The 60,948-nt window shown below is 41.4% G+C and overlaps 1 protein-coding gene across 2 annotated transcripts; it reads left to right on the top strand.

The window, feature by feature from the left end:
* The first annotated feature begins 3,798 nt into the window (after window positions 1-3,798).
* On the top strand, window positions 3,799-54,187 carry ALKBH8 (alkB homolog 8, tRNA methyltransferase). 2 transcript variants are annotated; one of them, XM_035542693.2, is made up of 13 exons: window positions 3,805-3,860; window positions 5,331-5,513; window positions 8,143-8,286; window positions 14,148-14,388; window positions 15,518-15,649; window positions 16,478-16,573; window positions 17,950-18,054; window positions 20,300-20,370; window positions 38,576-38,682; window positions 42,860-43,014; window positions 43,855-44,120; window positions 51,775-51,924; window positions 53,512-54,179. In XM_035542693.2, exons 3-13 carry the CDS (start codon window positions 8,152-8,154, stop codon window positions 54,079-54,081), a joined length of 2,028 nt encoding a protein of 675 aa, XP_035398586.1. In that variant the 5' UTR covers window positions 3,805-3,860; window positions 5,331-5,513; window positions 8,143-8,151; the 3' UTR covers window positions 54,082-54,179. The 2 variants fall into 2 exon arrangements, with proteins under 2 accessions (XP_050567036.1, XP_035398586.1); XM_050711079.1 differs by lacking the exon at window positions 5,331-5,513 and having other exon boundaries at window positions 3,799-3,860; window positions 53,512-54,187.
* Window positions 54,188-60,948: the final 6,761 nt, after the last annotated feature.

A 60,948-nucleotide genomic window follows, 5' to 3' on the forward strand; every position in this document is an offset into this window, starting at 1 on the left:
AATCATCTTCTATTAAAGGAAGGGGAAAAAAAAGTATTCAAGCACACTAATATTATTTAATGTTTTGAGTCTATTGAGAATAAAACATTTTTGTTTGCTAGTATTTGAAAATAAAGATAAATCCTGCCTTCACTGTAATAACTGGCACAACCCCCGTTGATTTTACCAGGGCCTAGATTTCTCCCTGTCTCTGTTCTTGGTCTTATGCAATCGCTAAAAGATTCTGAAAGTTATTTGGGGCTTGCTTTTCTTTGCTTAGAAAGAAATACGCAATCTAGCATTGAACAGCACAAATACAGAATCAAAATGACATGCAGCACAGAGCCAGCCTTCCTATCTTCCTGAAAAATATAAGCCTTTGGCATTGCAGAGGTTTGTTACAGAGAATTTGACTATCGTAAATGGCAGCAGTAGCACATTTTGAATTTAGGTCAACAGATATTTGTCAAAGTCCCTCACTATTACACGAACGCTATCCTAAAACAATCCATCTGTGTCTCATCACTTCCTACGGTACTCCTTTATAGTACCATACAGTACCCGCTCTCGGGTGATTTTGAGCTAAGAGGTTTCTTATTTCTGTAACAAAATGTTATTCTGGAACATATCCTGTTTGTCATGATTCTTAAACTGCAGCTTCTTAAATCAAGAGATTTGATACAACAAATCCTGCTACCTTCCTGTGATATTCTTATAATTGGCTTTGAAAGTGATGGAAATCCAGTGTGATCACATTAAGCTAAAGCATGGCTTGGATTGCAGTAGTATCAAAGGGAGTGAGATTGTCTTTCCATGCATCGATCCATAACCTGTATTTTGTTGAAGGAAACAGAAGTGTTGTTATCTGTTTACTTACTATGATATGAAGTGGATGGGGAATTAGACAGAATAGGCAAATATGGCAAAGGTGAAACAGCTAACAGCATAGTGAATATTGTAATTTGCTCCAGGAATAAGTCATCAGCATTTTATTCCTCACCTACAAGTAAGTGGGAGCATGACATTCTGCTTTAGAAGATGTTTCCTGGTTATCAGTTACAAAAAAAAAAAAAAAAAAATCAACCAAAAGCCAAGTCTTTCTAGAAGAGATTATTTTTTTTTGCTTAAGAAAAATATGAAATTAATTAGTTAATGAATTCCAAACTAGAATATGTAGTGAATTTTAAAAGCAAAATATTATTCTAAAAATGATTTTTTTTAAAGAAAAATTGAGATTTCTCCTAAAGTGCTTTTAATCAGTGATTATATTAACATGAAATGCAAATGTGTTTGAATCCCTTCTTCTGTAAGCTATTTTGTGGGTTAGTCAGTGATGATATTGTTAACCATATGGAGATGTATTTTTACTTGTGGTCAATAAGCACAGTGGTATCTGTGGGAAGAATCTGTGCCCATGTTAACTGGCATTAGAAGGGACTGCACAGCGCTTCAGGGCTTAAATTGTAAAGGAAATGGTGGTTTTGACTTGACCAAAATAAGCTTGTATTAAGAAAAAAAAACAAACAAGCAAAACAACAACAACAACAACAAAAAGCCACATGGCCATTTTTTAACTGTATTACTTTTAATTGGTAGAATTTTCTTATGTGCAAATGTTGTTTATAGAAGTTGTATTGATATATAACTTGATATGTTTACAATGGAAAAACTGAAAGGTTATTCCAATATGCATCCTGAATTCTTGACTACTGTTAATCATAAGGGGATATTTCAAGAAAAAAAGTACACAATATGTCTCTTCTCCCCCAGAAAGCAATTCTGAAGAGAATAAAGCTGAATAAACCCAAACGATGGCTGGAAAACATAGGATTAGGCAGCTGCCCGAATCTCTTGGTTTGTGCTCTGAAATGTAACATCCCACTAAGCCTATGTTCTATTACTTACCTACCAGCAGTGAGTCCCAGTGGGATAAAACACACATAGACGGCCAAGTACAAGAACTGAGAGCCCACACAGACAGGGCTTTGAATTGGAATGTGGGCACTTAACAGAAACAACCTTTGGGCAGGTATTTTCCACTTCTCAGAACAAATGGTAATGAAGTACAAACTGAATTCATTAAAATCATCCTTTCAGTAGTTTTTGGGTTGCATGGTTTCCAGGGCTGAGAGCCTCACAGAATATTCCCATAGAGACAGCAGCTGTTGGCACTGCGTGGTTGTTCTTTTTCCCATTCATTCTGGCTTATAAAAAGACCAGACAATGCTAATACTTAGTGTCTGCAAGGGTTAACATGCTCCCTGCCATACTCTCATTAGGTAGACATTTCATATCCATACTGTATGTGTGAGAAAACTTAAGCATAATATTTTTGCTATCACAATATCTTGTGAGGGAACACGTGGCCTGTGTGGGTCAAAGATGGAGAGTGATGTAGGGCCACCAACTGTGGTGGAAGAAAAGAAGTGGGACTCCCTTTCTGACAAAATACTGTCTTCACAGGCTGCCAGATGTGCCCCATCAGCTTCATATCCTCGGTGTGCTTGTACCTCCTGCACATGGGATAGCTTTGTCTGCAGCACAGGTCATGGTATATACCCCAAGCAAAACATACCTTTTTCCTGGGTAAGCACAGCCCTACCTAACTGCATGGGTAGACTTTTACAGAGTGTGGATCTGGGACAAAGTCATGGAGCTGGCTTCTGACTGCAGGCTCGTTGGCTGCCTTGCATACCACCCACCTGGGAATCCCACATCTAATTGATCTTGAAAAAGGTTAAATACCCACAGAGGAGGTTGAGAGAGAGAAAAGAAACCAGCCTGGTAGTTATATAGAGATAAAAAAAAAAAAATATGCAGTTTTTAGATAATAAGCTATAGTGAGAATAGCCTGCTAGTAGAAAAAAGTAGGTAATGTTGAACTTCACTGTTTTAGAGAAAGAAGGGGGAAGAGGTTATATTGTGGTGGAGGTGTAGCGTAAGGCTAGATTAGTTTATGATGGCAGAGAAAAATGAAGGGTAGAGAAGACTTAGGCGTTTTCTCTCTGACTCAGGGGATGACTTTCTGGCACAGGAAGCAAGTGAGCCGTGCAGGTACTTCTTTCAGCAAGGAGCAGGTTGCTCAGCAGTGCAGATTTACTAAGCAGCCTTAGTGAGGTTACTCATGAGCAGAGAAGCAGTGTGGGGAAATACAAACGTTGGCTTAGTCTTCATGTGGCCTTAGCTTTATTGTGTTTTTGCCTTCCTCTGCCTCTAGTGCAGGGCTTGCTAAAGGTCATTTGATCAGTGCTGGCTGCAGTGGTGGCCTCTGCGGGCACTCACAGCATTACAGCTCTGGGTGATAGCTCCGTGCCAGGTTTTGGGGTCCCAGCTGTGGGTAGGGTATGCTGGATGGGTCTGCTCTGGTTTGTGTATGTAACACTGTGCTTTGTGAAACAACTGATCCCAGCACGGGGCCGAATGCTGTTGCCCCACTGGGGATGTGGGTTCAAATGTTGCTGTGCTTCCGCTGCTGGCTCAGAGAAAGAATTTATACACTGGAACGAGGATGACGACGATCTTGTGCACTTCAGTGAGGAAAAACAACCGTGTGCTTGTGACAGGAGACAGAACGAGAGGGCCGCGGCCACTCCCCCCTCGCCGCACACCGCCCAACCTCGCGGCTCCCCGGGCACCGTGACAGGGCCCTAGCCCATGCCAGCGCTCGGGAAAACCCATCGGAGAGCCCCGAGCACAACCGGAGAGAGCCTTCTTTCTCCACCCAGCGACCTCCCAGCAGTGTTTTTGCTCAGGAAAGGACTCCCTCAGCCTTCGCCGGCCGGCGGAGACCCGTCCCGCTGGGCGGGCTCAGGGCGGGGCGCCGCCATGTCGGCGGGCGGAGGGGCGGGACTGCCTGCCCCAAGATGGCGGCCGCCAGCCAGGTATCGTGCGGGGCCGGCTGGGGGAGAGGGGGGCAGCTCCCCAACGGAAAGGGGGGCGGAAAAGTGTGCGCAGATTCTTGTTGTTATTACTCTTACTATTTTAAAAATACCTACTATTTTACTATTTTTCATGCGTGCCCAGAGCCCGTAAATTTGAGGGAAATGGGTGGGAGGTTTAGGTGCTGGCTTTCAGTGGCGAAAACGCGGTGGGGATACCGACAGGGATGCGCTCGCGCTTTCGGGTATTTTGGGGCCATGCTGGAACATCCAGATTTCGCCATCAAAGTTCATGAATTTCACTTCCACGAGTTTTGATGTGTGTGTGTGTATGCGGTGTCTGCCTATGTTTGTGTTTCGGTTTCTGGGGAACAAAACTGTCCCCAAACCGGACGATAAGCTGCCGAGCTTCATAAGTGGGCGCAGCGCTCCCCCCGCTGGCAGCAGCCGCTCAGCTCTGCACACACCAGCATCCCGCGGGTGGCTGCTAAACTTTAAATTAACCCCTGTTGTAATGTCAGACCAGTTACTGATGCTGTAACCTGAGCTAGAATTGCAAGGGAGGTTGTTTCAGTGTATTTGCTCCATGCTTTTTTTTTTTTTTTTTTCTACCCCGATAGTCATGTTGGGCTTTGTAAAGTGGGTGTGAGATGCCACCAAATACAGGTATCTACTTGCATACGCTTACATACAACTGAGCATGGTTCCTTAACTCTGAAATTATGGCAGACTGTGGGGTTTTGTGGCTGCAAAACTGACTTCAGGCAACTGACAAGGCAGAGAATTCAGGCCCAGTTTAGACAAAGATGGAGAGAGGGTTGTGCTGTCCCAGCAAAGGCAGGTGATGCTGTCTGAGATGTCTTCAGGGGTTGGGGGCGTCTGGGTGATGTTGACAAGCATTACACAGCATCTGGGGAAAGTCTGCAGCTTTTTGAGCAGCAGCTGCAAGGCCAGGCAGCATGGGTTGGGGCATCTCCACCAACTCTAAATACCTTTGTTTAGGCTTCCGAGTCATACCTTGTTTGGCCCTTGTGTTGCTTAGTTCAGAGGTAGTGAAAGGATATAAAGTAGTCTTTCAGGTATGGTTTCTGTGCTAGTTTGCCAAGTATTGGGCCATGACTCCTTGGCTTTTGCCTGGAGGATGTGGGAATTTGTAAGGACCTTTTGTCTGAGGCCTGACTAAACTCAGAGCTGCTTTCCCCTGGGATTGGTTCAAGTCATGCAGTACATGGAAGTGTAGATACTTCGTAAGAGGCCTGATCTGTTCAATTCCATATCCTTTTTCTTCTATCTGGGTCTCTTTTGTACAGGCTTCCCACTAGCAATCTTTCTGGTCTGGGCAATGTAGCTACATGCTTTTCCTTCTGAACCAGATTTGCATGGTTCCACAAAGTAAACCATCCCATGTTGTTACTATTTTTGTAACCCCATTCTACCGAATCAAAGATGTCTCTCTTATACTTTCTTTTGAAGTAATTTGAGACTGCTGAGAAGATGAGAACCTGCACGTGGGCAGTCCGTGAAGTTACTGGCCTCCTTTCACCCAAGTGTGGCAAGGAAGGCTAGCAGGCCAAGACATTTGGACCAAATATGTCAATTGGACATCTTGTTCATGGATAAGTTTGCTGAACAAGCCTGCAAATTGGATGAAGCCTGGTAAGGGCGTTTGCTAACAAATTCAAAATGAAAAATAATCTTACAGGAAGGGTTGGCTCTATAACCAAATGAGATTTTCAGCCTCTACTCTTTATGTTTCTGAAGTCACAGGAAATAATAATTTCTGTAGTCTCCTTTTTTAGAAACTGTTCCCTGTTACAGTTTATCACTAGGAAGATTTCCTTTTCATACATTATTTGTACATTGCATGTTAGCATGGTTATGCTTGAATTAGCTCTGAATAAGAAACTCAAGGAACGGGCAAAAGTCTCATAGTGGTAGGATGGATCGTGGTGCTTAGTAATTGGTTAGTTTTTTTGTCATGCTCAGGAGTACGTTTTAATTTTATGCGGTCAGGATCTCTGTAAAAATTCAATAGTTCTATTTGGCCAGGAAGTCAGGGTTCTGACTGTTATGGCCATGCATGCACCATCTCAGAGTTGATAGTGGGAATCTGACACAGTTTCAGGATAGAACTGTTAGAGCCTGCTATGCCACTAATGTGCTTGCTTTGCCAGAAATTGTTGTTGTCAATTTCTTTGCCTATTGTTTGAATTCATTTGGAGACTGCTGTAGAATTGGGTTTGTGAGTGGAAGAGTAAGGGCGGGAGAAAGAACCAAAAAATGGTGAGGAGAGGCAATAGACTGAATTTTCAGCAGTGTTTATGCTGCTCCTTTTTGGAATCTGTTATTACTTGCTGCTGCTGTCATCGTTCTCATTCCCTTTAAAGAATATTTCTTTCAGTACAGGCAGTAGTTGTGCATTTTGATGACGGTAATGCTGCAGCAGTCACAAGGAATATATACTTATGTGTACTATGTGTCTCTTTAATGTGTTTATAACAATTTTATTAGTATATTTGCATTTGTTTGAAAGAAAATATTTGCTAAGACATTCAAAACAAAGTTGCATCAACTACTATTGTGAAACTTTTTTGACCTTTACCATTTTCCTGTAGTACACTGTCATATTGCCGTGATTGTGTCTGCAGCTTAGATATCATGAATGAGCTATGAAGTCTTGCAAGCCAGAAGATATGCAAATGGATGATAGACTGTGAAAGCAGCTGACACATTTAAATAAGTAAATATAGTTGTGGTTGTCGTAACTTTTTTCTTCAAACAAAGACCAAAAAAACCCCACAACATTTTTTTGAGGTGATATGAAAATGAGGTGGAAAGATTGTTATCAGTTCAACAGTAATAAAAAATGGGAAAGGACAGACAGCTGCAGTTTGATTGTCCAACTCTATATTGTTATGAGGATTTTGGGGAAAGAAAAAAAGGCAAAGTCTAGCCACATCAGTGTCTGCAGCTTTGTCATAGTCTGAAGGGAAGTCTGGACTGTTCCTCTGGGTTTGAAGAAAGTGTGAAGAAAGAAAGAAAAAGAAGCTAGGCTCAGAGGGGTGTAGGAAGCTGCTGTGTGATCTAAGTGATAGAACAGAAGTGGCAAAAGATGCAACAAAACCTGGAGAAGGCCAGTGAAGCAAGGTGGGGACTGGGCTCTTCTCCCAAGCACCAAGTGATAAAACGAGGGGAAATGACCTCAAGTTGTGCCAGTGTGTGTGTGTGTGTGTTAGGCTGGATATTAGGAGAAATTTCTTTATTGAAAGGGTTGTGTGGCATTGGAATAGACTTTCCAGGGAAGTGGTTGAGTCACCATCACTGGAGGTCTTCAAGAAATGTGTAGATGGAGAACTCAGTAGCATGGTTTAGTGGTGGACTTGTCAGTACTAGATTATAGGTTGGACTAGATGATTTCGGAGGTCTTTTCCAACCTGAGTCATTCTATGGTTGTATTCTATGAAGAGGTTACATTTTGGTAGCTTATTGGCAGGTAAATGGTATGTTGCCAGTAAATTCATTGTGTTAATAGATGTACACAGTTTTCTGTTTTTTTTTTTTTTTTTTTTTTTCTCATGACAAGTGTGTGATTTACTTAAGGTTCGGTCTTTGAAGGTGTGCTAAATGAGGTATGGAGCATCTTGATTGCTAGTCCTTGAATATCTATGTGTGCAAAAAAAGCAGTTTTTGGCAAACATATTCACTTGAAAGTGGTAATTATGAAAAAGGAGGCTAAACAGGAACAGTTCATTTCCAGCTTGAGCATTCAGTGAGGCACTGACTAACTTAGAAGCTAAGATCATACAAATCTCATGGGAGTTCCACATATAAAAGATAAAAAGAAACCAACTGAAACTATTATGTGAAAACAGGAGGGGCAGGCAGCATAAAAACTGCAACTGGATGTAGTGATACTGTGAATAAAGAAGTAAAGGGAAAGATAAAAACTGGAAAATGAAATCGAATACCATGGCAATCTTTAAAAGATTTATTTTACATTCTTTTAATAGAGGAGTTAATTAGAGAAACTTATAAAATGGGGAAAATTGACCTATTGACTGAGGAATAGTGTAGTTTGCAGACTCAGTTTTGTCAGCCCCCCAGTAGTTCATGAAGTCTGGAATTATCTTTTGATAAAGATATTAAACAGCACCAGTCCGAAGACAGACCCCGTTAGTGTCCTAAAAATTACTGACGAGACAGGGAGGTTTGCTGTATCTCTCTACAGCAGTATTTCCTTTTTTAGGCAAGGTGCTTACTATATGTTGTTACTTTTGCTTCCCAGATCACCAACATGGAAGTTGACAGAACTGGTGAAGATCACTTGAAAATCCACAAAATGAAGAAGAAGATAATGAGGAAGCAGGTCAGAGCTCAGCATACGTTGATGAGACATGAGGGCATTGAGTGTGTCTCCCATGCCACACAGGTGATTTCCAGTTCTGATTTTGATGGTATGAGAAAATGCTGTTTATCTGTGTTCCGTCTTCACATATACTTTGTCTAAAATGCAGTTCTCCTCTAAAAAGCACTTCCTGAGATTAAAGGTTTTCTGTGCCTCTTGAGTTCAAAGCAGAAGTGTACTCCATCAGTTTAATGTTTGCGGAGAGGCTTTGATAGTTGTAAGATTTTTTTTTTTTTATCTGAAACAGTAGCTCCCTGAGTTGGGGAGGAGAAGACAGCATGAGAAATGTTACCTTTTTGAAGGAGATGTGCTTTTCTCCTCTTTTCTATATGATTTCTTTTCTTCTCTGGCTTTTAGCTTTTGTATCTTTTTCTGCTATACTTCTCCATCAAGTATAATTTGTCTCATCTGTTAACTCCTTGGTTTAAAAAAAAAAAAACAACAAACACGTCTGTCTTAGAAATCTTTTCCACATTGTTTTCTTCACCTAAATTGATTCAGGCTGTGGCTCTGTGGGAACTGAACTGTTTGACTGACTTTCAGCTGTTAAAAAGAGAACTTCCTGTGCACAAAAGGGGACTAGACAGGGGGCAGTTTTGCTTCTTTCTTATGACAGTCAATGAACTTTATCATAAGATGCTTTATTTCCTAACCTACCAGCAAACTACCCATCTGTTTGATCTGTTACTTTTCTGCTACAGTAGAGAGTTTCAGGAGATCAGAAGTGGACCTGGCAAATACTGGTGTAGCGAAAGATAAGTGGTGGGAACTTTCAGGCAGAAAGAAAGTTCACGAGGGTCTTAGTTCCGTCTGTCAGTTGTGGGAATTTGCTAACTTGGCTTGGAACATATTGCAGAGCTATACCACTTACTCTAGCTTTGTTCATCTTGATCCTAAAAATTCTTCCCATTCAGATACAGAAATATCTGTTAGATCTTGATGCTTTGTAACAAAGTTGGGCTTGGTTTTCACTTGGATTTCACACCATGTAGGCATATTCTAAAGTAACCCAGCAGTCTTGTATATATTGTACCCTTCTTGGGGTAGGGACAGCACTTCCCTAGTTTTGTGTGGAGGTGGTCCATGATCTAGGATTTGTTCCCCTCTGCCCCAGATACCTAATCATCTGTCTAACCTATCCAAAGAGTAGTTGTGGGGTCCAACAAGCTCCTCATGGACGACCACATTTTAAAAAAAAAAAAAAAAAAAGTATGAAACAAAATCGTAGTGCTAGTGATGAACTTTGTCCTGGTTCTGTCTTCTCCCAGCTTCTTGTGCACTCCCAGCCTCCTCGCTGGCAGGGCAGCACAAGAAGCTGAAAAGTCCTTGGCTTACTGTAAGCACTGCTCTGCAACAACTAAAACAGCAGTGTGTTATCGACATTATTCTCATCCTAAATCCAGAACACAGCACCATACCAGCTACTAGGAGGAAAATTAACTCTGTCCTAGCCAAAACCAGGACAATATCTATCACTTATTCCATATCATTTATGTCATGCTCAGGTCCCGCACTTCCCAATACATTAATCACCACTTTTCCTGTGTATGTTTATGTATATATATATATACATATATAAAATGTCCATTGAGTTTGTTTAGTTCATGACTCTGGGCTCCACCTGTTACAACAGTCTTTCAGGGCAGAAGAGATGGTGTGTGCTCTTGGATTGCTGCATGCTGAAGCCACTTCTGATTCCATCACCACCGTGCTTGTCGAGTTCTATCAAAATTAATTTGGCGTTATCTGGGTGACTCTTACTATGTTACCATTGGTAGTATGACATATAGCAATCATAGTAGTGATGACAGACAGTATTGTATCGTAATTAACATCATGCAGTTCAAATCATGGGCTGTTCTTACCCAACATTAAATCCCCTTGAGGTATGCATTGGATTTCCCCACTTTTCAATATTACCCACTAAGTGCACAGAGATCCTTGAGCAAAAGTAATCCCATGGATGGGTTTGCCTTTGCCTGAGGCAGGCATAGTCCAGACTGTCTTCCCTAGCATGTTTTTTACGTGCACTACAGGGACTTTATCCTCTTGTACGCTACATAACAGGTTTGGTTGGGCAGGTCCGTCTTGGTTGGCAGATGCTCTAGTGCTGACTAACCAGGTGGCCTTTGCCAAATGTGTGTCCCAATGTCTGAATGTCCCAGCACCCATTGCCTTCAGTGTAGTCTTTAACAGTGCATTATATTCCTCGATTTTCTCAGAGGCTGGTGTATAAGAGGGGGTATGATATACCCTCTCAGTACTATGCTCTTTGGCCCAGGTACCTATGAGGTTGTTTCAGAAATAAGTCTCATTGTCTGATGCAGTTCTTCCTGGGGTGCCACCATCTGTGAGTCTGTACAGAGATGGAGCACTGGCCACTTTTCCTGTTCAGCAGTATTTAAAGCCAGCTGGATGGCCTTCACTGCTGCAGATTGGATCAATTCACATTCTTCTTCTCCAGTTTCTGCAACTTGCCTTGTAGGAATCTATACAACAGCCTTCTACCTCCAGTGCTTCCCCACAATATGGCAGGACTTACCAGTGAACAAGGCATATTGCTTCTCATTTTTTGGTAGCTTATGATGCAGTGGGGCTTCTTCAGCATGTGTCATCTCCTCCTCTGGTGATATTCCAAAATCTTTGCCTTCTGGCCAGTCTATGATCACTTCCCAGATTCCTGGGTGACTGGGCTTTCCTATTCGATCCCGTTGTGTGGTCATTGTAACTCACTCACTCCACATAGCATCAGCTGCATGATGTGTAGAGGGCACCCTTCCTTTGAACATTCAACTGACCCCAACTGGCCAAAGGGATGTCCCATACCATATGACGCCATGTCGAAGAATTAATATGGGGTGGCTGGCGGGGGTTGGGGGGGACTGCTGCTTGGGGAGGAGCTGGGCATTGGTCAGCAGGTGGTGAGGAATTGCATTGTATATCTCTTGTTTTGTACATGTTATTACTTTCATTTTCTGTCTTATTAAATGGTCTTTATCTCAGCCCACAAGCATTTACTTTTTTTTCCCCTCCAATTCTCTCCCCCATCCCACTGGCGGGGTGTGTGTGAGTGAATGGCTGTGTGGTGCTGAGCTGCCTGCTGTGTTAAATCACAACAAACTTGTGCAGAGAGTACAGAAAATGCTTTCAGGCTTTGTGTAATAAGTGATTTTACTGAAATTGCTCAGTCATGAGAATGTGAACAATCTCTCTGCATGCTGCTGTGGTGTAGTGAACGTCTTTGTAGGTGACCTGCCTACAGCCAGTGAGAGCGCTGGTTTGAGTCTCCTCATTTCCTCTGCACACACGGGCCTCCCCCTTAGTAACATTCCAGAAAATAATAATTAGTGATATGGTCACCTTTGAAAAATGTGATCGGTACGGACGGCCTGATGTGTCGCTAACGGCAAGTTTAACAGAGCCATTACAAAAAGCATAATCACAGCAGTATCTCAGGTGTGCTCACTGATTTAAAAAAAATCTTTTCTTTTTTGTTAATAATCTTTCTGTTCAGTTTTAAACATAATTTTCTGTCTTTTAGGGAAGTGCAACACTACAATTTGAAACTATTGAATGCTTTGCCAGCTGCTTTCAGAAAAGGTCATAGAGCATTTATAGCATTTAAGGAAAAGATTGTGTGAAAGCTTTCTGGAAAGGTATTGGATGGAGTCAATCTGAGTAAATTGTTGCTAGTTGTTTGGAGTTACAGGGCTCAGTCAAAACTTCAAGACTGCATCCTCATTTGGCCTTAGAAAGGGATTTAAACTTCCATGATTAAACTGAACATTCAGTTATAGCAAATAGCTCTCTAGATGTCAAAAAAATGTTTTTTAAAGGATTGTGGATTTGCAAAGGATATCTTTTTTTTCTAATAGTAGTCCTTTCTAAAGTTCTATCTTGTGTTTCTTCTAATATTTAGCGAACCAGCAACAGTATCACAAACTGCATACTCATTGATAACTTTGTACATAAATCACAATGAAGACCTAGAGTAAAGCAGTTAATCACTTTCAAAGCACATACAGGATAAGGAGATGATCTGAGATAGCCAACATGGCTTCACCAAGGGCAAATCCTGCCTGACCAGTCTGGTGGTCTTCTATGATGACAAAGGAAGACCGACCAATGTCATCTACCTGGACTTCTGTAAGGCCTTTGACATGGTCCCACATGACATCCTGGTCTCCAAATTGGAGAGCGATGGATTTGATGGGTGGACCATTCAGTGGATAAGGAGTTGGCTTGAAGGTCACACCCAGAGAGTGGTGGTCAACGGCTCTATGTCCAAGTGGAGGCTGGTGACGAGTGGTGTCCCTCAGGGGTCTGTCCTGGGAGCTGTACTGATATAATATCTTTGTTAATGACGCAGACAGTAGGAGCGAGTGCACCCTCAGCAAGTTTGCAGATGACACCAAGCTGAGTGGTGCAGTTGAAGTAAAGGATGCCATCCAAAGGGACCTGGACAAGCTTGAGAAGTGGGCCCATATGAACCTAATGAGGTTCACCAAGTCCAAGTGCAAGGTGCTGCACCTGGGCCGGGGCAATCCCAGACAGGAGCACGGACTGGGAGAAGATCTCATTGAGAACAGCCCTGCAGAGAAGGACCTGGGGGTTCTGGTGGATGAAAAGCTCAACATGAGCCAGCAGCTCAGAAGGCTGGCTGTATCCTGGGCTGCACCAACAGAGGGGTGGGCAGCGGGTGGAGGGAGGGGATTGTGCCCCTCTGCTCTGCCCTCGTGAGGCCCCACATGGAGTGCTGCGTCCAGGGCTGGGGCCCCCAGCACAAGAAGGATGTGGGGCTGTTAGAGCAAGTCTAGCGGAGGGCTATGAAGATGGTCAGAGGGCTGGAGCACCTCTCTTATGAAGAAAGGCTGAGAATGCTGGGTCTGTTCAGCCTAAAGAAGAGAAGTCTCCAGGGAGACCTCGTTGCAGCCTTTCCGTATTTAAAGGGGTCTTAAAGAAGATGGAGAGCAACCTTTTACACCGGCAGATAATGATAGGACAAGGGGGAATGGTTTTAAACTGAAAGAGGGGAGACTTAGATTAGAGGTTAAGAGGAAATTCTTCACTGTGAGGGTGGTGAGGCCCTGGCACAGGTTGCCCAGAGAGGTCGTGGATGTCCCATTCCTGGAAGTGTTCAAGGCCAGGCTGGATGGGGCTTTGGGCGACCTGGTTTGGTGGGAGGTGTTGCTGCCCATGGCAGGGAGGTTGGAACTGGGTGATTTTTAAGGTCCCTTCCAACCCAAACCATTCTATGATTGTGCTCAAAGTAATCTGCTTTAATAAGGATGGGGCATAAATCCCTTTTGTTTATTAAAAATAATAAAAAGGGTGAATTCTCAGATGAGAGTGTTGGAGCAGAACTAAATGGTCTGTTTACAGAGACCACTTTTTTTTTTGGTGAATCTGGTGTATGGTGTGACTGGGAATATCGGTCTCTCTGTGCTTAGAAAGACTTCTTGACAAAGAAAACTTTCATAACAGCAACGACAACAAAAAGGAATCACAGTCTTTGGAGTTTTTTTTGTTTGTTTTTGTTAGCAGTAACTGGGCTCTAGGAAAAATTTATTTTAGAAAACTCCAAAATGATGTCTGCAGGTGTCACTTTTTGCGTACAGAACGCTTCTTGCCTATGCCAGTTTGAAGCTTAAGTCATTTTATAATAGCATTTGCAAGCATTTCTACCAGAATTTGTGCTGGACAGAGGTTGCTTTAGCTTCATACACCTAGCTAATTGAAATGTAACTATTTTGTGTGGAATATATTAAAAAGTAATCATGGGATTGCTTCGTTTTTATTGAGAGCTGATTTCTTAGTAGAGTGTTAGTTTTAGTTCAATCAGCAGTAATCAGTAATTCTAAATTTTCTTTTTTCTCTTCACATAGAACCTAGTTATTGCCAATGCTGGCCTAGGTAATGGAATGGGTAGACACCAACTGCTCAAGACAGTAGAAGAATACGGATTGGTGGAAGCACTTTTAATGCCACCGAATAAACCATACTCATTTGTGAAATATGGGTCAACGGAAGAAGCCAAGAAAGCCTTTGATGCTCTCAATGGAAAAGAATTAACACTGGGAGACTCTGGCCAAAATGTTGTTCTGTATAGTAATTTTGTGGAAAAAGGTATCATTTTTGTGCTTACCTATAAACTCCTTGCATACTTCTCTTTGCTTTTACTTCTTAGACTGTAAATACAGCTAAAAGCACACAGTATGTAAGTAGAGGAAAGAGAATGAAAGCCAGAATCTAAGATTCAGCACAGAAAATAACCTTTTGTCTTTGTATTTTTTGTCTTTGTGTTCAATGATGGGATACTTCAATTTGAACTCTTTTTACTTGGAGGCACAAGGTGGCCACTTAAGTAGTTTCAAGACCTTTCAGTGCTGCATTTGAAGGTTTTGTGATTAAGGAGCTAAATTGGGACCCAGGGCATCTCTGAATACTTCATTGGACTTCTTGTGTGGTGATGGTCCTGTGATCTCTATCTTAGCTCCAAGACTGAAAATAGGCAGAATAAAATTTCTGCTTTTTTTTCTTTTTCTCAAACTTTTTTAATGGCTGACTGTAAGCTATTTCGTACAAGAATGGTTCCTCTGTCTATGAGTTTTTATAGTGTCTAGTGAAAAGACTTCTAGGTCATGGTTTGTACATTCTGTCAGTGAAAAGCTTTTAAAATAAGGACATCAAATTGAAGGCCTCTATACCACAGGCATTTTCTGTTTTTCTAGGTTTTGTATTATGGTTGTTTGTATTTGGTTACGAATTGCTTCCCTAGACATCAAATATCAAAAAAATAATAGAAAATAAGAAATCATGTTTTTTCCTGTTAGTGGTAGGTGGAATATTAGAATTACAGTGGCACTCCGCTTTTTAGCTATAAGCAGAGGTAAATCAAAATTGTAGAAAACTAAAATGCTGGTAGAATCCTGAAATGATTGGATTTTTTTTATCGTTATTTTATTTTGACAGGAAAATCACAGGTGGTTTTGCGTTTGGGTAGTGTGGAGTCTTACCAGTTTTACACAGTAAAATCTAAAAAGTGCTTTTTGTGATGCAAAATTTAGGCCTTACCCTGTTTTCTTGTGTCAGAAATGAATTACTCGTTCACCAAATCAGATACTCCATTGTATCATTAAAGCAAATATTCCTACAGCTATAATATATTCCCATACATAGCAAATAATCCTATGGGGAACACCTGGTTTTATTTTCCCTACAGAGTGACAATATTCTCTTTTTCCATACACCCTAGTTTTCTTGAAGAATGCTGTTGCTACAAACTTGCCTCCAGGCCTCCTAGTCATTGAAAAGGTAGTTTCTCCAGAGGAAGAAAGGAGGATGTTGGAAAGTATTGACTGGATGGGAGATGAAGATGCTCAAAATGGTGGGTAAAACCGAAGAAATTTGTACCTCCTATGATTTTATGCTGTTATTTCCTACAGTTTCAGTTTACAAGAAAGTCTGCATCTTGATAAATGTATTGTTTGAAATCATGTATTTGCTTTTGGTATTTTAGAAATTGGGTCTTATATTACAAGTGACAAACTACTGGGGCAAAGTGGTCTGAAGTGATATCCTGATACAGATTTACTTGAATAAGATTGCCACATCCAAAAACAACTACAGTCTTCTGTAAAAAACTTATGTCCTACTTAAAAAGCTTGCTTTCTTTTAAATCAGAAATAAGTTAGTGAAACACACTTTCTGGATGCTTCTGTGCTTTCATACGAGTTCTGTGGAATCAAATCTCTTAAGTGAATCGGTCTTGGAATTCACTTCAAGATTTTGGTGTTTTTTTTTCCTTGGAACAACACAAATGGCTATATTGACCTTAGTTAACATATAACTTGTTGACTGGTGAAAGTGAAGGATCTTGCTATATCCCTAGGTTATCAATCAAGTGCTAGGCCAGAGGTCAAAGCAAGAATAAAGATGCATTAAACAGGAGTCAAGAAAATGGTACTCTCTACTTCCTGCATATACAAAAGCAGGGTCAGTTTGACTTTAAAAAACAGTGAATGCCTGATACAGTTACAAAAGGTAACAAGGCAGAAGAATTGTGTGCCATGAATAACAAGGGTCACATAGATTGTTTTAGCTCTTTAAAGAATGTTTAGGTTTATCGGAGTTCAAATGGAATAGGGAAGCGTAGCAATTTGCCTCTACTATTTTATGTAGTCTAATCTTATTTTAAACTTGTGTCTTTTCACAGCCCAGAAGACTTTAAAGCATAGAAAAGTAAAACATTTTGGATATGAGTTTCGCTATGATAACAACAATGTTGATAAAGACAAACCTTTACCTGGAGGTGAGAACTTCCCTATGAAATAGTACTTTGCACTGATATTTGAACTATTATATAAAGCCTTTGATCCTCACTGAGGTATGGATGTGAGATTGTAATGAAAGAAGAACCTTCACTGTATCTTAAGCACACATTGAACAGTGCTTTTGTGAATGGGATCCATTCCAGACTGCAGTGACTACTTGAAGCTTGTTTTACAGACACTTGTAGCCAGGAGTTGCTGCCCTTTGTTGAGGTCAAATCAAATAAGGCTTTTGGGATTGTAATTGTCTTTTACTGTTACTTAATTTTTCTTTTGTTCCATAAAATGATTTTGTGTTTAAAATTGCATATTAATTTGGGGTTGCAGTGTGTATTGCAATATATATTTATCTTGATGAGCTTGAAGCTTGCTGGATGCACAACAAAATTTTCCTTTGGACTGAAAGCAATCTTGAAAAGGTTTGACTAACTCTTATTTGGAGATGAGAGCTATGAAGTCAGAGCAGATCAAGTGAGTCATCTTATAGTCTTAGATCTAAAAATAGTAAAATAGGGGGGTTAAACCCATATGAAACCTGAAGGTGTTTAAGGTCATGCATGGGTACTGTGGTGGATGTAGCTTTCAACAGATGGATTCTGATTACTTTGTGGTTCTAGCAGTGAAACTGTATATAATCATAAAAGCATTGATATTCGAGTGTTTTCTAGTCTTACAGCTAGTGCTCTTTATGTGTGAGAAGAGCATAAATGGAAATACTTCATTGGGGGAAAACAAAAAATAAAAATCAATAGATTTGTGAAAGGGGTGCTATTAACATGTTTGTGGGTGTTACGTCCAACAGAATATAAATTATGTCCTCTGGTAAAATAGCACACTAAAAATTCATCGAAGGACTCTTGTTCCTGTTTCAAAACCATATTGACTTCAGCAGATTTATTTGGTGATTGCTTAATTCAATAGCAGATTTTTAGGGGGTAATTTTTATCTTTTAGTGAGCTTTCTGCACAACTTCTGACTTTCTGCGTAATAATTACGGTTCTTGTCTGCAGCTTCCTCATTGCAGTGGTTGGTGGAAATTTTGCCCCTGATTTGATATGCTCTTATTTACATGCAGCGATAACACAGTTTGCATGTCTTAGGAGTGGGCCTGGTCTGCCTCTAAATGTGACCTTGGAGGAACTGCCTTTCTAATTGTGAGATGTTACATATACATGGTACTTGCAGATCTGACCAACAATTCTGATGTGTGTGTTAGAGCGAATGCATAGTGATTATTATTAAAGATGGCCTTACGTATAGGCTGTTTCTCTGTATTTTGCCCAGTTATATTCCATGTGAATGGAAAGGATAAAAATGTAAAAAGCTGTCTTGCTTAAAGTTTTGTTTCTATAAATAGGTCTTCCTGAAATTTGTAGCTTGTTCTTGGAGAAGTGCTTGAAGCAGGGATATATCAAGCATAAACCTGATCAACTGACTGTAAATCAGTATGAACCTGGACAAGGTAAATTTTTTTATCTTTCAAAAATTTTGAGCTTTTTACCTTAATTGAAATTCAGAAGAGAATAGCATCTAACGGGACAGGATTTAAGCATTTGCTTAATGTATTTACTCTGTGACCTGAGATGTTTGATATCAAACCTAATGTCTTCATGCTGGTTTCTGAACCCAGGAGCTTGTGTTCAGAAGTACAGTTTTTGATAACACTGTTACGGAAGTTGATGATGTTCCAGAATACAAGGCCGTAACATGGAAACTCAACAAAAAAAGGATACAGGAATAAGCAGCCATATTTGTTTTTGCACTCATGTACTTCTTCATTGCTTCTCCAAACTCTTCTTGCTCCCTGTAATGTGCGTAGTCTCCAGAAAACAGCTCTTGCTGTTGCTATGTGGTATAATGTTAGTATACATGATATGTAGGCTCTTAAGTATGCTGCAAGAAGTGTTCTCTTATCTGGGGAATAAGAAATTTCTCAATTTCTGTAATCTTTCCCAGACTGGAGAGAAATTTCCTTCTCATCACACCTGTAGGGAATAAATCATACGCTGTGCTTTTTGCTAAGGTCAGTCATCAAGGCTAACTATCTGGCTTCCTCTAGAGTGGATATCTAATTTGTCCTTAGGAACGAAGGACAACAGCTTTTCTTTCAGAATCAGTGTCTGACAGCTAATTTAGTGTGTGCCAAACATGAGTCTGAAAAGCTGATCACATTTGTTTATGTATCTGCCGATCTGTTAAATTGTTACAGTCACATACTGGTGGCAGGGACCTCAGGAGATTAGCTCGAATTGTAGATTTCTATCAAGAACAGAAGCAGTTTTTTAAAAACAAAACAAGATAAAGCAATACCCTTTCCTAAGTGCAAATTGTTAGGATATAAATGAATATAGAGTGCAGCCAGATTAATGCCTTTAGTATCTGTGTTATGAGCCAGATTCTGTCACTGGACCCTAAACTTGAGATTTTAAAAAGTGAATGATGACTAAGCTGTATCTAAACTGTAGGAGCCACGTTGAAGACACATTAAATGAATTCCTTCTTTAAAGCACTTTTTTCATTCAGGGTCCTAATAATGTTTAAATTTTTGGATTTATACTTGAAAGTAACCACCCACATTTGAGTGCTTAGGAGACTGTCTCTTTCTATGTGCTGCATGGGTGGAGTGTAAACATTAGGAAGGTCAGTGTGGTCTTGGTTGAATTATTTGGGTGATGCTGAACTGTCCTCTTGTTGCACAGTGAATTATGCTGCCTTCAGTGTGCATCTGAAGGAAGAGTTTCAGTGCTTCATACAGAATAAAAATTATGAGCAAACACAAGCAGATATGTGTCCTTGCTTTTCAAGTCTGGCTGATTTTCTATTAAACTAAATGTTGGCCTCATAAAACATTAGTATTGCTTTCACTGAAATGAATGAAATTCAGATTATTTATATCTGGAGGTAAAATCTGGTGTATAATGATGTTTTGTAGAGCTGACTGACAGTGTTAGGAAAATATGTTTTCAACTAAGAAATTTGATTGTGTTAAAATATGTGGCACAGGTTTCAGGGAATGGCAGTTTCTTTAATTAAAAAAGAAAGAAAGAAAGAACTTGCTGTCCTTCTGGCAATTCTCAAATACATGTTTACTCATACATACCCCAAAATAATTACCACCCAGGGGTTAGCCCAGCAATGGTGTAGATTTTTCTTGAGAACTGCAAAGCAGAGGGGCAGGGTTTGACCCTGACAGGATCTGTTTGTAGTAGTAGGTCCTAATTCTGAAGCTGAAATCCTTTGCACCTTCATTTGCTTAGCAACACAAGGGGTATTTGGGGTGATTCCTTCCTGGGGAAGAGTGAGGGAGCAATACGTGATTGTGGATGAGCTAAGGCCCAAAGACACCCAGCATAATTTAACTGTTAGTTTTAAGCTAAGAAGAGAGCATAATGATTTCAGGTGCTTGCTGCAGCGAGGTGACCAGCAGGAGTCTTCAGTGGGTGAGTGAGGCCTTTGGGTGCTCTGAACTGTCTTCTAGGTATTTCCACTGATTATAGAGAACACTTAGGTTAGCTGTGTGGTTAATATCTTATCTGGGCATGTAAATCCGATGGGCTGATCCTGTCCTGAATTGTTTTGGAAGGCTCCTTTATAAATTTGTTTGTTCAGCCCTACATCCCATTCAAAGTGGATATCCATGTAAATAGAGTTTGCTTGAAGAGATACCCCTCTGTTATTATAATGACTTTTTTTCTTTTTGTGTGCAGGAATCCCTCCTCATATTGATACACATTCTGCTTTTGAGGATGAAATAATCTCTCTCAGTTTAGGATCTGAGGTAAACTTATATCTGTATATATTTTGGTGATGCTTTACTGAGAAGTTTCATTTTTATATTGTTTAATACAATTTAATTTGGTTTTCCATGGTGTCTGTTCACACTCAGATGAGTTCAATCTCAAGCATGCAAGGTAATGTGATATGCTAATTAAATAAGCAACTGCAATGAGATGTTGTCACAGGATGATTTGCCAGTGATACCCTATTTTTAAGTCTTAGCATCTAGTGCTGCATTGACCTTCCTTCATTTAGTATTCATCTTAGGGAGTATATCACCCTGTTTATGTTTGTAACTCCATTTTTTCCTGTGTCATCCCCTGTTCCCTCTGGTCTGTAATATTTATATTCAGTGTGTTTACAGTAAGCTAATGTAGATGGGTGGACCTGTAGAGGGTCTGGTCAAAGTCTGAACCCTGTTGAACTAGTCATGATGCATGCAGAGGTAGACTCTGATCTCAGGATCTTCCGAAATTTGCAGGTGATGCAGGCAAAAAGTAGGAAGGGAAGTGGAAGAACAGTGAAGCAGAATGAAGCTATACGATGTCCCTAGTAGTAGGGCCGAAAACAGTCCGTATCATCCAGTCCTCTAGTTAGTGCCCGTACTTCTACTCTTTCTATTGCAGTTCATGTGCTGCACCTATGCCCATCCTGTTTTACAAATTTAATGTTACCTGCTCTGCCTTAAGCACTACTGCAGCAAGTCTTTCCTACTTGGCCATTGCACCTTGCTGTGTTTTCCTGAGGGTGTTCATATTCCAGACGTAGCTGCGTGGCCTATTCCATTACGATCTTGTGCTTTTTGTTACAGGGAAGGTATATGTATTGCTGTCTGTTCCCATGGTGTTGGATAATTAGACGTTTAACAGTGTTAAGAACAAAAGGTCATTGCAGTGGGTATTTGAGGTTTGATTTTGTTGTTATTTTTTGTTGCTGTTTTGATTTTTTTTCTGTTGAAAAGCTGCAAACCCTGTGTAAGGACAGTCTAATCTGCTACCTTGTTCTGGCAGTAGTGTGTAGAGGACACAGATGTGTGTGCATATAGAGTTAGGTGTACCTCCATACCAATAGACAGTGTCCTTCTGTTATGAAACAGCAACTTTGATTATTTCTCTTGGTTTGTCTTACTCTTTAGGCAGAGGGAGGACCATGGCTGACTGTTATGAGCTCTGATGTTCTTTGTATCTTTAATCTGGGTTCTGACACCGACTTCTTTTTTTCTTGAATGTTTTTTAGTAGATGTGTTACTTCTGTGACTAGAGGTGAGTCTGAGGAAGAGTAGCCTTCCCAATATTGTGTGTGGCAGTCGCACTTCTGTGTTCTTGATCCCTTGAAAGAGAGGTGTCTGTGTTGCCAGTCCTCTCAGACAGGTCATGGATGCATTTGTTAATCTAAGCCACAAAAATATTAAGAAAAGCATCAGGTTAGAGTAGGAAAGTCTGGAATTAGTTGTGATGGTGTTTCGAACAGTGTCATTAGAGTCTTCACTCGTTTTGTTTTGGTGTGTGCCAATCTAGGACTGATTTCCCTATGCTGCTTCTGCACTTAGCCTTCTTTCTGTGGTAGTGTTCTGATCTGTTCAACTGCAGTGGCATCTTTTAACAGTGTCAGCACCTCCATGCTAGATAGCACGTGAGAACATCCATCTCTTCATGCAATTTCTCTAGGTAAAAAGCTGTAATAGATCTTCTGTGCAGTTTATCAGTCATAAGTTTAACTTTCTAATACGTGCTGAGTATTTAGAGCAGCACAGCAGCAATAGATGACCCTGCCTTACCGCTAATCCTGTGTTGACCTTGCAAGTGAAAATATTACTTCAGTTTTCTTTATAAAAGCTATATTGGTGCTGCTGTAATTTCACATCCTTTTCTGCCTCACTCTGCAGCCCCAGGCTTTCTTACCTTTTCAATTTCAATTAAAAGGCTGACTCTGACTTGGATGCTCTCTTACTTCATCAATGAGGCACCATAGGCAGTGCGTTTCCAGATGATTATATTACAGCATAGCTTTGTGATGGTCTCAAACAGATGGCCAAAAGCAGAGTGATTTTAATCACCTGAGAAATACAAACCTTTCTGTGAGGAGGACTGCCTGGAGGATTATGATGCTGTTAAAAATTGGAATGTATATAATTCAATCAGGGAAACAGCTAGACTTTGGCCATTTATAGATATTTCAGACACACATTGGGAGCTAACAGACTGTGTCCAAGTTTCAGTGCCTTTTCCTAATGGGCTATCAATGAACTTTTCAGATTCAGTCAATCAAAGCACACATGCAGTAAAACAAACCAGTGGTACAGAAAATGCTGCTTTATTCGATGCCTGTGCTTTCTGGTACTTTTATAACTTTTTATGATTTCTTTAATATATTTTTGTGCACTTAACTTTTCATCTGATTTTAAAATGTAAACAGCAGTTGTAGTAATATGTGAGTTAGTTATTTTAGGTGTTTCTCGAAGCCTACTACTCTATTCCCATCGCGGTTTATAAAATGCATACGCTCTGATAATAAATAATTGGAGTTGCATATGTGTCAGCAAATCCTGATTCTTGTCTGTTCTCTATTCTTCTCCTTGTAGTGTGACTTAATGTTTTTTTTCACCAGAATAAATTAGGCTGCAACCTACTGGAAAAAATTGCATAAAGCCTTATGTCTAGTCTTTTCTGTATTCTTCTCAAAAGAAAATGCACACATTTAAATAGAAAGTGTCATAAAGAAAAAACCTCGCAGCCCAGCTAGTTGTGTAACCTTTTCCTGAAGTTGGCAGACCAGACACTGGAGAAGGAAAAAAGAAATCAGAAATGCCTCATAATTCTTGTTGTTAAGTCATGGAAGGAACTTTTCTTCCCATTGTTTTTATGCTTGTCTATGCTTGTCCTTCCAGGATCTGAGTTAGGCAGCTTCTAGTAACTAGTAATTGAAATAAATGCCTTGACATATGAAAAAGGAGGTTGAGGCAGACCAGGGGACTAAACACAAAGTGCCTTCCTAGCCTAGTGCCTTAGTGATCAGCAGCATAGGCTTACAGACTTCTTGTGATATCTTCACAGAATTGTTTAGGTTGGAAGGGACCTCCTGAGTTTATCTAGTCCAAGCCCTGCTCAAGCAGGGTCAGCTAAAGCAGGTTGTCAGAGACTGCATTTAGCCTGTCTCTGCAGATGGAGGCTCCAAAACTGCCTGAGCAACCTGTGTTTGACCTCTGTCTGATTTAAAAAAAAAAAAAAAAAAAAAAAAACTAAAAAAAAAAAAAAAAAACTTGTGTTATGTTCAGATGGAATTTCATGGGTTTTAATTTGTGCCTATTCTCTCTTGTCTTGTCCATGGGCACTACTGAGAAGAGTCGGGTTCCCTCTTCTTTATTGCCTCCCATCAGGTATTTATACACATAGATAAGATCTCCCCTGAAGCTTCTCTTCTCCAAGCTGAACAGTCCTTGCTCTTTCAGCTTCTCATATGAAAGATGCTCCATCATCATCTTCATGGCCCTGCACTGGATTTGTTCAGTAAGTCCCTATGTTTCTTGTACTGGGGAGCCCAGTCTGTTCCCAGTACTGGAAACAGTACTCCGAATGCATCCTCACCAGTGTTGAGTAGAGAGGAAGGATCACCTCCCTCAAACTGCTGGCAGTGTTCTTCATTATGCAACCCAGGAGGCTGTTGGCCTTTTCTGCCACAAGAGTGCATTGCTGGCTCACAGTCAAGTTCACCAGGACCCCAATATCCTTTTTGGCTGAGCTGCTTTCTAGCTGATCAGCTTCCAAATGGTGATGGTGCCTGGGCTTATTTCTGACCAGGTGCAAGACTTGGCACTTCCCTTTCTTGGACTTTATGAGGTTCCTGTCTGCCCCGTTCTCTAGCCTGTCTAGGTCCTTCCGAATGGCAGCACTGGTGTGTCGGTCAGTCCGCCAGTTTTGTATTGTCTGGAAACTTGCTGGGGGGGCACAGTCCCATCGTCCAGGTAATTAATGAAGATGTTAAACGGTGCTAGCCCCCGTATCGACCACTAGAGGACACCACCAGTGACATGTCTCTCACTGCCCTTCGTGCCACTGCCACCGTCAGTGATACCTTGCAGCCTGAAACACACTATTGAAATCAGTCTTTTCATCTGGAGAATGAGTTTATCCAGTAAGAAAGCACTTTGGACTGTTCTGTTAGAGGAATCATTGTAAGTCTAATTTGTTTCTGCAAAATTCATTTATGTTGAAGAGGGAATAGCTATTGGCATTAGAATATACTTTTTAAAATATGAACAATCTGGGGAAGGGTGTGATTCTTCACAACACTGCATTTGTAGTATAGCAGATAGCCTCCAGCAATCCAAGTTATTAAACTTACATGAAATGAGGCAGAAATGTAGGTGTGAGATTCTCATTCCCATCTTAGTCGCATGGAACAACTTGGTCTATCAAGAGGCGCAGTGAAACCAAGTGGCTCAATTTTGTTCTAGTTGCTGCAATATGTTGTGCTTTATGGAGTTTACAAGACATTAAACGATTTGAAGGAGAAAATGTCACTATTACTTTGGGCTTATGTCTATCTTATACAAACCACTACACAGTTTGAAGGCAAAGCAGTGAGACATGTGATGTGTCTTGTCCCACAGTATTCCAGGAAAGGTGAGAGTGTCAGGACAGGCTAATCACTTACCAGGTTTTGATCCAGGAGATGCCAAAGAAATGGGAAACTGCAGGATGAAGTGAGACTTCCAGAATGTCCCGTGGGCTTCTAATGACATTTTATAAACTATCACGTTCACCCTTTTTTATATGAGCTGATATGCTAAAAAATATTAATGAATGACAGTTTTGATGTTAGGATATTGAATATAGTTTTCTTCAATTCAGAAGTTGCCATAGTGGGTAAAGAAAGGCAATGGGGAAAAATCAGTCCAAAGTGATTTTATTAAGTTTTATTAAGTTCAATGGTAAACCATATATCCCTGTGTCTGTGAATTTGAACAGAGTGCTGCAAAACAGGGAACAATGCTTTCTGTTAAGAATTTTCTGTACTGATTTGATTTGGGTGTTATTTTCAGTGCTTCCATTTGGTGTCTCTAAAGGTATGCAACTTTACAATATTTCGTCCTAGGAGCCTGGCCAAGTTTGCAGCTGTCTTTGAAAAATCCTAGTCAAAGCCTGTCTCAAATTTCCCTTTGCAGGCTTGCAACAGGAGCTCGATCAATATTGAGATTTCTGTTTTTCTGTTTTTCCTAATTTGCCATTTAACATGCTGTTATGTAAACCTTGATTCATTGGAGTTTTAGAAAGACAGAGGTAATGTTTCTGTGGTAAGCTAAGTGCCACTGTGAGAGTACCAAACTCAGAAAGGAATTTTCCCTTCCTGGCTGCATATCTTACCCCCAGTAAATAGCGAGTGATGCAGTGCACTCTCTCTTCCTGTCAGCCCTGCCTCATTCTCTCAGGGACTACTGGGGGACACCCTCTGCCCCCGTGCCAGAGGGTGAAACACAGTTGTAGCCTTCCTGAAGGGTGTGTTGTGTTGGCGCCATGCTCTAATTTTGGCGTTCTGTTCTCTTTTCCTAATGTCTATCCCCAATATGAAAATCACAGGCTTGTCATTTTCTTTTCCCTAGCTTCTGCTTTTGCCCCTCGAGTGCCTTACTCTGCTTCCAGTCCCTGTGCCTCACCCTGGTAGAAAACTGGCATAACCAAGGAGGGCTGCTCTGATGCCCTGCTGAGGCTCCTGACCTAACTTCTATGAAAGGGAAGCCTCAGGGTTTGGAGTCAGACTTGTGGCTCAAGGTTAAACAGTGAGGCTGAGAGCGTGGATCATCCCCATCTTCTGCTTGACTTCTGTTCATCTGAACACATATCCATCATGCCCTAGCCTGCAGATATTAAGGGCCTTGATCTGTAAAGAAAAGTCGTGACTCTCTTAAACCCTGAAAGCAGAGCGGTATTACAAAGAAGTACTCCGCTAGATCTTTTGAAATATGAATAACCAGCGGTAGTCATAGAACTGATAGAATGAGGTACCCTGCTATTACTCTTCTCCCAGGCTGGGAATTGACCATTTATTCCTGCACTTTTGCTTCTTATTTGTTAATCTATTTCTGATCTGTCTTGGTTAACAAACACAAATCTGTAGCTGTTGTAGCAGCAGCAGCTGTTCTGTAATAAGCTGCTTGAGAGATTTTATCAGAAGCCTTTCGAAAGCCTAGATTGTATCCAGCCATTGACAGTCAGCACCTGTTTCAGTTCTTGCAGGAGCTCTAACAAGGTAGGCAGGTACTGGATGTTACTGTGTTAACTGTGTGGTCTCAGTCATATTTTGCTTAGTTGCTGATTCATTTTGATTTACTTTTTACGTTTACTTTTTTTTTTCTTTTAGGGGAAGGCACAAAACATCTTAACTCATTTAAGGAATTACTCTGATAGAGGCTCTAAGACAAAGCTTTAACTCTGTCCATGCTAGCAGCATAATTGTAGTGGGTGAAATTATAATAGCAGCAGTCCTTGTTTAAAATGAGATTGGGTTGGCAGGACCAAAATGACTCTTGGCCTGAATGGAAGACGTTCATTTTAATTGCTAAGATCTAATGATGAGTTCAGAGGTTTGCTCAAATGATTGTGGTGGTATTCGTGAAGCTCAATAGTGTGTTTTTCAGATCTGTAAGACAGGTTTCTTGAGCTGTAACCCACAGTCATGGATTTCATCTGCTTCTGAAGAACAGTTTTCATCAGTTTCTGTATCATTTAGTTGGAAACCCAAAGGGGGCTGCATTTGTAATTAATTATCAGTTAGCAGTTTTTACCATTTAAAGTAGTTTCTCATTTTTAAAAACTACTGAAGAATTTCTCTATGTGAAATTTGTCCTGAGCACCACAAGTTAAATACATCAGGCTTCATAAATGTGTTGCTGTTCTTCATGCTTACTCTCCATAAATGTTCTGTGTCTCTCTTTCTGCCCATGTCATTCCACAATGTACTGTTATTTGAGCTTGGAAACAAATAACGAAGTGAACAAGACCCATTGAAATCAAGGGAGAGCTTCCTGATGATATAAATGAATACAGAATTGAGCCCTCTAAGATAAGTAACAATGCCTGCAGCCCTTCATGGGAATTTTTATAATAGTCTTACTGTGTTTTCAGGGAAAGGTGAATATTCAGTAAATGTACTGTTCCGAGTTTTAATTTCTGTGCTGGATATTGTCTCACCTTTTCATACATGATCCTGTTCACAGATATCAACGTGTCTTACCGATATTTCCACCTGATCAGTTATTTTGATCTTTGCAAGGGTCATGAAAGCCCAGTTTCATGTACATTTTTCAGAGGGAGCGTGTACTGCAATACCTAATCACCTCCTTCCACTCTCCTGTAGCATTGGGTGTTTATAGGGTCTTCTCATTGTTTCTCTAGAAGCTGTATGACAGTAATTTGCTGTGAAACAAGACAGCAGCATGGAGATCTCACCTTCCCCACTACCTCCTTGGCTACATCAGAGGAACAAAATCAAAGCTAAGCTATGAGAGAACCTGTATTTTAAAGTTTTGTATGTAGAAATATTCAGTTTTCTGCTCTTCCATCTTGGTGAGACATTCCAACTTCCAGGCGTGTCTCTTTGTATGAGTTGTTCCTGTGGTGAGTCGCAGACATCTGCATTTACTACTGGTGGGCCAGTATTGGGCCAATAGCTCTGGGAAGCTTTATCTCTCGTCTTCACTTTATCAGATTCATGGACACATACTGCGTAGACTCGTAGAATAGCTGAGATTGGCAGGGACCTCTGGAGGTCATCTAGACCAATTCTCCCAGCACAAGCAGAGTCACCTACAGCAGGTTGCTCAGGACCGTGTCAAGCCAGGTTTTGAGAATCTCCACAGATACGGACGATTCATACCAGCCTCCCTTCCTTTCCCTGAAAGAAAGAAACTTGTCATCTGCCTTGCGTTTCTGTAAAGCTGTTCCCCGCAGTGCAAGACCTGCTCACTCTTAAATTGACTAAAATCTTGTGTCAGCCCTGAGCAAGAGCAGACTGTAGTTAGATTGCTGTGGGAATATGCAGAATGTGCTGGGACTTGAGATCTCTCTCCTGGCTCTGCTAGAGTGGGAAGTTGTCTTACCGTATTCTCTGTAGCAGTTTTGTGTTGCTTGCATGTGGTCCATTATTTTGGCTACTGAGAGAGGAAGGCAGAGCTGCAGCTCCTCCTGGTTCCTATCAGTATTCTTCCTTCCACCCAGTTGGTTACTCTTTTTAGCCTCCTGCATTTTCTTTGAGTCGCTAGTGTTGAGAAAGGGATGTGGGAAGAATGTTCTTGTCGTGCCCTCCTCTGGGCAGTTACATCAGCATTGTGTCCGCTGCTGGAATGACAGACAAAAGAAACTGCAGTTAGAATGACATAATTTGAAAATGAAATTCACTCAGTATTGCATGGAAGAATATGTAGATATGCTATGAAAAATATGACATACAGTTCCATTTAGCAGGATTTTGTTTTGATTGTAAAGGAAAAAAAAAATTTGAGGGAAACACATTTCTAAAATGTTTGGAGTCTGCAATAGGGCTTAAGATTTTCTGACTGCAGTCCTAGCTGTTAAATAATGAAGGAAAACTGGATAATTATTTTATCAACTTGGTTCTGTCTTAATGCCACATGTTATCTCCAAACTTATTTGCTTTTTTTTGTAAAGTGCTTACTTCATATGCTGAGGCAGCATTATTTCATTTCCAGTTCTCAGGTGTCTGTTAATGCTTTACTATGACACACAAATATAGATTGAATTTTTCAGTGGAATCAAACAGACCCTCTAAAAACTGTCTTGCAATTCCATAGATTTTGTTAGAGACTAATTGATTTTCATATCATATAAAGTACAAAGTTAGCTAAAAATCTTGAAAAAACGGATTAGATTATAACTCAATATTGGTGTTTATAAACTAAAATCTGTTTTTTCTCTTGCTTCACTTCACTCCTCCCATGTACCCTTCACTATGATACATGAACTACTCTTTTGTGGTGGCTTGGGTTAACTATTTAAATATGAAGTTACTATTAATTCCTGTGAAAAATATAATAATTGTAATAGAAGAAAACTAATACATTTAGTATATTTACAGCTTAATTTATTTTTGAGCCAAGTTTTAGGTTGTCGTTCTTTAAATACTGTTCTGCTATATTTGCCTTAGAAGCCTCTGTATTGTTGTTTGAGTAGAATTACTCGTTTCTTTCTTTTTTTTTTTTTAAGAATTTTTAATCTCTGGAAGAGATTTATCAGTGGAAGTTATTCCTATTCCTCACATTATTTTTAGAAGATTGGTACTTGGTGCATGAAATGAAATCCTGGTGTCTGCCACAAATTAACAGCAAAACAGACTGAGCTCTAGGGCATTAAAAAGTCGTTATCTTTAGCTGTTGCATTTCAGCAGCAGTTCAGCTCTGGAACTCGATAAAGAAATCTAATTTCATTAGGTGGTGATGTCATCTCTATTGTTACAGGAGCCTATTTTAAGACTGTGGCAAGTTTCATATAGAAATGACAAATAGTAATAACAATCACAAGTAGTCTATAAGCAAAGAAACAAGCTTAACTTGTTAAGCTCCTGCTGTGGTATATTGTCTCCCCTGGACTTAGATAATACCAGTGAGTATAGCAAATGGGGTTTGAACTCTGCCTGCCTTTATACTCTGTGAGCATCTTGTATACTGCACCAATTTTGTTTCTGTTTTTCTTTTCAGCTGTGTTTAGTGTTTTAATAGTTTCTCCACAGAGCTCTTATCCAGCAGAGTTGACTCTGGAAATTTTGAGTGAGGAACTAGCAATTTAGAGAGGTTAAAAGTGTGCTGGAACCAAAGCTATCAATCCTATGATGTTGGTAGTACACTTGACGGGTAGATTCTGAATGGGGGCAGAGAGAGCTGTGCTCTTAAAGGAGCAGAAGGCGGACAGGCAGCCTGTTGGTAAAGTGCAGGTAAAGCTCTGGTCTGTTTGCTGGGGCTGCAGGAGAGTGTTGGAGGGAACCCAGGTTGATGGTGCAGCGGAAAGCAGGGACAACTCCATGTTTCAGAGTTCCTTGTGAGGTGTTTCTCCTCCTCCTCTCTTAGAGCTTACACCTCTCTGCAGTACATGTGCATGTAAGCCATCAATTGTAAATTCATGGCCAGATGCTGATGCTGTGGTAGAGCCCTTGTGCATAACTTTCAGCTGCAGACAGTGAAGACACTCACTGAGCAAGTAAAGCAGTTAGAGGGTATGAGAGAAGAAATATGTGGTACTTGGCGATGAAAATCAGCAGCATTAGAACAACACCTGTCCAAACATCAAAATATGTTTATTTCTTTGTTTTACCTACTTGAAAATAATATGTATATTTCAGATGTGTGGTAGTTTCACAATAGAATCATAGAATAGAATCATAGAATGGTTTGGGTTGGAAGGGACCTTTAAAGATCATCCAGTTCCAACCCCCTGCCATGGGCAGGGACACCTCCCACCAGACCAGGCTGCCCAAAGCCCCATCCAGCCTGGCCTTGAGCACTTCCAGGGATGGGGCATGCACAGCTTCTCTGGGCAGCCAGTGCCAAGGCCTTGCCATCATCTGAGTGAAGAATTTCTTCCTTAAAGCTAGTTTAAATCTACTCTCTTCTAGTTCAAACTTGTTACCCCTCTTCCTATAACTACACGCCCTGGTAAAGAGTCTCTCCCCATCTTTCTTGTAAGCCTCCTTTAAGTACTGGAAGGCCACAACAAGGTCACCTCAGAGCCTTCTCCCCTTCTCTTCCTTGGGGCAAAACATAGCAATTGTGTCAATTTATAAATAATTTTTAACAAGTCTTTCATTATCATGCTGTTTTTTTGAATTACGCTTTATGACCCTACCAGACATCGTTGACCAAGAAGATGGCTTTCGTAATGCTTTTTTCTTTTTTAGTTCTATGCTTTTGTCTGCTAAGGAATGACTCTTCTATATGTATTTAAGCCATGTTTGTGAATTCATGTTCAGATCCTTGTCCCTTAGTAGATTTTCCTTCTACAGTGAAGATGTAGAGGATTATGAAACAGGCCATATGGTAGTTTCTGTAGCAATAGATCAGAACCTGTATCTCATCAGCTCTTGTGAGCTATCATGCAAGAATTAGTTTGAAAAAACAGGATTTGGTTGTCTTGTGTTCTGTCAGTTCTTTGTTATTGTCATGGTCTCTGGGACTGTCGTTAGATGGAGTCATGAGAGCGGCTAGCTGACCTTTGCTTCAGCCTCAGGCTGAGCAGATTCATCTTTTCATCCCGCTGAATTACAGATATTCAGCACAGGACTGTTTACATACTACTTCCTCAGTGTGTAGGGGCAAGTTCATAGTGACGATAGTGCAGGAAGAAGTTTTAATTAAGGCAGGACTGTTTTAAACAGATTTGAGGCATCTGCTGAATCTATACTGTTAAGTGCTATATTTAATAACATGTCATCAGTGGTATTCAGTCCAGGATTAAGACACTTAAAATTTAATGTTTGCAAGTAGGTGTGTACGTGTGCACTTCATGCCTGAGCTCTGCTGTAATCAATGGGGATTGAGTCAGTCCAGCCTAGGGAGTGAGTGATTCAGGTTATGTTAATGTAGGCACCTACTGCCTGGCTTCACAGGTTCCAGTGCCCTAACAGGACTTCTAATGTAAGCATTAAGAATTTACAGCCAAATGTAGTTGTCTTCATCTTGAACTGAATCCCACCCTAAGTACATGGAGTTATCTTGGCATCCTGTACCACAACATTACAAGCAGAAAGCTGAGACCAGCAGAGGAGAGTAGGATTTGATGAACAACCCTGGTGTTTGTGGTGAGTGAAGGAAGATGATCTTCCACTGTGCTGGATGATGAACATGCAGCATGTTTTATCCATGCCATGAAGTATCCTGAACCTGTAAGGACTTGGAGTGTTAGGACAGCTAGGAGGTTCGTGCTACACTAGTAAGTGGTGTGAGGGTATTACCCCAAATGTAAGCGTTTCAGGTCCTCCTTTCTGGAACTGAGTCTCTCATTACTGTAAAGGTTTCCTGTCCCATATTTGGCAGTATTTTTTACTCAGCCAAGGACTGGTTTGTCCTGTATGGATTATTATTTATGTTATGTGGAGGCCCTGCTCCCAGTCCCTTACACTGCTTCTGCTCCAGAAAGTTTGCCGTTAAAGATCATAACTGTCAATGACAGGATGATAAATGTACAGGTAGGGTGGCATGGGAACAAGATTCAGGATGAAGAGTTCTGCACATGTATTTGTAACCTCAGGAACACGGAAATTGCTGATTTACAGCATGTTTCCACATATATTTATAAATGACCAGTGACTTTTAAAAGGTGATATACTCTTTTTGAGCCCTGAAATCCTTTCTTTTCTACTGAGATACTGAAAATCTCTTTTGAGATCTTACAAGTTTTTAGTATGTGTGGGAAAAAAAATAGATAGGCCAGAGCAGCGTGCACACAGATGTGCACACTAGAACTCTGTAAATGTCATCATACTTGCATAATAAAGTTGCACTCATTACACAACATCTGTGTCTGTGTTGAAAAGGCTTGTTCAGTGGTTTCTTGGAGGACATTTGGTACAGCATCAAACGTAAATAGGGAGTATTTGCTCTCAGGATGTGGAGTAATACATCAAGTACAAGTCTGTGGAGATGTATTTGAGAGTACAGAACTGATTCCTTGTGTTGTCTTGGCTCTGTTTTTGAGCAGATTGAGCCCTCTGGAAACCACTAGGATTAGGATTTTGCCTTTTTATTATAGAGTCATCTTGTACTCTTTCATTGAACTGTACTCCATTACAGAGCTAACAATACAAATTACACAGTATCAGGAAAAGAAAATGAGAGGTTTGATACATGTGGGGTATGCTCTGCTCTGGTGGATGCAGCTCCCAGCATGTCAGTGTAGGACTGCCCATGGATGTAAGGGAAGACATATGACTGAAAGGGTGGAAAACGTTGCAGAGAAGGCTAAGTCAATAGAAGAAATGAAACGGAGACTAACAGCATTAGCCTCTTGCTTTCTGTGTCCTAAAATAATTTAAGCTAAGACCTAGGGAGGCCATTTATTAAAGATTTAAAATGGTATGTTTGCAAAATTGGATAAACTGGATGTTGTTGAGAACTTGACTAAGTCTCTGTCTCAGGATTCACAGAAGGACATTGAGGTCATATGCTGGGGTTGGATAAGTATTTTCCAGAAAGGACAATGATATACCTCTAGTGGAGGAGAGAGGGAAGCAGTAGTAATGCAACTGATCCATTGTACTGTAGGTAAACATTCAACCTGATCTCAAATGCTTCCAAGGAGGGGGGGTACATAATAGCTGGGAGAGGTACTGGTATCTTGTTCCATGGATACAATCTCCTTGTGGTTATCAGGACAGTTAACAGCAAGGTGAGACCTTAGAAGGAAAAGAATGCAGTACTCTGTTTTGAAATAATGTTTGAAATAATTGAGGTCTAGGATATGAATGCTTAAAAACTAAGAGGAATAAATCTAAATAAATACTATATATAATGTATTCAGATATAAATAATAGAATAAATAATAATAGAATAAATAATAGAGGAATAAATAATGCATTGCATGGATCAAAAGTTGAATACAATTTTTGAAGAGAACCTAGAAGTATATTAAATATCTGATTAGCGTCACCATAGTGCCTGAATAGATAAGCAAGCTTAACATGAGTTGGTATGCTTTAGCTTAAATCTGATATGGGGGAGGCTTGGTGCAGGTGTTAGAGACTTTTGAAGTAGGCAGTAGTGAAATAATATTTCATCATCATGATCATCAACGCTGCACTCGTTTTCTGGAGTATGACTAGAGACCATGATACTGGATGTAAATATCAGGTTACATAAGACAAATTTCCTATGACATAGGTTGTTTGGGAAAGGTAATCCTACTCTCTGCCCCTAAATATTCAGAATATTCCTAAATTCCGAATTTTGTAAGTTAGCATGGTTTTTGCAGTCAATGAAAGACACTCTGAAAGGCATTGATTGATTCCCTGAGTCCCATATAGGCCAACAGGCTCTCATCTCTGCACTGTGTTGTTCAAGCTCTGTGTGGGGGCTTTAAACCTCTCTGCTGTCTTTGAAGTAGATATTCTTTTTCATCTGTTTTACATGTGGGAAACTGCTATGTAGGCTAATAATGTGTCTTTTCTCTCTGAAAATTCAGTAAATAATGTCAGAGACTTGAAAAGTATTCCATGTTGTACTTTTTTGCAGTCCACTTTTTTGAGTTTTAGAGTATGTTTCATCTAAGGTAGTATATTAACATCGAATACAAATTGCATCAGAGACGAAGCTTAGAAAAAAATCGTTGTTCCACACCGTAGCAGTGAAATTCTTATTAACATTGTCCGTATAGTCCCACTGCTTCATTTCTGTTTTGCCTTTGGATCATTACTTATTTGATAGACCAGTCGTTCACCTCCTTCACCCTGCACTTTCGGGAGGTACAGTACTGCTGCACTGAAAGGTAGCACAGACTTCTCACTCCCCGAGGAGTTAAGAAAAACATACTTTCTTCCGTTTTACTTTCATGCTGGATTCTTTTCTTTTTTGTGTGTGTATGTTTAGCTGTATTTTATGCCAGAGGAACAGTGTTTGTGATGTGGGTGTTGCTTTGCTTTGATGTTTAGCCATCCTTGAAAGCTGTTTACTGCTTCATGTGCTCCCTCGTCATGAACACTCTTAAATAACCTGGCACCATGACAAGATATTTAAATCCATGAGTAGGTATTATTAGCTTTTTGCGTTTCTTTCAAGTTTTTGGTGTATACATAGAGAGACACTTCTTCCACACTACAAAGAAAGAAGGTAAAAGTTGTGTAAGATCAAAGCATCCACTGTCTTTATTTTTGAATGTAATCCCTGGGTGATGCACCATGGGCTAGCAGGAAATTTGATCTTTATTGACTCAGCCACCTAAGAGAAAAAAGTAAATAGGTTAAAAAAAAAAAAAAGTAATTGGAAATAGCTCCCATAGAGCAAAGCTGTCATGAAGTGGATTGATTCAGCAGTGGCAGAGTTACTTTATTGACTGTGAGTCCTTAGTAAATTAAAAAGCGGACTGAATGCGTTAATCTTTTGTGTGTGTGTGTGACAGTGACAATTGAGAATGTTCTGTCAGGATAAAGACACATATAGGAGTTGGGAATGTTATCTACTTCAGTCAGTAATAGGCTTTTCAGAGATAAGAACGGAGTTCTTCAAAACCCTTCTGGGTTAAATGTTCTTTACTGTACCATAGACAAAGACTAGAAGTACTTTGGCTTGGTTTTTAAGCCTTCAGGTGCAGGTATTCTAGATAAAGGCATGAAACATAACGCAGAAATTGCACTAATTTTCTTCAAATGTTCACAGTGGGTTCCTTAAATTTGTTTCTGTCTGAATTGCAGTGTCTAATTTGTTAAGGGAAAATTGCAGAATTTCAATATCCTTCAGCTAAGGATATCTGTCTGCTTCATAAGCAAAAGTCAGTTTTGAATTCGGGTTTTTGACTCTTCCCATTACAGCTAATTACTTAATGTCATTGCTCATTTGCAAGTAAATTAATCCTTTATTTATATTTTGCCCCAAATCATCATTGCTTGACATAAGGGTGAAATTCATGTAGAAGGGGAACAGCCACACACTGTGAGATAATAATACAGAAACTTTTCCTCTACAGGAGAGAGTAGGGAGCAGGGACAGAGCTGGGATCCTTTGCTGGTGAGGATTAGATTTGCCAGATACTTCGTACAGTACATAATCTGTTTTTCAGCCTTAAATTCTGCACCATCAGAAATTTGTTTCACGTATTTCTTGTTAGCTTAGCATAGCTGAAGTTCAACCAAGAGCACATAATCTCCACTTTCACTGTCTATTTTCCTGCCACTTCTGCCTGAAAATCTAGCTACTGGGGTTGTTTTTTTGGCCTGTCGTTCCCAACATGCTACCTGCTGTAGAGCACTCTGAACCTCTGCTGTTTTGGGTGCACAGTTGTTACCTGCCTTAATATCTTTTGCTAAGACACTCTGGGAGGCATACGATTGGTGGGGGAAGAGAAACTGGAGATCCATGAGGTAAAGCAGCGCAGGGTTAGAGGAACTGTTTCCTTATACTTCATACGGAATCCCCAGCCTGGAATGTAAATCCCCACATGAAAATGTAAAAGGGGCCAAGGTTCTCTTCCAGGCCCTGGAGAGGGATGGGAACTGGAAGTATAGGAGACCCCATAGAGCTGGCAAGCACTGACTCCTGGAGAAAGTGCAACTCTTGAATGTCATCTGCAAGAACTGGGCTTTGTTGTTACTACCAGATAGCGGGACAGAGGGGTAACTGAGCCTCCAAGGAAGGAATTTGGACAGCATCTCTTTTTCAATTTATTCTGCCATGCTCCTGGAGAACCCAGTCTCATGCTCCTTACACCTGTCCCTGAGCAGCAGTTGGACAGGGAAGCAAAAGAGGCTGAGGTGTCCTCTCATCCATTTAATCCAGCCACTTCTGTCTTCACTTCTTCTCATGCTTTTCCCCTACTTGCTGTTCTTGATCAGTCACCCTCTGGTTTCTTTACCTTACCAGAGCATTGCTTTTCAGAGAGGCTTGTGCCTAGCCATGCTTTGTATAGCACAGCCTCCCCGTTAGATCACTGAAGCTTCTTTGAGGATACCTGGAAGCAATTGCAACATGCGAGGGAAGGAGTATATTAGAAAGCGTCTGTCATTCATTTTTTTGTGTAGCTGTTGAAGTGTTTCGTAATAGTTAGAGCTCACAGGTAGGCTGTATTCCTGTTCTTCCCTATACCCTTTCTGTCCCACTGTTCGTCATGCTGATTTCCTTCCTCAAATTTAGGTAGCTCAACAGGAGCAGAAGCTGTTGCTCTGTGTAGGTGGTATTAAAGCATAAATAATTTTTTCCCTAAAAATGTAAATGCCATTGTAGTTTGCTCCAGTGTGCACAACAATAAATAGCAATAGTTGCAAGTGGTAATTTGTAGTGTTTAAAACAGTCTTGTTTATTCAGTCTGTCTTGTGGCGTTTGTTTTTTTTGTGCTGAATGACTAATCATTGCACCATTGTTTTCTTTTGATAAATGCATCTGTATGCAGAAGCAGAACTGCTTAATTTGTCTCAATCTGGTGTAGTGTAGTAAGTCTGCTTTTAAATTGCATCCTTAGCAGGTTACAAATCAGGTGGCACCACTTTCATGGTGTTTGTTCTCAATGTAGCTAGAACCACGACTTGAATGATTTTTGACCTTTTTTTTATTGGTAAGTCTTCCTTAAATCATATGGCATGCTTAAAGGACCTGTTCCTTGTTTTTCACAGCAGGATTTTCTCTCATTTGGGAAATGTAAAGGGGTAACGTTCCTAGCCCAAGCAGAAGCAAAATGGAACACTGCTGTCTGGGCCGTGAAATTGAAATAAAGCTGAAAGCATTACCTCAGTATATTGCTGTGGCTAGAAGCCAGGTGGCACACAAGAAAAGGCTGCTCTGGTGGCTGGCATGTTAGTCAGGATCTTGGGAGACTCCTTGTCCTTTTTGTGCTGCAGACCTCTAAGAACGCGGACAGGTTGGAAATGATTTATCTGCCCTAATACTGGTTCTTTAAATGTTATGTATCTACCCTGAGTTAATTGTTTCAGCTCAATCTGCTGAGAATAAATGGGCATTTCCAGAGGGCATGGGGTCATCCCACATCACTTAGCTGCATTTTAGACTATGATGAATCGCCCTGTGGAGACATTTGTCTCTCTCTGCATAAACCTCACAAAAAGACAGTAGCTGACTGCCTTAGCCCAGATGTGTAACTTAGATAGCAAGTGACCCCTCTCCTTATGCAATTGCCTTTAGTTGTAAGGTAATAATCTCTTCCTACATCACAGGTACATATAAAGATTCAACAGTGCTCCCATGATCTTGCAAATGAAATTGTTATTGTGAAAATAAAATATTTATTTTAGTATTTCAATTGTATTATTTATAAGATTATATATATATAAACTTTATGTCAGATTGCTGAAATGAAGAGATCTTAAGGATGCAGGACCAAAACCTAGAGGCTTTTGTTTCTTAAGGACATATGTCGCTGTTTTGTGGCAATATTCTGATTAACACAATGAGGAGACAGACAAAGCTTGAGACTTGAAAATGCCTGGCGTGTGTGATGCTCTGTAAGCCATGCTCATTGCTGGTGGTTGGTTTTGTTTCTTTTTAGATTGTGATGGATTTCAAACACCCCGATGGCCACACAGTGGCAGTTATGCTGCCCCGATGCAGTTTATTGGTGATGTCTGGAGAATCCAGATACCTGTGGACACATGGGTATGTGTAAGAGCCCCTGCATGCTGATAATAGAAGGAGAAAGTACATTATTCTTCTGCTTTGATAATGATATTCTGTATTTAGAATTACTCTGAAAAAAATCAAGAGGTTTTAAGATAACTATACAAATTCCCTCCTCTGTCTAGATGCTGCTCAGGTTAAATTGAAGAAAAAAATGGGAATTTTAGGAGGCTAGTTGTCAGTCCACAAGATCACAAAGGGAAGTCTTCCTGGGCTCTTTCCCATTGATTTAGGACCACTTTAACTACTGCTAAGGCTGCAGTATAGTGAACAAGTTTGGGATCCTAGGAAAAGAGATTTCTTGAAAGGTGTCTTGAGGCTTTGCTTATTGTAGAGTTTCAATAAGATTTTTAAATCATGCACCACTGGGAAATACTTACAATAGGAGCACTGGAATTGACAAAAAGGCTAAAAACTTGGCGAGCTTTGAGAATGACAGTAGTGCGCTTCAGAAGAATAATATGTAAACCCTCATATTGGACAGAAATGCCCATGGTAAATGTTTCTTCCTTTGTTTGACCCAAGCAGTCACTGGTTACAGCAGTGAATTGGAGAGACTAATTACACTGTGTAAATTAAACATCAAATCCTTTTATTGGCAGACTTTCTGCCTTTTAATTTTACTGGTTAATTTGTATTATGAAGAAGGGTGAATATGAACTCCCCGACGACGTTTACATTGTTCATTTTTATAGAGTGCGTACACTACCTGTATATTCCCTCGTTAAATTAAATAATTGTAAAAAGAAGCTGGTACTCCTGACATGCATTATTATAGAATCATAGAATCACAGAGTCATTAAGGTTGGAAAATACCCTCAAGATCATCTGGTCCAACCGTCCCCCCCCGACCAATGTCACCCACTAAACCATGTCCCTAAGCACCACGTCCAACCTTTCCTTGAACACCCCCAGGGATGGTGACTCCACCACCTCCCTGGGCAACCCGTCCCAATGCCTGACTGCTCTTTCCAAGAAGAAATGTCTCCTCATTTCCAACCTGAAAAGTCCAGGGCAATGAAGTCCAGCATTATAAACTTTTTTATTCTGTTCTGTCAAATACTGTCAGCCTTTTTTGGAAGGGTTATCTACAACTCTGAGAACATGGTTGCTCCCATGTCAGTGATGCTGCTGGCATGGGGACCAGGAGTGGCCCAGGGGAGCTGGCAGGGCGTCTCCAGCCATGTCCCATTGCCCCAGCCATGGTGTGGGGCAGGCTGGGGTGGCATCTCCATGAGGGTGGGCTGAGGCCAGGCAGGGACATCAGCCAGGGGTCTGGACCCAGAGCAGCAGGGCCGTGGCCATGCACAGGCACAGCTGTGACACATCTGGGCCGTGGCTCAGGCATGGTGCAGCAGGACAGCTTCTGCTTAAAAGCAGCTCCTGGGGAAGGAGAGACATAGTCTTTGCTGAGGCCTCTGGCTTGCTTCACAAGAGCTTTCTCCAAGGCCACCAGCTCTGCTCTTTCCAAGCTGGCCCAGTGCCCGGGCAGTCAAACTCCCAGGAGGGGGAAGGACACGTGCAATGCACTTGTGGTGATTTCCAACAGGCATTCAGTCTGGGGTAGTTTACTTGTCTACTAAGAACTGGAAAGAAGTCATTGCTTACTTCACTTGTATTTTCAATTATGGTTGTGTTTTAGGAACCAAGGAAGTAGTCTGCATTAAAAATGGAGATCTCAGGTCTTTCTACCCATATATTCCCATTTCTGGTGCTTGTCTTCCTTCCTTAAAAATAGTTTTTCTGTATGATAAATATTTTTAAAAGCGGTAGTGAGCCCAGATACTCAGCTGGGGTAGATGAGTATTGGAATCTCTTTATTTCAGAATGGGTAGTACTTTTTATGTTTTTCTTTTATATTTGTTCTATTTTTTTCTGAAGTACCTGTTGTTGCAACACCAGATATTTCTCAGATCACAGCTTCACCTGGTGCACATTGTTACTTAATGGGTATCTTCTGAAACCAGGTAGAACAGAGATAACAGGGTGGGCTTGCACAGTTTGCCAGTAAAGAACAAGTTTTCCTTCATGCTAGTGAAACATGCTGTTGCAATTAATGAGATGAATAATCCAGCAAACAAGTGTAGTTAATTCACTTGCAAATGTAACATCAAAATGTATTTAAGATCATTTGTGATGCCTCTTATCTATTCCCCAGAAATCAAATTAGAGAGCAAAAGGTTCATTTTTGGAATCATTCTGGAAATGTATTCACTCTATGTTTGGATGCCAAGAGAACTAGAGACTTTATTTTAATTAACCCTGTTAACAAAAGGTGCACAGGAAAAGGATTTTTACAGCATTGTATTGTTGACATTGAGAATGTTGTTTTCAGTCCAGCCTTTATCTAGCATTCTTTCTTGTAGCATGGACAAAAGGAAATCATGTAGATTGGAACCACAGAACCCAGAAAAAGAAGACTTATATCTGAAAATATTAGCTCCTAGCATTCACAGCTTATTGCTGCAGATATAAAAATTGCTTTATGTAAACAGAAAATCAAATAACAGATCTGCAAACTTGGGATTTGAAGTTCTGCTGTCAGGGGAATCTTGGCCATCGTTAGCTGGTTATTTCATCATAGTTTCATTAACTGCCATGGACAAGGCAATTTTTTTATTAGATCCCATCCTTTCCATGGCTGTTTCTGGGAGATTTCTACTAGGGCTGCCCTGTGCTGTCTTTGTGCAAGATCTCCATGGACCGTCAGTGATTTCCAGACAGGAAGGACCTGTGCTCTTTCTCTGTGATGGGACGAAAGATTGGCTTCCTTGCGGTAGGAAAGGTGACACAGAACAAAGTACTGGCATGCTGATCAGGCTGCCTTCTTGGCATTCAGATCATTCGTCTGCTTGGTTAAGTACAGGCACTGATCAGCAGTTCCGTGTGACCTGCAAAAGAGTTCCAGTAGAAATATGAGTTGGGACCAACTGTTCTGCTTTATTGAAAAATATCAGAGACTTTTCCCCCTGCTTCTAGCTCAGCTTATGAGGGTTAAACTCAGCTAACCAATATGGAAGTCAGTTTTATACTGGGAGTTTTTCCTTCTGGGAATCAAGGACTTTGAAGTCCGCAGCTCCGAAGAGGCTTCACTGAGGCCAATTCCTTGGAGATGATCTCTTTTTTTTTTTTTTTTTTTTTTTTTCCTTGGGAAAATTTCTGCATTCGTCTCCTTGATGACTAAGTTCAGGAAAGGAAAATGTATCAGTGACAGTAGCAGCTTTGAAGTACTAAGCTATTTCCCTAAAGAGTTTCGGTTTTCTTCGAAGAGTATCTACTTTATCCCATGTGCAAGTGATAGGAAGCCACGTGCGGGTGCAGCTGTATCTCTCCTCTCATGCTGTGTTTCCCATTTTACTTTCTCATTTTCCTCCTCTCAACTTTGAGAGGGATCTACTGTAGAGCTATTCAAAATTCTAAATTTTGGTACCTTTTGCAATGTAAATCTTTTCATAAAATCATTTGAAACTTTTTTCACCTCAAAAAAATGTTCCAAGTTGCTTTCATTTTATGAATTTTATGCTTCCAAAAATGTTTTTATTTTCCATTAAAATCTGTGTCAAATCCAGAAGTAGCTTAAGAAGCTCTGTTCCCAGTTTGCTTGATTGATAGATTTTGGTCAAGAAAGGTGTACAGCAGAGCTGCACCCTTCAGGCATTTTTGCAAATCTCCGAAGTGCTAGTCTTTGCATCTTCTGCAGTCAATAAATGGAAAAGCAATTCTGTTGCAAAGCAGGCTTTGTGAAAAGGCTCATTTGTAACAAGAAACTTCAATCTGCTAGTTTAGAGCTAGTCAATACTATCCTAAGTCCATAGCCTCCATTTTAACTAGTGTATTTTATCTTTAACGAATATATTTCAGATAAAGGCCTAAAAAATAATCAAACTTATGGAGGGAAAGGAAGTAAGGGAAGGGAAATGTAGTTCCTTTCAATTAAATAACACTTTAATTAACATCATTAGTTTGTGTGTCAGCACTTCTTTTTTTGTTCTCTGAAATTGAATAAGCTGAAACTAGAAGCAGCAGTACATTAAATGGCATGTTGTAATCACACTTGTCAGAGCATTTAAGAGTTGCCTTGTTATAAAGATGGATTGTTTATTTTTTTTCTGATGCAAATTAAATTATTCTTTGATTTTGTGTTACTTTGTTTTAGGATTACACCCAGAAAATATGATATCATTCAAGCTTCTGAGCTGGGACAGAAAGTTGGAACGATCACTGCTGATGTTGGGGATTTAACACTAAATCAAAGGAAAACAAGGACATCATTTACATTCAGGAAAGTGAGGAGAAGCCCCTGCAACTGCAGTAAGTGTCTTGAGGTGATCTCCCAGTCAAAAGTGGTATTTGCATATCATCAATATATAAGCACATTTCTTGAGCAAATCTGTTTATCCCTTTAGATAGTTTTGGCAGCCCTGGTAGTTGTTCCTAAACACTACAGGGTTAGCCATACCGTGTGGTTTGAATTAGTTGCATCCGCGTGGTTGGTGGAGTTTCAGTATACAGGAAGGCATTTGTCTAACATTGGAGTCAGGTGATTAATACAGAATCTTGTGTTTTATTGGGACCTTAAGTACTGGAAGAATGTAATAGAAGTAGCTACTATTCTTCAGATTTTTATCAGTTCTGGGTATTTGAAGGGGACTGTAGCTTTGTGAAAATAAATACATTAGAGAGGGAAAAGCAGTCAGTTCCGCAATGATAGAACCATGTAAGTGCCTTAGGGCAGTATAGATAATAATCGACAGATTGCTCAATCGTTATGTGGAACCTGAAGTCCAATTGTGCCCTCAGAACAGCATTTCATGGGAATTTCAGAGGCAGAATTGCAATGGCATGGTCTTTGATGCTAGGGGCCCTGTCTCAGTTTCGAAAACACAAACCTTGTTAACAGAGTAGGATGAATGATCGCTGTAGACAGCCTCTGGTACGCATGGGCAGGTTGCTTGCTGTAAAATCATCAAACAGTGCTGCAGTTTGACCTGTGTTTCAGTTCTTAAAAGGAAAAGGACGGAATGAAGCACTCGTTGCAATTTAATATTTCACTTTTACTTCTGTTTTGTTTTGCTAAGTAAGTTTAATTAATATGGAATGACTTTATTTAAAGAAAAATGTTCTTGTTTGCATATCTGTTGCTACATCTAGTTTACCCATCTGTCTGTGACAGCCAGAAAGGACAGAAAAGACAGATACAACCATCATTTCCCCATAACGAGATGGAAGCCTCAGAGCTGGAGCAAGAATATGTCCACAAGGTGTACGAAGAGATTGCCACGCACTTCAGTAGTACCAGGCATAGCCCATGGCCCCGAATTGTGGAGTTTCTCAGGTCACTACCAGACGGGTCAATAGTCGCTGATGTTGGTTGTGGTAATGGGAAATATCTAGGCATCAACAAGGATCTGTACATGGTATGTAGTAGCCAATGTCGTTTGTTCTCATTAGTACTAGCGTTTATTCCATTGTGCAGTTGTACTACGTTGGAGCTTCAAATGCAGGAAGAGTGCCAAGAACAGAAAGCTGTTGCCTGATCCAAGATCAATTACCAATTGTGTTAGGCTTCCTGATCCATTCGCTATGTGTGTTAACCTTTATTTCAAAACAATTTTTGCTTTGCAAGTCAGAATATGTTAATAAAAAAGTAGTGATGGGGTGCGGTGGATTGAAAATTTGTAATGGATGTTACTGGTTTTTTGTTACTGTTATTAAGTAAGATTATTAAAGGGAAAATAGTTGGGCAATTCGAATTCTTCCAAGAAGTGGCTGATGTGTGGGAAATGCAGTGTACAATTTGTTGAAATCTCCACGGACAGTACTTGTTTTAATACATCTTCAGTTCCCTTTGGCCTAATGGCATGGCTCGTTTGTGAATGATACCATGGTTGGCCTTCCCACCTGAATCTGTGCATACTCCCAATAAATATGCCAACGTAAAATGTGTGGGGGAGTCTCAACTTCAGCACAGATTTCTATAATTTCTCTCTCACTCTCTTCCTCGCTTTTCGATAGTCCTGATGTCGTTGTTCCTATGTTCTCATCACCTTCCCTCTCGCACAGTCTGTGCTTAGCTCAGTTTTACTTCTCTCCTTCGCTATTATGGGAACGTGAAGCACATACAAATATGGACCAACAGACTGTTTTTACTGCAAATATTTCAGAGACTTTTTTGCAGGGTCAAACTTTCTGTTGTTCCTTTTACCCAAAACAAGGCTTTGAGAGGTGTGCATTAAGCTGTCCCTTGTTCCAGAACTGGTTCTTTCGTGCGTTTGTACTATGAAACACTTAAAAATCCATCAGGCTTGAAAAATTCTATGCAAGGCAAAACATTCATTATCAATAATAAAAGTCAGACTCTTGTTCCTCTGTTGCAACAGACAAACGAGTTTCTGTACTGCTCTTTATATTCAGCTATAAGACATAAGTTATTTACAGCCCTGTCTGTATTTGTAATGCATTTATTTTCATTACTGCTTTTATAAGCTAGGAAAAAAAACAACCGATTTATAAGTAGGCATGTTAGCGCCTGACTGTAGTAGCCTGAAAATAATTATTAATGTTCAATACATTTCAGTCTTTTGCTCCCGACTAATCACTTTCCTGTAAGAAAAATCTGCAAGCCTAACTGGAGGGGAAAAAAGTTTCCCAGGGTTTCATGTCGGTCACCGAGTGCTAGAATGAATTCGGGAAATCGCTGCTGTATAGGTTTCTGGTAAGCTTTTAAGGTGAAATCTCTGAGTTGCTGTATTCAGAAATTGCCAGGACCTGTCTGTGTTCTGGAGCCCACAGTTAACCAACGGAGGGAAAGAAAGATCCTGCATCTGCTGGCAGCCAGCCGAATGCCAGCCCTTCCCTCCTGTTCCCTTAGGAGTTAACTCGTTTCCTACATGCCTGCAGAAGTCCAAAAAGTGGAAAGTAACAGTGAAAGAGAGGAAACTTTTAAAGCAGTTGAGACAGTTGAAAATTAGCATCTGGAGATGGTTTCCTTCAGTTGGCCATTTACCATGGGTTGGGCACAGATCTGAGGCTGAGGGGGTACTTCATGCTTTACATATCAGGTGCATTGTTGGGATAAGAGGATGGTCTCGAGACACAGGCCATCCGTTTCCTTCCTCATTTCCTCCTCTTAGCTCGTGAGCATAAAGTCAAGCCAGAAGCGTACTTATTTGCGTCCTTCCTTCACAGCATTGCTGTGGCTCTTGTCACGTTTTTATGCACAGTGCACAGGAGCTCTTAGTCTAGTTGGGAAAGAAGCAAAAAACAGTACAGCCATGCAGCTTGGGAGTGTTTTTCTCAGAAATACTGAAAATTAGGCAGAGGGACCTGAGGCAAGCGCTTTCTGAGGTCAAGTGATGTACTTTAAAGGTTACTGTACATTTTTAGACAGGATGCTTCAAGTAGCAGCTCTAACGGTGGGTCACAGCTAAGGTATCTCTTGATGTTTTAATCTTCAGGCACTGCCTGAAAATGTCTCTGCTGTGGCCTGAGCTGTTGAATTTGCGTCAGTTTCTTTAGATGATTACATAGAGCCTTACCTACCCGGGTGTCATTGTGTTACAATGAAATGCGCGTGAGTCCAGCTACGCTCAGCAAAAAATGACAGCACCGCAATGGCTGCGTTGTTCTGACACAGTCAAGGAACAGCAACTTCGTGACAAGCGCAAGTAGAGGTTAAGAATGTTTGAGAGAGAGAATCCATGTCTGATGTAGTCGGGACAAAGACTGGAGAAAGAATCTCAGACTTAGATTCAGATTACTTTTATTTCTCTGTCTCTCCCAGCTATGTTTGTTGTTGGAAGGAATGCAAAAAGAAATGTCTACAGTTTTTTGTTTGTTTGTTTTCCTACCCAACCTCATTCGGGGGAACTAATTACTTTAACGGTATATATTTAAGCATTTTCAAGCTTAATGTTCATATGTATAAGCAGAGCTTTTATTTTTACAGAACGCAGTATTTCAGCCTTACCCATCCCCCCATCACAAGGGTTTCCTTCCAGAGCCTGTTGACATCATTGCAGTGTATCTCATCCATTTTTATGAGCTGTAGCTCTGTCTCTCAGGTTCCAGTGTCCAGGCAGGTGTGGTGATGTGTAAATCACCACAGGAATGTGCAGCATCCCCGTGGGGCTAGGGTGTGAGTGGAAGGCACGGAAGCCTTTCAGTTTTGTGGTTTACACTTGCAGTTGAACTGATAAACTGGTGGGAAATCCAGTAATAACTGACTGTGCATTCGGTAGCTATTTTTCTTGTATAAAAAGAAATGACTCTACTTGCCAGAATACTGATGCTAGGAAGAAAAATGATGGCAACACAGGAGCCCAACTGGTTTGTTTTAATACAGACATTCCTATTTCTGCACTGCGTGTCATTCAAAGGTAGTCAGTAATGTTGCTTATATTTCATGTGACCTTGTAAGTCACCCCATTGCAGGGAGATGCGTATCTGTCTTTATTTCCACCCCCCCCGCATTATTGTCCCAAGCTGTTATCAGCTGGAACTGTATGTAAGTTAGATTTTGTGGGGAGTGGGGAAGAGGGACTGTGAAGATCAGCTGCATTAGTGTTGCATACTGGTGAGTGGTTTTTAGTTGCAATGGGTCCGTGTTGCTTGAGAACAGATTTCTATTTGAAGGACTTAGTAGTAAGTAAAAACAGGAAGGACAAAACTATCTGACAAAGGTATACCTAGAGCTAGGTCACTGTATATTTCAGTGACTGAAGGGTGAGGCAGAGGAACCTTTCCTGCCCTTTTCTCTCACTGAATCAGGAGTCATTAAAGTGATGGGAGTTCTGGACTCAGGAGGCACTGGGCAAGAGCAACACAAAACCAGAATGAACACTGACTTGCTCAACTTGGTTCTGTTGCTGTGTAATTGAGAAATGAGCTTCCAGTTTTAGTCATAGCAGTTTCCACAGGCACCCCGACTGCATGCAATGGAAAAACAAAACACTGCGTGAAGAGAATGCTGAAGGCCTGGCAGACCAACTGGAGCAAGGAGATTTGTCTTCCTTGCCGTGTCTGTGCTGGTGTCTCTTTTTCCTATGTGTGTGTATGTGTGCTGGAATGTAATTTGGTTCCTTGAGGCTCTGACACTATTAGTTATAGTTGAGGTGTTTCTCTGGGGAGCCACATAATTCCATTTGGTAGTTGGATTTCAGAATTAGATGTAGTTTTCTTCATCAGTTTCTAATGTCCTGAATCAATCAGGTTCCCAGATACTTAAATGAGCTAATTCAACCAGGTAGAGTTAGTAATAATGAGATAACATAGAAAGAAAATATATAATGGTGGGCGCTGTTGACCTGTTTTTACCTATCTTTATTTAAGCCTGCAAGAAGATTTATCTTTTGCAGATTTGCAGTGCCGTTACAAAGCTAGCTATTTATCTAGTGTCTTTTGGCCCCTAATGATCATTTTGGCCCCTAATGATCAATTCCAAACCACTGCATTAATAAGATTTTATAAAATTTAGTTTAACTACTCCTAGCTGAAATGGTGTAGGTGAAGTTGCCTGGGAACATGAAGGATCGGGATGGGATTTCTGCCTATCTTATCGCTTTCAAAGGAACCCAGTGCAGAGCTGCTGGAAACTGAGACAAATCACAGGTTTTGCATTTCTTTCTCCCTTCCCTTCCCCACATCTTTTATCTTAGTCTTTTTTGATACTTCTTTAATTTGTCCAAAGGTTTGATAATACACATTTCCTGGCTTAAAACAAGAGTTGGCTGTAGGTGGTTTTATCCAGATAAAGTGAAAACCAGTGGCAGGTATACCTGTTAAAAAAAAAAAAAAAAAAAAAAAAAAAGTGTATTGTGAGCCCAGATAAATAGGTGTCAGTGGCCACTCTGGAGCTCCTGAGATCACAAAAAAAAACAGTGAAGAAGTTTGTGGATGCCTGCCAAAAAGGTAGGGATGTAGGGAATGGTTGCCTGGAGTAAAATCGATGAAACCTGAGAAGCAGACCTCCTCTGGGGGAATACTAAAAGGAGTAGAGCAACTTGGTTGGAGGTGGACTGGCTAAGAGGTGGGTTCAGCTGAACAGTCAGCCGTGCTGTTGGAGATACATGTAAGAAATTGCATGGCTGAAGCAAGGAGTTTCATCTGGAAAACTCGGAGAAAAGCTGTAAGAAATGTTAGAGAAGACTCCGTTTGATTCACCAAGGAATGTGCTAGATTAAGGTTCTTTTCTTTTTGGACACTGGGCTAATAGCACTTCCTCTACCTTTCTACATAGTTCTAGAAGAGCTTAACAAGGATAGTATCCTGTGCTAAACATAAACATTAGAAATATGAACTGGCGAAAATTAAAGCGTTCCAGTTACATTTTGAGATTTTTTTAATGATTTGATTGTTTAATTGGAGAGAGGGAGAAAAAATAAAACTATTCTGTATCGAAACATGTCTTTCAACTATTTTCTGTAAATGAAGCTTCGTAACATCAAAGCTTCTACTTGCTTCAGAACTAGAAATCAGTTAGTAACAGGATTGGGAGAAGTTGAGTTTGAGGTCTCTGTCTCTTGCTGTAAATGGTTTCTTATGGGACGTCCATCTTATTTTGGAAAATGCCCCATATGTTCTTAAAAATCATAGATAGGCTCGATTTGTACCTGTAAGCTGGCACTACACCACTGAAGTTAACTGCTTTTTGCTAGGTTGTTGGTTTCTAAGAGACTGAAACCAATAGATACTGGTTTTGAATGAATACGTGTTTCTTGTAAGCTACAAAATACAGGAATGTGGTGATTAGAAGTCTTGTTAAAATATCATGGGGAGGTTATTCTAATAAGGATGCTAAATTTGGTTAGCTCCAGCACCAGGCAGGTTTGTGGTGACTCCCCATGTTCAGCATTTATGCATGTATATGTAGCACCTATTATAAAGTAAATAATAAAAACAGTTTAAAGGTAAGCCTAATATACCTGTTTCAGGGCAGCTGTGCATCCAAATTGATCCATTTCGAGGCTTCCATTTTCCTTGCAAAATGGAATCTTTTTGCTTGGATGTAGATCCACTTTAACGAGTATGACATTACAAGGAAGCCTGACTTCGTAATTATTTGATGTAATTTAGATGCAAATGAGGACTTCACATTCTGGCAGTCATGCCTTTGTTCTTGTTCTCAGTTCACTGAATTTCATCAACATACAATGTAGTCCTTTTCAAGGTCATTTTAGGAGGGGAGGATCAAACTTCACTCTCCAGCCTGTTTTTACTGTGGTAGTGTAGGGCCCGAGCAATTCTTTCTGGGAAGGCCTGTGGAAGTTGCAAATACTCTTCTTCCTTCTTTTTTGGTCTGCATCAAATTGGACCCCTCGAGTTTTATTAAGTACCCTGTGCTAATGTCTTAATTGCAAAAGTAGTTGAGGGCACTGGTAATGAGGCATGGAATCACCAACACGCAGGTTGTCAGCTAAACCTGCTGCATGATGAGAGTAATTTAAAGACACTTCAGTTGGTTTCCAGTATGAAATGGTGGGGATTTATGTTTACTTCCAAGTAAACAAGAGTTCTCTCTTTTATTCACTTTGTGCTTCAGTAAGTTCTGAGAAGAGGCCAAGAAATAAATGGGAAGGAAGCAATACTAGGATTGATCTTGATCTTTTCAGGTCTGTTCAGAGCTAATTGGCAGGATGATATGTACATAGCTGTAGTGCTGGTTTTGTGGAAAATGATCCTGGGTAGTCAGACTGGCATTTCCACAACAGTTTCATTTACTTTGGACCAAAAGTCCAGGGGCATCGGTAGATAGAAGCTCACTTGGAAGCTTTCAGGAAATCTGACTGGAACGGATTCCTGGTTTTCTTCAAAGTTGTGATGGTAGGTAGAAAGCTAAAATAAATTGAACTGATAAAATGAGAAGTTGTGTTGGAAAATATATTTATTTTTACTAATTATTGCAAAAAGACGTTTTTAATTTTAGCAATACTGTTGTCTTTGCTGGGTTGATTAACCAGAGCAGTTTGCTATTCTTCTTGCATCGAGGATAGTTTAGTATTCTTTTTGCATCAAACAAAATAAACACTGTCAGAATTATTTATATAGGAACCTGAATCTGTGCTCTGGTATTTGCTTGTTGCTGATCATTGAAAATCAAAATAAATGCAACATTCTGATGCAGGCTGAGTTTGATATATATGGCTTGGTAACAGGGCTTTGGTTTGAGTAGTGAATGTGCGTGGCAGACATGCAAATGAGAGTGGTACATGCCTCACGCCGTTTGTTCTTACAGAAGAGTCTTGACTAGTTTGGATTTATTGCTTTTATGCAAGCATGTAAAAAACTTTTTCTAGATGCTTTTTCCTTGTATCTTTGACTTGGACACTGGGTAAGATTCGAAGGGCAAAAGAAACATTTAATGAGGTGTTCTGAAATGCTTTCTGGGGTTCGTTTTGTTTGGACTGCACAGGAACGTTGAAAATTATGTTGTGCTGAATATGAAAGCTTCACTTTTTGTGCGTTTTGGTGCTGAGGTTGAAAAGGACTGTACCTGAGCACTTTCTTACACTGAAATGACAAAACCTGTATGATTAATGAAGCTGTGTGACATGCCTCAGAGATGCCACTGAAGTCGACACTTTGGTGTTTATACTTGTAGATTCAGCATTTGTGAGTTCAGAATTTGGCTGCTTAAAATGTCATCGGATTACAAGTGGCAATTGAAAGGAAACGAGAATACTGAGGTTAGGTTGGGTCACCTCTTCCTTTGCTATTTTCTGGCTCTTCTGCTATTTTGAGACTAGTTTTGAGAAATGTTATGCTGAAAGCTGTTCTGTCTTATGCTGGTTCAAAATCAAGGTGCTATAATGAGCTGTCTAATAGCCCATCTGTTATCTTTCAGTTTTAAATACACACTTTTTTTCTTGCTTTTTGTCTGTACCCAGCAATCATATATGCTGCTTACTTGACCCTCTTTTCTCATGCTCACTCGTGGTTTTGTTTTGAACTAAAATATGTTACCTTGGTAGGAGACTGTGATGACTCTATTAGAGTAAGCATCGAGTGAAAATCATTTTCCAGTCTTGTAATTATCCTCTTAGGAAAAGCTTAATGAAACACTTTCTGTTACAGATTGGCTGTGATCGCAGCAAAAACCTTGTGGATATTTGTGGAGAAAAAAATTTCCAGGCGTTTGTCGGTGATGCCCTGTCAGTGCCAGTCCGAAGTGGTTCTTGTGACGCCTGCATCTCTATCGCTGTCATTCACCATTTCTCAACAGCAGTAAGTCACGCCACTGTGCTCCACTGTACTGCTGTGTTGCAGTGCAGAACTACTAATGGTATAAAAAACTGCTGGTTTGGGCTCATGGGAGCAAAAGGGAAGAATAAGTGGGGTGAAATTGAAGACTTGCGTTTGGTATAAGCAGTTGTCTGAGCAGAGTTAAGCTGTTACACTGCTGCTGCCTTCGAGACATTCTCTTTACGTTCTCCTTCTCCCTGTGCTCCTTCTGGCACTTGGATCTCTGGGTGTTTGTGTTTCATTCTGTTCTGCTTAAAATTAATGACTCTGGAGAAGGGGCTTTGCTTTGGGAATCAGAAGATATGTTACTTCCTCACTCAGATCTTGAACAGATCTCATGGTTTTTCCTCTGTGCCTTCATTCTTCATCTACAAAGAACAACAGGGACACTGGTCATCTGTCTGCCTTCTCTCTGGGTTGTGTAAGCTTCTCCTGGCAGGAGCTGTGCAGTTGTAGCAAGCCCATTTCTGGTACCAGAAATGAAGTGAATGCTTCCAAATGCAGTATAAAAAGTAGGGAGCAGTCTGTTTTGGAGAAGGCTGACATATCTTCATTGGGGTAGTTAGAGGAACTGTGTTTGAGCTCTAAATCTTAACTCCTTCAGCTGCAAACTTAGTGTATGTATTGTTAGGTATGGTAGATTTGAATCTAGGATTTTAGATATTGATTGACTCTCTTGAAGAGACTGTGTGTCGTTTCGAACTGGGCTGAAACATCCAAGAATTCCTAATCAACACGGCACTGTTTTCAGATGGCAAGAGAACTGTGTTCAGGAAAATGGCTTACCTTGTGCATAGTGATTGTCCCCCTGTGCTCTGCTCTGGTGAGGCCGCACCTTGAGTACTGTGTTCAGTTTTGGGCCCCTCACTACAAGAAGGACATCGAGGCCCTGCAGCGTGTCCAGAGAAGGGCTACAAAGCTGGGGAAGGGTCTAGAAAACAAATCATATGAGGAGCTGCTGAGGGAGCTGAGGTTGTTTAGCCTGGAGGAGAGGAGGCTCAGGGGAGACCTTATTGCTCTCTACAATGATTTTAAAGGAGATTGTGGTGGGATGGAGGTCAGTCTCTCCTCCTAAGCATTAAGTGATAAGACAAGAGGAAATGGCCTCAAGTTGCACCAGGGGAAATTTAGGTTGGATATTAGGAAAAATTTCTTCACGGAAGGGGTTGTGAAGCATTGGAACAGGCTGCCCAGGGAAGTTGTTGAGATACCATCCATGGAGGTCTTCAAGAAATGTGTAGATGTAGTGCTTAGGGACTTGGTTTAACGGTGGACTTGGCAGTACTAGGTTAAAGGTTGGACCAGACGATCTTAGAGGTCTTTTCCAACCTAAATGATTCTATGAGTTATTTACCAGTGCCTGGCCATTAGCGGATTATGGTGCTCTGTACTCATGCATGTTGGATAGAAATGGACATTGCCCAAAATGCAGAGTGGCAAAAATTCCTCTGGTCTTCATTGTATTGGGGTGTGGGCAGATGGACGGCAGTAAGCAGGACGTGCTGCCAGTTCTGTTATTATGTCTGTCTGTTTATATACCAACTTCCCACTTCTGCTTTTTGTTTGTAGGAAAGGAGGCTGGCAGCTATCCGTGAACTAGCCCGGCTTCTGAGGCCTGGTGGAACAGCACTCATTTATGTCTGGGCAATGGAACAAGAATACAAAAACCAGAAGTCTAAATACCTTAAGGAAAAGCACGGCAATAAAGACAAGGAGGAGGAAATCAATTCTGGCATGGCCCAGAGACTGCCTGGTGATCGGATGCCTGATAGCAGCAGCCAAGACTCAGCGAGTACTGACCAACTCCTTGGTGACTCAAAGGACAAAGGCTGTGGTGCAAAGCCAGTGGCAGACTCCAGACTGCCTGTTCACACCAACCGAACCTCCTTTCACTCTCAGGATTTGCTGGTTCCCTGGCACCTGAAAGGTGGCACTAAAAAGAGACGGGAAAACGTTGAGACTGTGCTGTTTCCAGCTGGCTCTAAGGAATCGCAAGGACCCAGCCCTGTTTTCCACCGCTATTACCATGTGTTCTGTGAAGGCGAACTGGAAGCAGCGTGCAGATCCCTGGATGGTGTGAGGGTTCAAAAGAGTTACTATGATCAGGGAAACTGGTGTGTGGTTCTAGAAAAGTTGTAGTCCATGATATTTCCTCCATTACCTGTTTTTTCTGGAAGTACTTTTAATGCAGGCTATAGCTATTACCTCTTTTAAAATAACAGAATAAAAGATTGTTTATTGAATTAATAACTAGCACTGTGTACATGTGTTAACAAAATAATGACCAAACTCAGGTACTACCTCTGTGGAGTGTTTATTTCACTTTTGTGAATTACAGGGAGGAGGATGCAACAGATAAAATACTGGCCATGGAAGTCAGGAAGACCAGGGTTGAGCTTTTAAAGACAAAGGACCAGGTTCTCCATTCTGTTACACCAATTTATGCTGATATAGCTGTAGCGGCCTCCCTGTGAACCACCAGTTAATCGAAATGGAGCTCTGAGCTGATCAGTGCAACCAGGAAATATAAAACTGTTTGCAGTATAAACTTTGGGTCAGACAGGAGGGAACAAATGGCATGTGAAGCAGTTTGGCTGAAGAGCCAAATCATTGCCTGAGGTCTAGCAGAGAGTCCTGCCTGGTTTGGCATCTGTCAAGGGGTCACAAATCTTTTGCAGCTTGCAATTTACTCTCTTTTCAGAGTCGTGATACTAATAATTTCCTCAAGGGGAACTGGAAAGCCAGTGGGGATACCACAATTGTTTTTTCTCTTCCTTGACCCTCAAGCACCCTCAATTCATGCTGTCACTCCCCAGGTTCCTCTAGTTCTTCATTCTGATGTTGTTTGAGAGCTCCTCTGAGGCGTGAGGTTGCCCAGTGGGACTTCTCGGAGCAGCTCTGCTAAGCGCCTGCCTTCCTGGGAGCACTGGGCTCTGCCCCTGCAGCATCACCAGAGCTTGTGGTGCGGTGCCAGCTTAGGTGCCCCTGAAAAAATCAGGAAAAAGATGAAATTAAGGGTAGAAGCAATGCAAATTTTCTGCAGGGCAGTTTCAACCCATAAATGCTGGTAGCTGGAATGAGTTTTATTTATTGTGCTTCAGAAGAACTGACGCTGAGCTGGCTGACTCACGGTTATGCAGCCGCTGCTGCCGTTGCCTGCAATGACCAGCACAGAGTCACAGCACGATTTATTTAACACAGCCCTCGTGCTATCAAAGGGGCACGCCACCTGCAATGCCTTTCCAGAATTAAAATATAATGGATTCGCTTTTTCAGGGTGAATGGCTATCAGTGTCTCTGAAAGCCAGAACTGCAAGGCTATACCTTCATTGCCCTTTTCACTGATTCATTGCCTGGGGATAAGCAGGTCATTGCTGCTGTAATTAAGGGCATCTAATCCAAGGTGCCCGTAGTGACAGGACAAGGGACAATGGTTTTAATCTGAAACGGAATAGATTTGGATTGGATATCAGGAAGAAATTTTTCACAATGAGGATGGTGAGGCCCTAGAACAGGTTGCCCAGAGAAGTTGTGGATGCCCCATCCCTGGAGGTGTGGAAAGTGGGGTTGGCAGAGCTTTGACTGACCTGACCTAGTGAGCCCCCCAAAGAGCACTTGGAGAAGACGATCTCATTCCTCAGCTGCACATACGGTCCCTGGAGCAGCAGCCTTGTCCTAGCTGATTTCTTTTGTTTGAGCCACGTGGAGGCAAAGAGGCACATCCTTGGCAGGTGAGTGCTCTTGGGCATGCTTGGGAGTTGGTTTGCATATATTCAACATGTATCATGTAGCTGGTAAGCAAGGTCTTCATGTGTGCTTGTGGACTGGATGGTGAATTTCTGCAGGAGAAACCTTGCTTGCTCCTTGGTAACACCCGTGGTCAGCCGGCTTGTAGGAGTGACGTGAGCAAGTTCTGCTGTCCTCAGGTGAGATGTGCAGGGGGAAACGGAAGACTCGCCCATGCAGGAGCATGGGTCTTTGCTGGATGTTTCAGCTCGGTGTGTGTCCCAGCAGAGCCACAGAGGGCAAGGGGCTGAGCTCAGACCCTTGGCCAAGAGGGGAACTTGCTTATCCTTGCTTCTGCTCACAGCTGACATACCATGGGCAGAGGGCAGTGCTGGGAAGACAAGCAGGAGTGTGCTGTGCTGGTAGTTACTTACATCATGAGTAAAGAGAAACACCGAGTAATGTATGTTCAAGTTAAGAAAACCTAAGGAGTTGTGGCAGTTAGCTGTGAGAACATGGTTGGTATTTTACTTGGCATGACCTGCTGCAGAGAAACCTGCCTGCTGGTTATTAGCAATGCGTTTTGCAGGATTGCCCCAGCGTGCTCTCTTCCCTCTGGGACAGTTTCCAACGAGTTGTTATTCTCAGCAGGGCCAGTTTTCAGAAAGACCCTCCCTGCGTGCTGCTCTGGCACTGGGGCACGGCGTGAGCAGGGGCTTGGTGCAGGGCACCCAGTGGGCTCCAGCTGCCAGGGTCTGGGTGCAGCAGCGCACCCAGCTCCGGGGTGGCCTCAGGATGGTGACAGAGGGCAGGGACTGACCAAACTGGGCTGCCTTGTCATTCCAGGTTACTCTGGATTGTATTGATACGAGACAAAAGGAGGAGGACCACTTCACTTACGCTCCTTATCTGTGTGGCCATGTGTTTATGGGTGCCTGGATGCCTGCTGAGCATGCAGCAGCTTTTCTGCTTGCTTGTGAGTGCATTTCCATAAGGGTATATAATGTGCTGGCAAGAAAAAACTGCTTGAAATAGTCCAAAGCTGCCATATCATGACCTTGTGTGAAATTCTGAAAGTGGGTCTGTGGTAGGGCTTCATTACTTAGAGGCCCACAGTACTCTTGTTGCGAGATGGTGCCTCCAAATTCACTGCTGGTGCTGAGCTGGGCATGGGCTTGAACATTGTTCTAACCTAGGGCCCTACTGCAGCAAACAAACCCTGGAAGTTGAGCATGGACTTCGTGTAGCAAAGTGATGTTACTGGTTGTGAAAGCAGATTCTCACTTGGAGAGTGCCACCTTGGGAAATGCTGGCTGGCGGGTTAAACTTGCCATGCGTAATTCCTTACCAGAGGGGGTTTTCCTGGCATTCCCAGTGCAGTTCTGCATGGAAAGCTGGGTGCTGCTTGTCTGCGAGGGCTGGGAGCTGGAGGCCTGGTCCCAGCAGCACGGCAGCTCTTCAAAGACGTGTGAAGAGTTGAAGTGAGTCTGACATCCTCCAAGGCTTGGAAATGTTCTGAAATTTATATTTGATTAAAACCAGACAGTCTCGTTAGATGCTCAGAGAGGATGCAAATGCTGAAGGAGAAAATGACGAGGGAGGACGACAGGTAGATGTTAACAAAATCTATTGCAGAGGTTTATTGAGGAGCTCATTACCAAACAGAATTACGTGCCACCGCCAATGCCCTCTGCAGCTCTCGCTCACCCCTGTTTTCTTCCTGGAAGCGTAATGAGCTGAAGCTCTTTCGGGTCAACAGTTGGATTTAAATGTTACAGGTTTCACAGTGCAGTGGTTTTCATAATAACTGTGATCCGTTTTTTGGCCTTATTTAAATAACAAATGTGCTTAAATGGTTATTCATTTGTGGTCTAGAAGATAAAGGGAAGGCAGAGCTCCACGTGGGTAAGACCTGTGCTGTGAATGCCAATGCATCTCCTGCTGCAGTCCTCCCTCAGGGCAAGGCAGGCGTCCTCAAAGTGCCTCTCAGTGCACCCTGCAGGTGGTGGGGATTCCTCTCTGCCCCAAATACCACCATTTTTTTTTTTTTTTTTTTTAGCTCTTCACACATGCAGGCAGACACCTGGTGTGGGGACCAGAGGCAGCAGTTTGTTTTGGGGGTCACTGTCCCCCTTGCTCCCAGACTCTGGTTTCAGGGACCCCAGGACCTCCCCACCCCATCAGACACATCATTTGTCCATGCATGTCTCGCACTGTCCTTGGCCAAACAAGTGCTCCAGAGCAGCGAAATGTTGGCATGCTGGAAGCCAAGTGTGCAAATGATGTCATTTGCTGTCCTGGGGACAGACAAGAAAATGAAGCCTGCAAAGAATCAAAGGCATGTCCTGGTGCAGTGGTGCCAGTGACAAAACTCCCCCGGGTCTCAGGGAGGCTGGGTTTGTCTGGAGGTGCTCAACTTCAGCTTTGTGGGCAGAGGCTTAGAAGAGCAGAAGGCAAGGGGTGGCACACTGGGCTGCGTGGGGACCTCGGCCTCTTCTCGGAGAGCTTGAAGGACTGGCTTCAGTGGAGTGAGCAGAAGATGAATCACACAGAATCACAGAACTGTAGGGGTTGGAAGGGACCTCCAGAGATCATCGGGTCCAACCCCCCTGCCAAAGCAGGCTCCTTAGAGCAGGCTGCCCAGGTAGGCATCCAGATGGGCCTTGAATATCTCCAGAGAAGGAGACTCCACAACCTCCCTGGGCAGCCTGTCCCAGTGCTCCGTCACCCTCACCGTGAAGAAGTTCTTTCACACGAGCTCTTGTACTGCTCCTCATGGCCACGTGAACTCAGCAGTGAGGGGAAGGCAGTGGGGAAGGCAATTTCCCCATTTTGGAACTTCACCAGTAATTTTGGTGTGATGGAAGAATTCTTGATAGATTCATATGTCCGTCCTTGATCAAAGCATCAAAATCTACTTGGGAACCTATCTCTGGTGATTCCAAAAGAGCGTTCTAAGAGAATGTTCAGGTCTTTACTGAGCAATGGAAATCTCTAAGTGTGTTACTTGTTAGTTGCTTTAAAAAAACAACTACTAAACAAGCTGTTGCCATACTTTTGGTGAAGTTTGTCAAGATTTTTATTTTTGTGTGCACAATTTCCAAGATGATTTTAGTGAAATCTATGATGAAATATGTGGTCAGTGAGAAGTTCTACGTGTGAACAAAATGACACTTCTACATGCAAGAAACTTTAAACTTTCATTTTAGGTAAATTCCTTGCTTACGAAATATGAAAATAAGAAGCAGATATAGAAAAATCCAAAGTAATCTCCCTCAGAGCAAGTCATGCTTCTGCTGTTGGACTTGCTGGTTAGCCTGTTGTTTTTTTTTTCCCCCCATTTTATGTGAATCTGGGAGAAGTTTCAATGTGCAAAATGTACAAATTTCCTTGTTTACTGGGGACTGTATTTCTGAAAGCCTCCAAAATGGGATTTGGTTGCCTTCTCTGCCTTACCTTCTGCATGGTTAGTAGTATGTACTGTCTTGTCCCCTTATTTCTCTCCTTTGCAGTGACACCTAGAAAACACTGGAACAGGGTGCTATGAATAGTTATTCCCTGCCACACAGCCGGCTGACTCATTGCTCCCCTCGTCTGTGTCCATATTTTCTGCTGCCATGTTTTGTACCTTCTCTGGAGTGTGCACTCTTTGTGTAGTGCGAGTGTAGCTGGCTCCTTGTCTGCGGCTGTATTTGTCAGGTTTGGTTCCACGTTACACGTTCTTTGCTGGCAGAGGCCCACTGAGGTGTGTCCCCTGTTACACTGCAGGTCCTATCCCTCAGCTGTGCTGAAAACTGCTTGAGAGGGCTGCACAGGGGAAAAACTGCATGAGCTACATAATCTACAGGAGAAAAGAGGCCCGAGACAGAAGATATTCCCCCATCTGAAGGTTATTCCTGCAGATCTGTCCTGTGTCTCCACACAGCAGAAGATGCAATTTGCCCCCCTCTCACGATTTTGCTTTGCCTGATCTCTCTGGTTTTTGTTGTTGTTGTTCATTTGTTTGTTTTACGAGTGTGATGACGTGTTTATAATAAGCTTTTTCAAAAAGTGACAGATGAATTACAAACCATCGAGAGAATGAAATTCAAACAGAAATTGCTGTGTTAGCAAACAACACTCCATTTTCTTTCTTCTGGCAAAGCTACTGCATGACGGGAAATGGTGAAGCCAAATGAGGATTTAGGAAGATGTGCACTTCAGAAGAACCTGCCAGGTAGTCCCCTTTAATCCCCCAGACATCAGTCTGCTCCTTGCAGACAAAGCAATTAATCTGTACAAGAGATGCAGATATTTAGGTCAAGGTCTTTTCTCCCAATTTATGTACTCAAAGCGGTTTGAGAGGTACAGGAACAAAATGTCTGGAGCTGAGGGTAATTCATCTTGTCTCAGACATGCCACAGACTTGTTCAGAGGGGCAGTATTTCAGTGAAGGTTTGACAAACAGAGTGGTAGTCCAATGCTGGGGCAGAGAGGATGCATCCGTAGTTCATGTTGAAAATAAAGGACCTCCTGAGCACATAGCACTGTTTGTCCTGAACGTGCATGATGGGTCCAGAGCAGGCCTGGCTGCTGCTGCGGGCTGCATCTCTCTGGCCTGAACAGGGCCAGGTCTCTTACATCCTTCCATTGTATGACTGATCGGGATTTGATCCAGAAAAGCCTGAGCTGTCTCTGAGCTTCAAGGAGGTTGAGGACTCCTGCAAACAAAGTGGGCCACGCTGCACAGGAGGGGCTGTGATGAGGATGCTTTGAGAAATGGCCAACTTGTGAGGTTTGGGCACTGCCTTGAGATACAGATAGGAGGAATACACAAAGCAGAACTGCAACTACTCAGTGTAAATGCTTAGGCCTGCAAGGCTATGACATGGAAGGTTTTCTCACTGCAATTTTAGTTGTGTTATTTTGGGACCATCCCCATCTTCCCTGTTTCCTTGTTGCTGAGAATCGAGGTGCAACACGCACTTGCTAACAGAACAGCCTGTTATGGGCTAGGTGGGCTAGGGCTTGTGGGCTAGGGCTTATGGGCTAGGACCAGCTTGATGTTTGAGTCAGTCAGAGGAGGCCAAGTCAAAGGCCTCAGAAAGATTGGACTCTGGAGTGGCTGTGAAATAAGGAATTCAGAAGAAAGAGCCCATTGTGTTTCAAAACTGACAGAAGGAAAGGGCATAAGGGCAAGAAAGATGATCCTGGCAATTACAGGCCTGTCAGTCTCACTTCGGTGCTTGGTAAAATTACGAAGAAGATTATTCTGAGAGTTACTGAAAAACACCTAAAGGA

The sequence above is a fragment of the Cygnus atratus genome, chromosome 1 (genome assembly GCF_013377495.2).
Source record: "Cygnus atratus isolate AKBS03 ecotype Queensland, Australia chromosome 1, CAtr_DNAZoo_HiC_assembly, whole genome shotgun sequence".
Classification (NCBI taxonomy): domain Eukaryota; kingdom Metazoa; phylum Chordata; class Aves; order Anseriformes; family Anatidae; genus Cygnus; species Cygnus atratus.

Bases quoted from the DNA above. Each gene is read 5' to 3' on its own strand.
- ALKBH8 (XM_050711079.1), top strand. The intron at 14,389-15,517 runs GTATCATTTTTG...CATACACCCTAG, and splicing joins TAGTAATTTTGTGGAAAAAG to TTTTCTTGAAGAATGCTGTT. The intron at 44,121-51,774 runs GTATGTAGTAGC...TTTCTGTTACAG, and splicing joins TCAACAAGGATCTGTACATG to ATTGGCTGTGATCGCAGCAA.